Source organism: Eptesicus fuscus, chromosome 9 (assembly GCF_027574615.1).
Source record: "Eptesicus fuscus isolate TK198812 chromosome 9, DD_ASM_mEF_20220401, whole genome shotgun sequence".
Lineage (NCBI taxonomy): Eukaryota > Metazoa > Chordata > Mammalia > Chiroptera > Vespertilionidae > Eptesicus > Eptesicus fuscus.
The window spans coordinates 62,170,585-62,242,150 of record NC_072481.1 but is presented as its reverse complement, the minus strand read 5'-3'; the positions used below and the strand labels follow the sequence as shown (position 1 = coordinate 62,242,150).

The following is a 71,566-nucleotide window of genomic DNA, read 5'->3' as shown; positions in this document are numbered from 1 at the left end:
GGTGAAGGAAGCTAAGACCTTTGTTGAATCCTCTTTCTCTCTCCATCTCTTCTATTATAAATAACTAGTGATTATTAAAAATCACTATTAATACTATAAGCAATTTCCTGTCCTGGGCCCTTTCAAAATTTAAATGGCACCAAAAGAACTTTATCATTTATATCAAGGTGAGAACGGCCTTAATTGCCAGGCTCACCCTGAATTAAAAGAGAGGAAACAAAGAAATAGCCCCAAGTAGTGAGAAACCTGGCACCTGGTCAGAATTTGCCTCATATCTCTTCATATATACCAGGAAAGAAAATTTCCAATGTCATGTAAATAGTGTCTAATATCCTTAGAATACAATTTCGTAAGGAATGTCCAAAGCGCTATGCTGAAGACATCCAATTGCCTAATTTTTTGTTTTGTTTTAAATTGAGAAGAAAAACAAAAAACCAAAACCACAACCTGGGCTTCTTGGTCAGCAGGGGGAGCACTACTACTTTGCTCTGGGAAGATTTTCACCAAGGCAACAGCTATGTTTAATATAGACCACATCCTAGCAACAGGGAGGAAAAAAACAATGATACGATCGATAAATTTGCTCCCCGCGGTTGGAGTTTTCAAAAATAGCTTTTTTCGCCTTTGTAATTTAATAGTGTTAGCTTAGAAAATGGTCATCTGCTGTCTTTTCATCTTCTCTGTCCTTCCTTTCAGCCATATTCTAATTAGAGACAAAGGTGTTTATTTAATCCAAAAGACAGCGTTTAAAATGGGTCACAGAGGCTAGTGTTACAGCACCTGGTCAGCATTTAGGCTGTGTATGTAACGCAGAAACAAAGACACTGATGTGCTCATTTTATTTAAACTGGGCAAAACAGTGAAAGAAATCAGTCAAACTGGACTTCTGTCTAAAATGACCTTTTGTTTGAGTGAATTGATTCAGGGAGATCGAAATGGGGACATGGTGTCCTTCCCAGACTCAGCTGGAGTGAAGCCTATCACGCAAGCATGACAGCGTCGTGCAAAGGAAGAGTCCCAGACCAGACTGTCACCTGGGTTCTGCTCTGTGATCACGTACAAACGTTAACTCTTTGTACTATGATTTCTTCTATTACTAACATAATCACTTGTATGAAGAGGAAATTATATATATATTAGATTTGAAAATACCTTGAAAGATCAAGAAATACCTACATATAAAAAAGAAATATCTATATAATAAACAAAAGACCTAGTTTGACACATATGTCTATACATATATAGGTTTTAGATTCATATATAATGTATATATACCTTAATACATGTATATATGTGCATACATATATATGTACATATGTGTGTATGTATGTGTATATGTAGCTAAATAGATTTATTTATATCTATATAAGACATATATAAATTTATACACATACAGGAGGTGAACAGGTAAAGACAATTCTTTCTGAAAGGATTCTGTTTATAATAATTTTCCACTCACTCACTGAGACTTTCAGGCAGAAATAGCTTTCAGGCAGAAACAATAAAGAATGCAAGGCTCTATTGATGTAATTTTCTTCTTAAAATTTCTTTTGGTGAGAAGTTTGTATTTCTTATTTTCCATGCACATTTCATAAGAAAAGAAGATAATGCTTTAACTAAAGCTGATAATACCCACCCATCCTTACCTAATAACATGCCTGATAAACACTTCGGTCAGTTCACTTTTCCTTGTCTCACTTGTACCATGAATGGAAACATGCCATCAATAAAAGATTTCTGTAAGCATTTTAAGTGAAATAAATGATAAAGATTCTGAACAAAGAGAAATCTAGTTCAGCATGATAAAAAGTATGTATTTTAATTACTTAGTTTCTGAAATGGCTGATTTTTTTTTTTTTTTTAGTAAACCTTTTTATTTTTCCAAATGACAACAAATAATTTAACATGGGACATTAGGATTGCTGTTTTTTTTTTTTTAAGTAGTGAATTTTAAAGAAACAAATGGAATAAATTTTATTTTTACCAATATAAAGTACTATTTCAATCTGTGGCTGGTTAACAGAAGTTCAAAGTGAGGTACTAGTGAAGTCAAAGTAACAAATTTAATTTCTGTGAGGTTTAGGTTTACTCATTACTAATCCTATCTTATCATCTGTGTTACAAATGTTTATTTCTGTCCAGATCTGAGACCAGACAATGAAATGTCATCTAAACAAGGCAAAACTATCTCCATCAAAAAGAGGCAACTGATTCAAGTCCTTTACCCTACTTCTAAGTGTTTTCAGTATTGTCTTGTGGTATGTCAAACTATATTTTATATTCATGTAGTTCTTAGGAAGGGTTACAGATTGAAGAATATCAGGCATTGTAGTTCAACCCTACAGGAAAACTGGTAGCATACCAGACAGAAAGCTGAGATGCAGTGAAAAATATCCTGGACTAGGAACTAGGCATACTGTATTTGAATCCCAAATCTTCCATTTACCATCTCTGAGCATTTAGACAAGTCACTAACATTCTGCAACCTCTATTTCCTCGTGGAAGTAGGGAGAGAGGTATCTCAACTTACTGTTGAGATTAAATAAAATAACCTGTGTAAAGTATTTAGCATAGGGCTTAGCACAGAGTAAGCAAATAGTGGCTATCTTTATCGACCTTACCATTATTCTAATGCCTATCGAAGAAGTATTGTTAAAATTAAATGAATATAGAATATGGACCATATTTTTTCTTAAATTGAAAATATTTTGTATACCAGTAAGCATTAAACTCATGTAAAATATCACTATCTTACTAAAAGGAAATGATGCTAAAAAATTAAATAAATTCTTTATTCATTAATTAAAAATTCATTTGGCAAAATATTTTACATTATGCACAAAATACTGAATTAGTTATCAGCAGTCTTATATGAGACTTTTTTCTTGGTCGGATGTAGTACAACAACAAGGATAGCCTGGATAAATGACAAAAATCGTATTTTAAAGGCATCAAGTTTCTATGGATGCAATGAAGATTAAATGAACTGAAATTCCAGAGAAAGTAGAATCCTTTCCAAATTGAACTGAGACTATCTGATATTTTTCCCTAGGGCATTTGCTAATCCTGACTGTGGGTTGAAGAGAACTTCTGCTGGGGTTAAAAGGGGGAAAAAGAAAAAACAACAGCAAAGTTTTTAACAGTTTTAAAGGGATGATGTGACAAATAGGAAGGAGGAGACTCAAACACATGGTTGATTTTCCCCATAACATACTTGCTGAATTGTGGTACTGCACAGGAGGCTATAGAGCAAAGGTAAACTCCTAAAAGACGATAGTGAAATCTACTTCTCATAGTCTTGAAATGCTCGAAAGATAAAGATCCCCTAGGGAGGACCTTTCCTCAAAATGCCTCCAGTTTCTCCTTGAGACATTTACCAGATATTGACGTTGTGGGGCACAGGAGCTGATGAGCTGGGCTGGAACTTCTGAAGAGCAAGCTAGATCTCCTATAGTCTTTCAGGGCTGAGGAGATGATGACCCTCAGGCTCACAATCACTAACTCAGGAGAGCCATGCCCTAGGAACAGGGATGGACCAGAGGTAGAGCAAGTCTTGGTAAAACTGAATTTCAGGCCCAATACACCTCAATTTCTCATGTAATTGAAGTGACCAACCCCTTATCCTCTATGCCTAACAGAGGAAAGGGGGAACCCTCTCTGATAGAAAATAACATTTGTAATTTTTATGATATTTTTATGACTAATGTCTGGCATCCTATCTAATAAAAGAGTAATATGCAAATTGATTGTCACTCCAAGACACAAGATGGCTGCCCCCATGTGGTCAAAGATGGCTGCCTCCATGGGCACACAAGATGGCCGGCAGGGGAGGGCAGTTGTGGGCAGTTAGGGGTGACCAGGTCAGCAGAGGAGGGCAGTTGGGGGCGACCAGGCCTGCAGGGGAGGACATTTAGGGGTGACCAGACTGGCAGGGGAGGGCAGTTAGGGGTGACCAGGCCAGCGGGGAGGGCAGTTAGGGGCAATCGGGCCAGCCGGGGAGCAGTTAGGCAATGATCAAGCTGGCAGGGGAGTGGTTAGGGGGTGATCAGGCTGGCAGGTGAAGCGGTTAGGGGCAATCAGGCAGAGGCAGGCTAGCGGTCCTGGATTGTGAGAGGGATGTCCAACTGCCTGTTTAGGCCTGATCCCACCAGGATCAGTCCTAAATGGGTGGTCACACATCCCTCAAGGGGTCCCAGATTGGAGAGGGTGCAAGCTGGGCTGAGGGACACCCCACCTCCCCCGCCCCCAGCATGAATTTTGTACACTGGGCCTCTAGTATGTTATAAAATTAGTGGACATGTGATGTGGCAATAAAACGTGACTAGTAACCAAAAGAAAACACAGATAATAGAAGTAGTCCTATTGATGATCTAGATATTGAAATAGGCATGCAAGTATTGCCAAATAATTCAGAGCATAAAGTGGAGGCCAACAAAGGAACCAACAAGTCCAAAAGAGAATAATAATTACTTCTGACTGAGTTATGGTTTGTGGGGAAGTGTCCTCAACCAAGAGAAAGTGTCCCGTTTCTCTCCCCCTTATGGAGGATGGTGGTAAGAGTAGGGGAAGAGTGCTTTTTGGACTGTACACCAGGATCAGGGCTTCATGTCCTGGATTGTGAGTGAGAATAAATCCAGATTACCAAATCCAAAATTCCAAAGAGGAGTCAAGGAGTACAAGCAAAAAGGTCAGGAATCAAGAGCTGAAGAGTGAAGGTGAGGACTGAAGGCATACCCTGAAGCAGTGTGCAGGAGAGCAGCACACAGGGGGAAGGCAGGAGGGAGGGGACAGATTTGAGAGATATTAAGGGAGCAGAATCAAGAGGTGACAATTGTTTGTGTGAGAGTGAGGGAAAGGGAAGAATCTATGTTGTCTCCAAAGTTAGGTTATTGGATGAGTGTCTCTCAGATGGGAAAAACCAAGGAGAAGCAGGTCTGATGAGCAGGAAGGAGGCTTGAATATGGGACATTTTAGGTGCCTTCCAGGTTCACTACACTGTTTTACATACTCACATGCACATATGCATACACAAGTGAGAACTTTGTCTGAAATACAGATGTGGGTGTCATCAAGCAACAGGGAACAAGGCTGCTTAGGGAGGATGTTTCAAGTAAGAAGAGAGAGAATCCTGAGGGATATCGGCACGGAGGGTTCAGAGAGGAAAAGACCCTGGTAAGAGAGGATTAGAAATAAAATAAAGCCAAAGAGCTTCATAGAGACGCAGAGGAAAGCATGGCTTAAGAAAAGGGGCACCTTCAAATAAGAATGTGCAAATGGTAATATTAAAACTTAAAAAAAGAAAGCATTGGAAATTAGCAAAGGGAGATTCTTTGGAGAAGTGGACATTAAGAATCAGAAGGAAAGGAACGGCATAGGTTAGTTCTGAGAGAGGGTGAGGTTCTTGTTTGTTTTGTTTCCAAAGTGGGAGGGACTTAAATATGTTTATATGCTGAAGAGAAAGACCTAGAAGAAAACAAGTGGCTGAAGATGTGGGTGGAGATAAATAATGGTGTCAAGTCCCGGAAGAGGTAGGAAGATAGAAGATTTGAGTTTAAAATAGGTGTACGTGTGGGTGTATCTATTTATATATCAGTAGGACTACACAGATAAAAATCAATTCTCACTGGATAGGATTTTTAATATAGTAATATGAAATATACCTAATGTTTAAGTGGAAGTACTGTTAATAACCAACATAATATAATCCAAACCAATTCCAATTTTAAAAATTTTATTTTAGAAAGTAATTTGTCCAAAATCCTTCACTTTATCTTCTTAAACAAAATGTTCTGCACATAATCTGACCTTTGCTTCATCACTGAGCACCAGTCACTGTGCAGTGCTGTCAGCCCGCCATGCCCTCAGGAGCACTGGAGGTCCACAGGGCTGCTATCCCAGTGCCACCTGGCTCCGGGATATTAGAGTTCTTCTTCTTCCCTCCCTGTCATTTGTCACTCTCTGCTGTTGTCAGTGTCCTGACTCCCTGCTTCTCATGTGTTGCCTTCACTTTGCACACACCCCAGAGTGGCTCTGGCCATCCTCAGGCATGGACAGGGGGCAGCTTGTTCTGCCACTCAGATGCCTTTATGCAGAGCCCCGATCCAAAGGAACTCTAGCTTTCCTGCCTCCAAGTCCTCACCTGGGCTTCAGGAGGGAGTTGAGGTGGCTGCAAGTCTGAGTTCGTGGATGTGGAGACACAATTGGCTGGCCAGGCAGCTTGGCCCAGCCTCCCCTCAGTGCCCAGGCACTCTTCCTTCTCCTGGGGGTGTGCAGACCTGGGTCACCAGGAGGCTGGGATTAAACACTCTTCTGCCTCAGGTCCTGAGCTACCGGGCACTGCTGTAAATAAGTCATGAAATCTGACCAGTTTTTTATTTGTTTTTCTGTCAATGGGGCCAACTTATTTTGTCCCCGGTAAAAGGGGGTGGATTTTTATGGCTTTCTTTCATGCTCTCTAGGAACCAGCTACAACAGGGGCAGATTAAATTACCCCATAGTTAGCGTCTTGGTCTACATCCCCCTAGAAGTTAAACCTCTTTCTTTGCCTAGAGAACCCATCTGCACACAGGTACCCACCAGAGCAGAGGCTGAAGTTAGGTGGGAACTGCTGCTGCTTCCCCTGAAATTGGTCTTTTATGCCAACATTCATATTTTAAAAATATATTTTTTATTGATTTCTGAGAGGAAGGGAGAGGGAGAGATAGAAACATTAATGATGAGAGAGAATCACTGATCGGCTGCCTCCTGCACACCCCCTACTAGGGACCAAGCCTGCAACCCGAGCATGTGCCCTGACAAGTTCATAGGCTGATGCTCAACCACTGAGCCACACTGGCTGGGCCCAATATTTGTATTAGCAGAGATGCTTTTAATTCTATATCCCCTGGTTCCTTCCTTACTCCTGAGGTCTCACATACAAGAGAGGGAACTGGCTATCGGGGGTTCAGAATTATGAAGGAAATCAGAGTATGTTACCCTAAAATATGACATTTTGGTTTAAGGATAATTTGGAGCTAAATGCACTGAGTAGGTATAAAAAGGGTGCTCTGACCTCCCCTTTTCTTCCTAAATGCAGGTGATAAAACTCCCATGTGAATGATGTCCTCTGTGTACCAGGAGGAAAGAAACATACTCAGGGAATTGAGGCCCAGAGAATTCTGTACAAATTGACCTTGTAAGAATAACTCTTTTCTAGAACAAAAGAAATGAACAAACAACATTGAAACAGACTCATAGACATAGAGAAGAGACTGATGATTGCCAAAGGGTAGGGGTTTGGAGGACTAGGTGAAAAAGATGAAAGGCTTAAGAAGTATAAATTGGTAGTTACAAAATAGTCATGGGGATGTAAATTACAGCATAGGGAATTTAGTCAATAATCCTCCTATATAATAAAGAGGTAATATGCAAATTGACCTTCACACCTTGCACAAGATGGCCACCCCCATCAAAGATGGCCACCACAAGATGGCTGGCAGGGAAAGGCAGTTGGGGGCGACCGGGCCAGCAGGGGAGGGCAGTTGGGGGTGACCTGGCCAGCAGGGGAGGGCAGTTGGGGGCAACCCGGCCTGCAGAGGAGGGCAGTTGGGGGTGACCAGGCCATCAGGGGAGGGCAGTTAGGGGTGACCAGGCCAGCAGGGGTGGGCAGTTGGGGGTGATTGGGCTGGCAGGGGAGGGCAGTTGGGGACAATTGGGCTGGCAGGGGAGCAGTTAGGCGTTGATCAAGCTGGCAGGGGAGTGGTTAGGGGTGATCAAACTGGCAGGCAGGCGAGCGGTTGGAAGCCAGCAATCCTGGATTGTGAGAGGGATGTCCGACTGCCAGTATGATCACCCCCTAACCACTACTAGGGACCAAGCCTGCAACCCGAGCATGTGCCCTGACAAGTTCATAGGCTGATGCTCAACCACTGAGCCACACTGGCTGGGCCCAATATTCATATTAGCAGGGATGCTTTTAATTCTATATCCTCTGGTTCCTTCCTTACTCCTGAGGTCTCACATACAAGAGAGGGAACTAAACCGGCAGTCGGACATCCCCTGAGGGGTCCCAGATTGGAGAGGGTTCAGGCTGGGCTGAGGTACACTCCCTCCCCCAGTGCACAAATTTCATGCACTAGGCCTCTAGTATATAATAAAAGGCCAGCCACCATAAGCATAACAACCAGAACAGCCAGAGACCAGAACCACCACAGCCCCTCGCCGGGCTGGCCCCTGCCCCAAGAAAGTGGTTAGGATGATCAGGCAGGCAGGCAGACAGAGTGGTTAAGGGTGATCAGGTAGGCAGGCCAGCGGTTAGGGACAATCAGGTAGGCAGACGGCCCCTTGCTGGGCTGGCTCTGCCCCCAAGCAAGTGGTTAGGGGCAATCAGGCAGGCAGGAAGAGTGGTTAGGGGTGATCAGGCAGGCAGACCAGCAGTTAGGGGTGGTCAAGTAGGCAGGCCAGTGGTTAGGGGTGATCAGGTAGGCAGGCCAGCGGTTAGGGGTGATCAGGTAGGCAGGCCAGCTGTTAGGGGCAATCAGGTAGGCAGACGGCCCCTTGCTGGGCTGGCCCCACACCCAAGCAAGGTTAGGGGTGATCAGGCAGGCAGGCAGAGTGGTTAAGGGCAATCAGGTAGGCAGGCCAGTGGTTAGGGCCAATCAGGTAGGCAGACAGCCCCTTGCTGGGCTGGCTCTGCCCTCAAGCAGGTGGTTAGGGGTGATCAGGCAGGCAGGCAGAGTGGTTAGCAGCAGTCAGGTAGGCAGATGGCCCCTTGCAGGGCTGGCCCCACCCCTCAGCAAGCAGTTAGGGGTGATCAGGTAGGCAGAAGGCCCCTTGCTGGGCTGGCCTTTCCCCCAAGCAAGTGGTTAGGAGCGATCAGGTAGGCAGGCAAGTGGTTAGGGGTGATCAGGTAGGCAGATGGCCACTTGCAGGTCTGGCCCCGCCCCCCAGCAAGCAGTTAGGGGTGATCAGGTAGGCAGGCAAGTGGTTAGGGGTGATCAGGTAGGCAGGTGAGTGGTTAGGGGCGATCAGGTAGGCAGACGGCCCCTTACAGGGCTTGCCCCGCCCCCCAGCAAAGAAAGAGGGAGGCCCAGGCCACTGGCGGTGACTCTGTGGCAGGTGTGCGGTGGCCAAAGATTGTCCTGCAGAGGGAGGCCCAGGCCAGCCAAGCCATTGCACCCCAGCCTGTCACCTGCAAAGGGAGGCCACTGGTGGCAGGGGAGGGGGAGTAGCACTGCACAGATGGTAAGCCTTGGCAGCAGTGGGGGTGGGGCCAGCTGCCTGCAGCCCAGGGAAGGAAAGCCCTGATAGGCCCTGATCTCAGGCCAGACTTAGGGACCCTACCGGAGGAGTCCTGGATTGTGAGAGGGTGCAGGCTGGGCTGAGGGGAACCCCCGCCCCCCTAGTGCACAAATTTTTGTGCACTGGGCCTCTAGTATTATAATAACTACAAGAGGCCTGGTGCAAGAAATTTGTGCACTGTGGGGGGGATCCCCCTCAGCCCAGCCTGCACCCTCTCCAATTCGGGACCCTTTGGGGGATGTCTGACTGCCAGTCAGACACCCCTCTCACAATCTGGAACTGCTGGCTCCTAACTGCTCACCTGCCTGCCTGCCTGCCTGATTGCCCCTAACTCCCCCCCCGCCAGCCTGATTGCTCCCAACTTCCCCCCCCCCGCTGGCCTGGTTGCTCCCAACTGCCCCCCCCACTGGCCTGGTCGCCCCTTACTGACCCTCTGCCAGCCTGGTTGCCCCCAACTGCCCTCCTGCCAACCTGGTCACCCCCAACTGCCCCCCTGCAGGCCTGGTTGCCCCACGCAGCCTGCTGCTCAGTCGTTTGGTCGTCCCTCACTAACCCCCCTGCCGGCCTTGTCGCCCCATGTAGTCTGCTGTTCGGTCATTACTGTGATGGCGTCCAGGAAAATTTGCATATTTCTCTATTATTACTGTACTTTCCGGCATATAAGACAACTGGCATATAAGATTTTCCTGGGTTAAAAAGTTGTTTTATACGCCGGAAAATACAGTATATTGGACTATATTGATGGGATTAGATATAATGGATTAGATATATTGGAATACCATATTTTCCAGCATATAAGATAACTTTTAACCCAGGAAAATCTTATACGCCCAGTCGTCTTATACGCCGGAAAATACGGTAGTATAGATGTATGGTGCCTGGTGGGTACTTGAAATATTGGGGGAATCACTTTGTAAAGTACATGTTTGTTTAGCTACTATACTGTATACCTGAAACTAATACAAAATAATATTGAATGTAAACTATAGTTTAAAAATAAAACACCTTAATCTTACATTAAAATTTTTTTAAAAAATAACTCTTTTCTTCCTTTAGCCTCCCCATTTATTTTAATTGCTTTTCCACAATTGCTTCTCTTTGTTCAATTTAGCATAAAAGCATTTAGATTTTTCCATTTCTTTGGTCTTCATTTCCTTATGAAGGCTCCATGTTACATAAAACCATTATTAAATAAAGTTTGTATGATTTTATCCTGTTACTCTGTCTTACATCAGTTTCATTCTTAGACCTGGCCAGAGACTCTAAGAGGGTAGAGGTAAAGTTTTGCCTCCCTTAAAATTATTTCTGGAAAATGATAGCTTTGCCTCTGAAGGAAGCAGTCAGAATTTTCTGTCGTCCTCTTTCTTTAAAGTGTCTGGTAAAACTCCAGGTGCAAAGAGCTTTGTGTCATATATCAGGCACACACATATAGATAGAATCACATTCTCAGAGGCAGATGTGATGTGATCAAGAGTGTTGGCAGCTGCTCTTGTGGGTTTCTCAGCACTCAGTGGCCATTAAAATTTGATAGCAAATGTTATCCAACATTTATATAGTAAGACCCTGCCTAGTAAATGTGCAGTGATTATTAAATCATCAACAACGAGATCATGGAAGCTGTTGAAGTCAAAATAGCTTCCTGTTTCTCTCTCCTCAAAGCAAGTTACTCTCCCACCCTCCTTAGGTGTTATGTAACAAGGAGCAGTTGGTTATGGTGGTAAAATCTACTTCTAGGCAAGAGAGTAAAAAACAGAAATTGAAAAAAAAACCCACACACACACCAGTTACATTTGATAAAAAATAATGCCATTTTTTCATCTAAACAAACAAATATGTGTATACACAACACATAAAAAATCATTTGAAAAAATGCACGCAAGAGTATTAACAGCAGTTTTGTATGGGTGATGACAGAAGTACTTAGATGACTATCAATTGGCTTTAGAGTGGTATAATTTACATGCAGTGAAATGCTGTAACCCATTTAAGTATACAGTTCTATGAATTCTGACAATGTATACATATTTTTAATCATCACCACGATCAAGACAAAACATTTGCATCTCCCCCCAAAAGTTTCTTCATGCCCCTTTTAATTAATTCTACTTCCCCCAACCTCCAGCTCCAGGCAGCCACTGATCTGCTTTTTTGCGAAGTACTTTGAATTTTTTTCATTTCCCTTATCTGTATATTGCAATATTCTCTAGTGAACATATATTTCTTTTTAAAATTAAAAACATATTTTAAAAACTTAAAAATAATTTTAAAACTATGTTAAAAATGCGAAAGAAATGCAAAACATTAATCTATGAGATAAAGTTATTTCAAAATTGATTTATATATTTCTCCCCCATAATATATGCACCAAAGGGTGGAATTTCTATTTTCTTGCTTTGCCTCCTTATTCTAAAGAACCTTTCCCCCCAAACCACCCTTGACACTCCAGTTATTTGGTTGACCCAAAGTTGCTCAGACCAACCATGCCCCCAAAGTCCATAGCTCCCATCCCCTCATGAATCAGTGGCCTCTAGGGGTTATAACAATCTTCTTACACAAAAGAAAAAAAAAAAAAGGGATACAGCCCCTTTTTCAGAAGGTTATAGATATGTGACATTGATTTCGATCTATTGCTAAGGACACTCATTTAAATTACTCTTCTTCCCTCAATTCTGTTTGGAATAGCTCCTAACCATAAAGAGATAATTACACATAGTGCAAGCTTAAACACAGTCCAATTATCGACAAGATTTCCTTCCATGGATAGGTCTCCTGCAAAACTACTGGAAACTTTCCGAGACTCTAGGAAATGAAGGAAAACAGTGGTGAATGAAATAGACAGGATCTTGGGATTAGGTGAGGATGTTGCAAACCTTAGAAGCTGGAAGCTTCCCTACCTACAAAGTTTATGAAGATCCTAACCCACGTATCAGGTACACAAGGTGCTTCCATGAAAGCCAAAACAAATGATCAAATATTTATTGAACACCTGCCTGCCTCCTAGTCAGATACAAAGTCCTCCTTTGTACCAAAGCACCATGTACACTTCAGATGATGCAGCCTAGAAACCCTGATCAGAACACATTATTTTATTTCGTTAGCATTGCCCTAAGGGAGTAGTGATACAGTATACACTGCCTGCTTACTGTGTAAGAACTTTACATATATTATTTTTCTTAATGTCTCCATTTTACAAATGAGGAAATCAAGGGTTGAGGGTTTGGGCAAATTGCCGTAGGCCGCATGGAAAGTAGCAGAACTGGAATTTAAACCTCCAAAGCCCTGCTCTCCTCAATGGCCTCACGCCTGTTTGCTCTGCAAACAATGGCAGCAGCGCCCTTTCCCTTTAGTCGGCTTGTTAATGTTGTACTGAAAGCATTTGCAAAGAACTTTCATGCATATTTGCAAGGCTTATGCCAGTACCTTCCTCTTCTCTTGAGAATACATCTTTCACTCATTTCCTCTTGATTCCACAAGTATGAGATAAAGCAAAAAACGACTGGCTTTTATATATTTGTCTGTTTGTTATTGAGGAAGCACTATCACCATGGAGAAAGGGAACAACTCAAACAGCATTCCCAGCTCCTTTGCTTTAGTTACACCAATCTGTTAGATTGATTTCTTCACAGAATTGAGCAGTTGTTAGAATGTGGTGCAGATAGAGCATTTACTTTTCCCTCAACCTTTGAATTAAGAAGATTAATTAATATAGTTAATATTTATTATTGTTCTGATAATTTAAAATGGAAGATAAGGGAACATTTTTATGTGCTAGGCACTAAGTGTTTTACATAGATTATCTTATTCCTATTATTATCATTCTTGTTTTTCAGTGTAGAAAATTACTTAGAGAGGTTAAATAAGTTGTTCAAGGTCACACAGCTTGTAATTGCTCAAGGTCGGCAGAGCCAGGTTTCAAACCCAGCCTGTTACACTGTTATAACTGTACTCTGTTATGCTGTACTCTGCTCCCACCTCCAAATTCAGCTGGGCTCTCATGGGGTGGCATACTGAATTCATTCAAATAACACTCATGTACTAAACATTTTCTTTAAGGAATGTTGCAAAAAAGCTGAGGAGAAAAACAATAAAAATCAAGAAATCTTAGAAATAAGTAAGTCAAGTGGAAAGAGAGGCCAATTAACAAGGAAGAGGAAGTGAAATGGGGCTAGGGACAGCCGGATCCAGACCTCTAACCATCACTGCCTACTGTGGGGAGCTGTGTTGATACCTTTGAGATTTGGCAGAGAGTTACATGTCATTGGCCACTGCCTACAGTGATGAGACATTTTTATTGTTTGGCTGAAAGTTTTTTTTAAAGAGAAGTGTCAGGGTGGGAAGAATGAGACTAAGGGATGGGTTTTTAAAGTAATTAATTGAAAATGACTCCATTCATTGAATGTATAAATGCTGGAAAAGATGGGTAAAAAATCATTTTAATCCCTTTATGATGCTGCCTCATATAGGTCTGGCTTGGTTATGTAAGGTTATAACAACTGGTCTGGGTGGAGAATGATTCTAATAAGGCCACAGTCATAAAGGTCATAGAAGGCATCTGTTTACAATAGAGGACATCTTTTCCACGTAACCATAATCAGCCAGCCACCTGCAGGACACTGAGTGACAGACATATGTAAATCCATTGTCATTCTTATACAAAGGCTCATAGATATCTTGCCAATGTTCAGCAATAGGATCTTTTTATGGTGGCAAGCAAATATTTATTGAGCACCTACTATATGTCAGATTCCCATTATGGAAATAACTACAGTTATTATTAATTTAGGCATAACATCTTCACAGCTTTTAAAAAACATTATCTCTCACATTTACCTTTTCATGTTTCACTTGTTACAATCTTCTGCCAGGACATCATATCTCACATCAACAACCCACAATGGCCATCCGAGGCTTGCCTGCACCTCGGGCCGGCCCTGGGCAGCTGGGGGGCTGAGGGCAGGTCCGACCACACCGTGCGCCTGCCCGCCCCGCTCCTGGCTGGGCTGAAAGGACTGGGGGAGTCCGGTAGGGCTGAGGAGACTGGGCGCCACCATCTTGTGGCTATGGGCGCTGCCAGCTTTGTGATGGTGTGATGGTCAATTTGCATATTCCCTCTTTATTAGATATGATTACTTGGTTTAACCCATGACACTAGCCTTTCAAATTTCCTTGGGATGCAATGAATATTTGCTTGCCACCATAAAAAGATCCTATTACTGAACATTGGCAAGATATCTATGAGCCTTTGTATAAGAATGACAATGGATTTACATATGTCTGTCACTCAGTGTCCTGCAGGTGGCTGGCTGATTATGGTTACGTGGAAAAGATGTCCTCTATTGTAAACAGATGCCTTCTATGACCTTTATGACTGTGGCCTTATTAGAATCATTCTCCACCCAGACCAGTTGTTATAACCTTACATAACCAAACCAGACCTATATGAGGCAGCATCATAAAGGGATTAAAATGATTTCATCACATGTTGAATTTGATATTCCTCTTACCTGCTTAGCATATACAAATTTAACAAATATATCTTCTGAATACTTACCAAAGTCATATAAAAATGTTTATGGAATAAGGCTAAGGACAGACTCAAATATAAGATCTATAAGAGCAGAGACTGTTTTGTTCAGTGTTGTTTCTTTTACTCACCACAGTGTCTAGTCTAGAGTATGCTTGATGGATTAAATTGGGAAAAATGCTTGTGCACTTTGGTATGATACCAAGAACCTCCTTTTAAGTTGACACAGATCCACTATCACTACCCTTTGAATAATGCATAAGTTAATTGGACTGTCCTCAAATTCACCCCAAGTTATCATCTTAACAATAAGGATATCAAGAGAGAGCTTCATTTTGTTGCAGTCCAAGGATACTACAACTTTATGACCAACCAGTCTTATAACTCTTGTCAAAAAAAGAAGTGAGGTCGTCAGAGATGCCTGACTCTTTGAGAACCTGGTTCATGCTGGCACCTGCATACTGTCTAGTTGATCATTTTCTAAGGGTTTGCAATCTGGCCTTTTAAAGATCCACTGAAAAATCACACTGGGGATTACACTGGGGAACAGATCTTCCATCTGGTTTTGAAAATTAAAATGATATTTGTCTGTCTTCCATGTTTTCTCGAAGATTTCTGCTCTTTCGGTAGTTTTCACTGTGAAAGATTGGGCCTGGAAACATTAACTCACTGGAGGGAGCTGAGTGATCTTTTAAAATTACATTATGGTGGCCTTGATTTTGTTGTCTCCGACCATTTTTTTCCATACCTTTTCAGTTTGAATACCATTCATCTTTACTGAAAAGGCAAAAATAAAAGACTTTTTTTTTGGCATTTACAAACTACTATTAGTTCTAATGTAATCTTGATCCAAAAATAAGTATAAACATTTTTTTGTTAACCACATTTTTTTTGGTAACAAATAACTTCATGGTTTCACATAATTCTGTATATAGGTTAATGCCATTCTTTTACTCTTCTTTGTTCATTGGCCTTTTCCTCCCATGCTTTGTATGCACCTAAGCTATATATGAGCTTGTGAGAAAATAGGCTATATACTGGTAGTTACATTGCTTTCTGTAGACCTTTTCTCCTTTTCTTTCTCATAGAGAAATCATATAGTCAAAATTTTATTTTTGATAACTTCTTAACCTCTTGAACTGCATTCCTTTTAAGAGTCTTCTGCCATGGAATCATATTTTCTTCTGTATCACAACCTCAGACTCTTAAAACTTGGGCTATATTAAACTTTTCTTTCCCTAATAATCATCCAGAGATCTTTTTCTTTAGGGGCACTATTACTTTCATTTCACTTTGTTCGCAAATCTCAGGTTCTGGTCATTTCATCTACTCTTTGGGAAATGAAATTGTCAGTATGTTAAGTCAAAAGTTAATAAAGATTTATTTTGGTTGAATAAAACCCTTAGTAAGCGTCTGATTATTTGAATCTCTATCATTATTCTTTCTCATTCTATCCCACAAAATGCTTCATATGAAGCATATTTATTATTCCATTCTACAATCTCAAGTTAACCTCCCATTTTACATACCAACACAGAATAACTTATATTCTGTGTTGATATGTAAAACACCTGAGATTGTGAAATTGTGAGAATTGTTTATGACCCATTTCTCAATTATTATTCCAATTGAGATGATTTGGTACTACATTCACACTGTCATTCTTGTGTCTACGTGATTTAGACAAGAACTATTTGCTTGCAAGAAACAGGAACCTACTCAAGTTAACTTAAACTAAAAATGAGGCATTTGATGAAAGAATATAGGGGTATGTCATAGAATATGTGACCAGGGAGAATAACTGGGTTCCACAAGGAACTAAGTTGGGAACTAATATCACTCTCACTGTGCTCCTTTGATCTCGTGGTACGTTTGCACCATTCTCCAGCCTTTGCAGCCTGGCATTCCCTGCTTTACTGTGCATAAGGCAGAAAAGGGTGATGTTATCTTCAATGGACATGACCCTCCGGATGCAGTTCCCTAGCCTCAAAACTCAGTGTTGGCACCCCTGCTTTAAACTCACTCTCAAATCTGATTGCGTTGGCTTGGCCTATGGCTTAATTTCTTTGGTGTCACAGGCCAACTCTTGATCCAGTTATTCGGAGCTGGAGAGGAAAGGGTCTCTTGATACCAACAGATTGTGGAAAATAGCTTTTATAAGAAGGGTATGGGGCACAGCAGAAATGATTTGGGATTGTCATGTTAGAACTGGCATCCTCTATTCTATTTAGTGCCATAGGTTGGGTGTTGTTGTTGTTGTTGTTTTTTAAATTTTTTCTCCACTATTACAAAGTTGTTTCTAGCCAAACATACCCTATACTTCTTTGTAAGATACACTCCCATCTTAGATATGAGTCTTTCACTCTAGTACTTATTTTAAACCATAGTTTAGAACTTAAATTTCATTCATTGATCTCTCCCAAATCCTCCCATTTCACCCAAAGAGAATCAACAAAAACATCCTCTATATTCTCATATATTTCAGTTTCCTTCCAATGATGTCATTCTCCTAAAGACATATCCCAGTCTCCCCATAGGAATCAGCATAATTGGGTGGCATTTCCTGGGCATATGCTGAGAAAGACAGCAATGCTAGCTCGCTTTCATTTACTGTGACTGCCTCTAAGCTCCACCACAGGGAACTTCCAAGACCAAGATACATTTTTTTCCTCCCAAGTATTTGGTATCCTTGAACTACTGGGACTATCTATGATAATAAAAGCATAATATGCTAATTAGATTGGATGACTTTCCGGATGAAGCCGGGGCTGTGAGGGAAGCTTGGATCCTGGGTGCCAGAGGGAAGCCGGTGCTGGCAGCCAGGGGAAGGAAGGCCTACTCTTGCACGAATTTCGTCCATTGGGCCTCTAGTGTAGGTGTAAAAAAGAAAAGTGCTGTCTAAGTGAGAGACATGAAATTTAAAAAAAAAATAGCAAATGCTACATGATAATACTGAACCTCTATTCCTCTCAAGGGATACTGGAAATGTTATTGAGGTTCATTTTTCTCACTAGTAGGGAGGGATGTGGATAGGGATAAGTTAAGTCTTCAGCATCAAGGTCAAAAGCCACATTTTACAGGAAAAGTGACAGTTCATGAGGACAAAAGAGACACTTTGGAAGCTATTAGGTTAATTCCTTCAGAATGCTAGGATATCGATTTTGGTGGGGAGTCAGAAAGGGATAGATACATCTGATCAGAACAGTGTTCTTGGCAAAGGAAATGGTAACAAGCCTAAGAAGCTTGGACCGCAGACCCAGCACTGTTTTTCTGGTGTTCAAGGCCATCAGCTATCATTGCTAAGGCACAGGCAAGGATACTACTAAATAATCTATATTATAAAGAGGTAATATGCAAATTAGGCTGGGACTCTGTAATGGGTCACGATCAGACAGGAGGAGGTTTCACTCGCAGGTGCGGCCCAGAGTGGAGATGGAGACAGAGGCAGGGGGCCTGGCCCGAGCCGGCGTGGTGGCTCGGGCAGCCCCAGAGCAGACACAGGCAGGGGGGCCAGGGAATGCTGCGAGTCAGGCATGGGTCCTGGTCCCCGTGGTGCCAGTCCGACCCCCTGTGGTGCCGTCTGGCCAGACTCCCGTGGCAGACGGCGCTGCTTGAGTCAGGTGCGGGTCCCAGCCCCCTGCGGGGTGCCTTCTCGCATGGCGGGAGGTGGGGCGCCTCCTCGAGCGATTTTAATCATGCGCTGGGCCTCTACTACTACTACTACTACTACTACTACTACTACTACTACTACTACTAATATTGTCCAGATATCTTAATTGCTTTGACATTGTAGACATGGTAAGGAAGGGAACAGTTTGAAGGAAGCTCTTGTCTCTTTTGCTGCCAGGTTTTGGTAAGCAAGTGTGTCTTCAACTGTTGAGCCATCCAGTCTGCAAAGATGTCTAGAGTTTATATGGAAAAAGATAGTGAAGTTAGCATTTATACTTAGTAAGTCTTAATAATAATACTTTAAAATAAGAATAAAATGCAAATAAAAAAGAAACAAGTTATTCTGCAGTCCTTCCTGATGTGATTACTTTTGCTAGGTTGTAACTTCTTGAAATTAGGAACCATATCTCAAACTTTATTAAGCAATTAGTACTTAATATAAATTTATTATTATTGATTTATATAATAGCTATGTTTATTAATAAGAATTACATAAAATGAAGCATCCTGGAACTAAAAGTATTAGATTTTATTCTGGTTTCTTTGGTACACTTCTTTTCCCCTAAGTTGATGGGCTAGACTTAGGTGCTGTTTCATTTCTTTCTCCTAATCTGATTTTTAAAAATTTTGAACATACTACTCATTCTAAACTTCCTTTTGTCTTTTCTTGCTGGGTGTGGAAATTCAGATTCAAATTCCACAGTATTGTCAACTCTGTGTTAGGCTTCTAATACCTATTTCATAGATAAGAAAACCAAGGCTCAGAGAGTTCAAGTGTATGATCCAAGATCATACAGTTAGTAAGTAGCAGCTGCAAGAATGATATAGTTTAACCATAAACCAGTGAGAAAGAAACTTAAGAGGAATAGGGGTAAATAGTATGAAGTATATAGAGAAAGGTTTCCCTCCTCCTCCCTTCAGAAAAAAGGTGGGTAGGAGAGTCAGGGAAGTCTCTGTGAAGGAGATGAAATCTAATCTGCAAGATTGCCAATCACTCCACAAACAATTGAGAGTTGACTAATCTGGAGCAAATATTTTTTTTCTTTCATTCTCATTTTAGTTATATATGATAGTTTATGTTTAGAGAATATAAATGCAAAGTAGATAAATTGCCACTAATCTATATAATAAAAGCCTAAGCGACTGTTACGGTGGAACAACCAGAACGATCCGTCGCTATGATGCACACTGACCACCAGAGAGCAGACGCTCAACACAGGAGCTGCCCCTGGTGGTCAGTGCACTCCCACAGGGGGAGTGCCACTCAGCCAGAAACCCAGCTCACAGTTGGCGAGTGCAGCAGCAGTGGTGGGAGCCTCTCCCACCTCCGTGGCAGCGCTAAGGAACAGTGAGCCAAGCAGTAAGAAGCAGCAAGCAGGTGGGCGGTAAGGAATGAGGGATCCCAGACTGTGAGAGGGATGTCCTGGACTGTGAGAGGGCGCAGGCCAGGCTGAGGGGACCCCCCATCCCCAGTGCAAGAATTTCATGCATTGGGCCTCTAGTTAGAAGATAAAGGGTTTTGCTTGACAATATGTGGAGAAAAGTGTTTTGCTTGACAATATGTGGATTTTAAGTACATTCACAGGCTTTAATATATACAGAATGAATCTAATGGGAGAAGATCCATTGTCAATGTTGAAATTAATAGGACATATGTCCATTCATCAAGTTTAGTTACAGTTCTCATAATACAAAACTAATCCTTGAAATGCTTGGTAAATAAGCTGATTCTGGGTACAAATGAATCCTCCACTTCTGAAGGCTTGATATGGGCTCCGATTTAGGTCTCCAATACATGTCCAGCGATTTTTGGTGCCCTTTTGGGAAATACACCATTTAGCATGATCCTGATAAGAACTGAAATAAGATTGTCCAGATATCTTGATTGCTTTGACATTGTAGACATGGTAAGGAAGGGAACAGTTTGAAGGAAGCTCTTGTCTCTTTCGCTGCCAGGTTTCGGTAAGCAAGTGTGTCTTCAACTGTTGAGCCATCCAGGCTGCAAAAATGTCTAGAGTTTATAAGGAGAAAGATAGTGAGGTTAGTATTTATACTTAGACTAGAGGCCCGATGCACAAAATTCATGCACTCGAGGGGGGGCATCCCTCAGCCTGGCCTGTACCCTCTCGCAGTCCAGGACCCCTCGGGGGATGTCCAACTGATGGCTTAGGCCTGCTTCCCGTTGGGAGCAGGCCTAAGCCAGCAGTTGGAAATCCTTAGCGCTGCGGCAGAGGCAGGAGAGGCTCCCGCCACCACTGCTGTGCTCGCCAGTCGTGAGCCCGGCTTCTGGCTAAGCAGTGCTCCCCTTGTGAGAGAGCACTAACCACCAGGAGGCAGCTCCTGCGTTAAGTGTCTGCCCCCTGGTGGTCAGTGTGCATCATGAGATCAGTCATTCCGCCATTTGGTCTATTTGCATATTACCCTTTTATTATATAGGACTAGAGGCCCAGTGCATGAAATTTGTGCATGGGGGGGCGGTATGTCCCTCAGCCCAGCCTGCACCCTCTCCAATATAGAACCCCTAGAGGGAAGTTGGACATCCCTCTCACAATCCAGGTCTGCTGGCTCCCAACTGCTAATCTTCCTGCCTGCCTGATTGCCCCTAACCACTTCTGCCTGCCATCCTGATCACCCCCTAACCACTCCCCTACCAGCCTGATTGATACCTAACTGCTCCCCTGCTGGCCCGATTGCCCCTAACTGCCCTCCCCTGCTGGACTGGTTGTCCCCAACTGCCCTCCCCTGCAGGCCTGGTTGCTCCCAACTACCCTCCCCTGCAGGCCTGGTTGCTCCCAACTACCCTCCCCTGCAGGCCTGGTTTCCCCTAACTGCCCTGCCCTGCAGGCCTGGTCACCCCCAACTGTCCTCCCCTGCAGGCCTGGTAACCACCAACTGCCCTCCCCTGCAGGCCTGATCACCTCCAAACTGCCCTCCCCTGCTGGCCATCTTGTGGTGGCCATCTTGTGTCCACATGGGGGCAGCCATATTTGACCACATGGGGTGGCCATCTTGTGTGTTGGAATGGTGGTCAATTTGCATATTGCCTCTTTTTATATAGGATAAGTATCTGAAAATATCCTCAGGAATGAAAATCATCATTCATCTCTGATATGTGGATGTCACAGATACAATAATAACAACATAATTGAGATAGTAGATGGAAGAACATTTTGTAAATGCTAAAGTAATATGCAAATAAAAGTTATTATCATTATTACTAAGCTGATATTTGTGTCTGAAAATGTTCTTTGTCCCTCTTTTGTATTTCTTTTCCCCTGAATAATCAGAATATTTCCTTTACACAATCCCAAATGAGTTCAGCAGCAGAGTTATATAGCATATTATTTGATGATGGTCTTTCATACCGTCAATAAAAGAATCAGACTTTGCAAAATGGAGGAAGTTTTGCCCCTGAGCTGACTGAAGTGTGGCCAGGTGTCGGGCAGGGGTCTCTGATGAGCTGGATCTGGCACACAGCTGGGGCATGTGAATGAGCTCCTGCCGAAACATAGCCGGAATGGAACAGCTATAAATGTTTGGGTTGCAGACCAAGAGCTGAGAGTCTGAAAAAGAAATGATCAAGAAAATCTGAGAATTAAGATACAAATGGAAGTCTTTTTTTATTCCAGATATTTTGTGAATTAAAAAACAGAACAAAAGTATTCCCTTCTTTAAGCCAATAGCTTTCAAATAATTTTTGAGTTAAGATAATTGACATCTATTGAGCATTTCCTACTTTGCAGGCATTGTTTTATGAATTTTAAGTGGATTTACTAATTAGTCTTCATAGCAATCTTATTATTAGGTAAGTTCATTTATCATTATCCTCATTTTATAGATGAATTAATGGTTAATTCATGTCACATGCCCATAGTTATAAAGCTTGTAACTAATGGAGTTGCTATGCAAACCCAGGCAGACTGGCATCAGAGGCCATATGTCTTTTCATATATATATATATATATATATATATATATATATATATATATATATATATATATGTGGAGAGCTCCCATGTACCAATCTCCAGCTTCAGGAATGATCAACTCATGATGTGCATACCTAAGCTTTTTGTTATTTGGCTGTCTAATCATTACATGAACCCCACTAGTTAGACTGGAGTTTGATTTGGCTCAGAACTCCTTGTCATAAGATGAAAATTGGATGAAAAATATTTTAAACCTTTTTTCTAGAGGCAAGTCACTTTTTGCCGCTATTTAGCAGCCATCTAAGTAAAGAGTGATTGGTAAAATGGTGTTCCTTCTTATACTCCTCCTCTATCATAGTTTTCCAAAGCCAACTAATTGGACCATTTGAGCTTGAGGCCTATCATCTGGGGACTCAGATGGGTCAGATTGGCAGGCTATAGGCAACATGAGATCTGTACTTTTTTTTTTTTTTTAATATTGAGACCATATTTAAAAAGCAGGATCTCTCTCTTTCTCTCTCTCTCCCTTCTTTGAGAGAAGCTGGGGAGAGTCAATACCCCAGTTTGTCACTATATCCACTGCCCATGCAACATTCACCTATTTCACCCATTTCTATTACCTGTTTGGCTTCTGTAGACATTTGCAATTACTACCCCTGATCAAGTTCATAGAATTCATGGAAAGACCCAGGAAACCAAGCTCCAGTAAGTGAGCCTGCCTTAGATCTCACCATGGCAAAGCCAATATTAGAATGTAGGGATCAGAAGGTCTATGAATAGAGAAACAAATGAAGTGACCAATTTATTCATATAGCCCAAACCTATATATATAAAAGGCTAATATGCAAAGTGTCCCCTCAGGAGTTCAACTGGGAGACCAGGAGTTCAATCACTATGATGTGCGCTGACTACCACTGGGTGACATGGAACAAAGGGAGGTCCCTGCCGGCATCTGGAAGGCCCTGATTGGCCCTGATCGCTGGCCAGGCCTAGGGACCCTACCCATGCACGAATTTCATGCACTGGGCCTCTAGTATATTAATATTGCCCCTTCTTCAACATTGCTATCTTTTTTGCACACACTAATGTTACCTATGGCTTCGTACTGGTTATACTTGAAAGTTACACAGATGCCAGTTTGTCCATTTCGTCTCCCTGTGGGTGGATAATCATAGCCTTCTTCAGGGATTGGAGGAAACTGGGGAATAGAATGAATCAGCCAGAACCCCTGGAATCTGTTCCACAGCAGTAAACCTACCAAAGATACAGTTAATACAGACACATTAGAAAAGCAAATCTCCTTTTTCAAATAGAGTTCAAAGTTACAATATTTAAGCCCATTTATACTTCAGGCTAATATTTTATTAGGCCGATAATCACAAGCTAATTTTTTTCAGAGATTTCAACACCAATTCAGGCACAATTGCCCCATTTCTGATAATAAGCCTCCACAAAAGGGGGCCCAGGGGAGCCATCCTGTGAAGAATTAAGAGAAATTTCTTATTGAAACCACAGAGAAAATTTGTTTTGACAGAATGCAAATTTGCTAAATTGGAATTTGACCTTGTTAACCTATATAGTTACCTGGCAAGCTTTAGATATGTCTTCACTGCTAAGCAGCTAAGTTATTTTCAAAAGTTGGCTAAAAAGCAGAGTTGAAAGAGAAAATATCAAATGAAGAAATGTACTTGCACTAATTTGTTGTAAGGAACTGGTGCTCATGTATTTGCAGAAGAATCACCCAATTCCACAAACCAGAAAAAAAAAAAAGAATCAAAAAGAAGAAAAGGGAAAACCATGCTGAAGCATTTCAGTTAATTGTGTTTAGTAAAAATCTCTAGAGCCAAGTAACATGGAAGCCAGCAAAGAAGAAATTTTCATCATCTTGTGATATGGCAAAATGAACCTAGTACAACAGGTATCTATGACTATTTCTGTGTTTATAAATATACTAGAGGCCTGGTGCATGAATTCATGCACTGGTGGGGTCCAGTTGACCCACCTCTATGGGGGCTAATTGGGGGAGGGGCCTGCCAGGGCGAAGGGCCATGGTTGTTCCAGTCATTCTGCCATTCGGTCTCTGGGCTTTTATTATATAGGATTAGTCAGCTCAGACAGCCATTACAAAATATCATAAATTTGTGTGGCTTAAACAACAGAAATGTATTTTTCTCACAGTTCTGGAGGCTGGAATTTGGGGTCAGGGTACCAGCATAGCATCGTCCCATACACCAGAAAGTGGTGGATCGATTGCCAGTCAGGGCACAAGCCCAGGTTGCAGATTCAATACCCAGTCCAGTGAGTGCAGGAAACAACAGAACAATGTTTCTCTCTCTCTCCCTTCTCCTCTCTGAGATCAATTAAAATGAATGATAAATAAATAATGTTCTATAAGTATGGTTTTAACAGGAAAGACATTAGTGATCCATGACATGAAAAACTCATTATAACACATATATACAGATGACCCTATTTAAAAAAAAATATTTATTGATTTCAGAGAAGAAAGAGGGAGAGATAGATAGAAACATCAATGATGAGAATCATTGATCAGCTGCCTCCTGCACACCCCTACTGAGGATCAAGCCTGAAACCTGACCGGGAATCATATTGTGACCACCTGGTTCATAGGTCAATGCTCAACCACTGAGCCCCACCATCCGGGCCCCATTTTTATCAATACCAGGCACATGAGGTACATTGGCAACATCTCATTCCTAGACAAAAGCCTGAAATTGCCCAAACTCCTTTGCAGCTAGGTTTCTGGATTTGAATTTGCTTCTGCCGATTGGATGTGCTTGCACAATATTTTGAAGGCAGAAGTGGGGCAGAGGCAACTTCCTGCAGTTTGGGCTGTTTGCTGCTGGTGATCATGTTTGCAGAGATGTGGAGGTTTTCTGCAGTGGAATCCAGGCTGTGCACAGGCAGTTGTGGCAGAGGCAGTGCCCAGTGACCTGTTTTGTGGGAGCTGGAGGGCACTTTCAGGGGCAGCAGTTTCCTGATCCCCGGGTCACAACTGTGCCAGAGTGTCCTAGAATTCAGTTGTGGCTGAGGGGGCAGCTGCTCCCGCTGGGCACGGAATCTTTCCTGGGGGCCCAGCCTAATACCCACTCCTCCAGATTTCCAATGATTTCCCAAGCACCAATTCCCTGTGCTAAATTATTTTCTGCCTAAAATAGCAAAGATCTCAAACCATTTTGGATCCTCTACTTTCAACGAAAACAATGCTGCACGGGGTCAGGTCTGAGAAGTGGGTGAGGTGTTGCGGAAGGCTCCCTTCTTTGAGTCTCAGCTTCCTTTTCTGTAGAACTGAGATCAAAGATTATCTGTTCACGGTTACTAAAGACCATGGCAGCTGTGTTTCCTGAAGATGGCCACAACATTTCCCATCCCTCCTGTGGCCTTGCCACTTTCCACCACGTCCTCTCTCTTGAAGCGGGGCTGACCTCTGATGCACTGGTAGCCAGTACTCTGGTTGCCCTCAGAATTCCAAGGCCAAAGCCGAAAAGGCCCGGGGCTGCAGCCCCACCCACTCCTCCAGGGTTTCCAGCTCCAGCCCCGCCCACAGTGCTCTGGGCTCTGGCTGGCGTAGGGCCTTGCCCTCCTGGCTTGCTTCCTCTCTGGTGGGCAGCCCAGTGCCTCGCTGTACACCATGGCCCACCTGCTGGTGCTGCTGGGCAGCGGTTGGGATAAGAGCCCAGGTCAGGCCTCGTGCCTCCTGGCTCCTGTGTGCCTTCTCCTGGGCCCTGTGGCCCCTATTCCTGCCACTACTCCAACTGGGGCCAGATGCCTGGGTGCTGTGCATGGCCCGCAGGGATTGCTGTGGCCACCAGGAAAGCATACCCACCCCATCCCCAACTCCGGCTTCCTGATTCCGGGTCCACTTCTGTCAAAAAAAGAGCTTTCCCCACGCAGCTGCCTGAGACCAAGCACCTCCCAGGTCCCCGGATCCCAAATTTCTGCCAGCCAAGGTAGTTAGCTGGTGGGCCCCACCCTGATCGAGGTGTTGGGGGCAATCCAGCTGTCACAGTGTATATCATAGCCACTGGTCGTTCTGGTTGTCCTGGTCGTTCCGCTGTAACGGTCACTGGGTTTTTATATATATAGATTAGGGTAGTTTTGGTAGTTTTGGTGTGCTGACAAGACTTTCTGGTTTGTATATGACCATGCAAACATAAAACTCATTCATGTTTGCCTTATTGTTAAGTGGAAACCAAATGCCTGCCAATTCTTTCTCTTTCAAAAACACACTTAAGAAAGCACACTATTGCTCTCTCAATGCATGTGTATGAATAGAAAATGTTCAAAATTTTGTTGCTTATCTGAGCTGGATAACTTTCAGGGGCTATCTTCTGCTCAGATGAGTGTGCTATTTGGCTGAAATCTTAACCTCCTGGTATGAATGCCACAGGATGTCAAGACACCTGTTGGCAAAGAGAACTCCTCCACTTGACATTAAGTCCCAGTCCTTTTCCAGTCCCTCTCTTCCCTCCTCCCCCAAATCCCTGTAGCAACTAACAGAGTGGATGAGAGTGGTGGTGGGAGATAGTTGGTGGAGAATTTAGAGAATGTAGCATATTATAAAAATTGTTGGTTTCCATGCAAATAGGAGGGCAACTTGGCTAAATCAAAAGCATTCAATGATCATGATATTTGACAGCCATTACAAATTATATTCTTAATCAGAGGTTGCAAACTGGCTGCCCACAGGGCAAAACTAGCCCGCAGATTCATATTATGCTTGCAGAGTATTTTTAAAACTTTGAATTAATTGCCAACATTTAAACACTGGGGAGATTTCCCACAAATACTAATTTTCAACATCCTCTGAAAAATTGCATTCCGATAAGGCATGCTAAGTAGTAACTGCCCCTTTAGACTAAGTATGTACTCTCCACCTCCCCAGTTACCTTGCTCGTTCTGCCCACTTAACTTGCTGACATCTCTTGCCTGTTCCTGAAGACATTTGGGTTTGGAACCTTCTGAATTCTTGCTGCCATGAAAAGTTATTCATAATATGTTAGGTTGAAAAAAGGTTGAAAACTAGTTGTAATGATAGTTTTATAAAAATGTTTTAAAATATGTTTGATAAATAGGGTGGTGAAGACCTGTGAGGGGTGGGTAGGGGCTGGGAGAAGGGAGGAAAGGAGGAGAAAATGGGAGATATCTGTAATACTATTAACAATAAAAATATATTTAAAAAATTTTTTAAAAAATATGCTTGATAGAAAAACTTAGAAAGCATTAAATGTGATTAATGTGTATTAAGATGACAGATTTCTTTCTGTTTACTGGCATTTTGAATTTTTCTAAAATGCATGTACATGTGTAGATGCATATCTTATAAATAGAAAAATACTAAAAGTTACTATAATAAAAATTACTATAATATGTAATAACAACATGTAACAAAAATTACTATAATGTAAAAACTAATTAAAAATAAAATTTTACATTTATAAATAAACATTTAAAAGTAAATGTTTATTTCAAAGGGAACTAAACACTAAGAAGAGTAAGTTTTACTCTATGTAAATTGTAACTAAATAAACCTGACTGAAATGTGCGGGAATACACACTGAGACACACATACATGTATAGATATATATATACTGGCTACTTTTCCCAGTAGTCAGTACATGGATTTCTGTTATAAAGCATACATCTAAAAATATGTTAAGAAAAAGGCATTTGTGAAAAGGAAATTATGTAATTATAATTTGTGATAGAGAAATCACATGTTTTGGTAACTCAAAATAAAGCATTAAAAATTAAAAGCTCTCTTTCTAGTGTGGAATATAAGAATATTGAAGACAAAATGTTTAAGAAAGTGTTGACTTTCAGTAAGAAAGAGAAACTAAGAGCCTTTGTCATACCTTTGGAATGTCCATATTTTCTGCTGTAATTCACAGATTTAGGGACTGCGTCATTGTACATTAGATAGGCGGTGTTGTTATTCTGCAGGAACATATTAGGGTTACAATGGTGCAAATCTTCCACTTACAAATGCTCACAACATTTCTACCAGCTACCTAGCCTGCAATGCAGAGCTTTCATTAATATTCATGAGAAGTCACCCATTCTCCTAATGGGCAGCTTCCCCATCAATCTGAATTCTGGGACCTACAAGACCAGGGCCAGAAAGTCCATTCACACGCAGGCATGGCTTTGTCTTGCATGGCAGGAGCCCTATGCATTGTGATGTGTGTGAGGATGACATTTCTATATCCCTTGGTTGTTTTGGACCCATGCTTCTGATTTGGCAACCGGTGTATAATAAAAAAGTAGTTAAGTATTTGTTCAGGAAATGAAGTAGGAACAACCAGCCAAGGATTGCACCGGGGATTTTCCCGTTGATAGTATAGGCACAATGCAGAACAGGTTGTCAGGATCTGATTTCTTCTGCCTACTTTGTGCTCCGCTGCTTGGGCGCGGCGCTGTGTTGAATCAGGATTTCTCATTATCGGCTCCCCTGCCTCACTGACTGGAGAGGATTTTCCTTCGGTCCCTTTCTCTATCACTTCATCTTCCTAAATTGGTATTTTCCTGCTTAGAAAAAGTGGTGAAACTGAAGGTGTGGTATTGGGTTTCCTCTGGTAACCCAAAATACTAATAAATTCTCCAAAATTAAGCTACTATTTTGAGAGTGTCTCAGTGTCACGTTTTAGAAACTTACTTGTATTTGCTCTGTGTGGTTTCATTTCATCTGTGTCATGAAGCAGTGATCTTTATTGAATCCAATAATGTCGATATTTAAAAAAAACCTCAGTGACAATTAAAAGCAGAAAAGGACAATCCATTTCCTGAAGAAGAGCTCTTGCTTTTCTCTCCGAAAAAAAAAGTCAATAACCGAATCTCTTATAGCTGCTTAATTATTTGATGTAATCTAAAAACATTTGTAAAAAAAATGTGCAGCATAATCTACGTAGCATTCTTGGCTACTGTATTTAGAAACATCAGGGCAGTAAGCTGTATCCTCACCCTCATTTTCCACAATTGACCATAGCTACCATTTGCATCCTTCTCTGGAGACCTCTGACAGTTATTTGTTAAGCGGGCAGCAAATGTGGTAATGAGGGCAGTGTGTGCCTTTGGGGTGCAATGTGGAGGGGCTCTGGAAGGATTCAATGAGGAAATTTATTCTTATAATACGATGACATGAATTATTCTAACCAGGTTTGAACAACTAGCTAAGGTTATAGGGGTTGTAGCCATAGTTGGAATAGCGGCTCTCTGACATAGGGGAAAGATCATGGACTTAAGAATAAGCAGATGTAAGCATGTGCCTTTGGACAGCTTTATTCCTTTAACACATATGTGAGTGTTATTTTGACTAGTGAACAAGAAGGGTATGGTCTCTGCCTCCAGTCTAGCTGGGAATATAAACAGACAGGTACAGACCACAGCAACATTGTTTGGTGTTATTAGGAAGGTGTATGGAAGATTCTTGTTTACAAAGGCAAAAGAAGAGAAACAATTTTAAATGTAATCCAGATATTGGTTTAGGTCACCTTGACATGTGAGATTTAAAACCAGTTGGTCTGACCTTGCATTCTACTCTCAGAAGTTCAACTCCAGGTCAAGAGGTGGGGAATTATGTTCTCATAGTCACATAATTCCAGTTTCCAAAAAGCATCCAATCTCACCTGGATATCACCCACTATTGTCATTCTTCTTCTGGTTCCATGCCAATCACACCTGGAAATCAGCCCCTTTACTGTAATTTCTTCCCTAGAACCATCACTCAAGGCATTGTGTATGAGCAGGTTTACATGAAGGTATGAACATTGAATAATTGTACATGATCATGCTGACCTGCCCCCAATTTCCCTCCATGTTTCTTTTACTTTTCAATTCCTAGCTCCCATCTATCCCCTTTTTTATATTGCAGAGCAGTTTAGCTCTCTTGCCCTCCTAGGCTCTGATTTTGAGCCTCCAAATACTATTATTATATTCTGCCAAACTAAGAACCTTCTGCCCCAACTAAGGTTGCCGACAGAGGCTCATGGTTGCTCCTCTCCACTCCCTCAACCCTCCCCGCCCCCCCATTCAGTCTCTGAGACTGGAAGGGAACAATGTGTGTATTTTATCACTGCTGAGTTGTGTTCCCGGTCCTTCAGCCCCAGCCTTGGAAAGCAGAAGCAGCCGCAGGCGATTTCGATTTTACATAATAATCTATTCAAAACGGAGTTGCTGCTGAGATAAAATATTCTTTTTAAAGCACCTAGAGCAGTGCCTGGCACCTCACAGGTAGTCAAACAGCTTACAAATAAGTTTTGACTTTGAAACTTGGCTCTGAAGGCTGGTCTTAATGGCAAGTAAGCGAACATTAGCAAACACAGTGACAGCTCTCTGCACATTTTGAATAAATATTCAGATTCACATTCACAGCAGTGTCAGAGCCTAATAGTATTGCTGGGGGATTAATTAGTTAATGTATGTAAAAGCCCAGAACATTGTAAGTGCCGAGTCATTTGATGTATTTATGTAAGTTGTTTGTTAGCAAATGCATACCTGAGTGTAATTGGACATTGATTATTGTTTGATTTTACTTGTCACCCCTGATTGAAAGCGGTTATCTTGTCACTAAACCGCAGATGGTGCCAGGGATGCCGGGAAACTGCCCACGTTGAGCCAGCAAGCCTACTTACCTTATGTCTCTTTTGCTGGTTAGCTCATCGCCTGATGAAGGCCAGATAGCAGGTTTAATCTCCACGTTAGATGTAGGGTTTTGAACAAAAGTCTAGGCCTCAACCTACCATTTTGAAAAAGATTAATGAAAAGGAAGACTGGGTGACCCCTTACATAAGTCACCCCCATTCGTGGCTTAAACAACTCCGTAACTAATGCCACATTGATCAAAGATCTGCATTGCATTGTACCAGGAGCGGGTTCTTCTCCATAGTTCCATTAGAGGGATGAGATAGCAAGCAATGAATTTGGCAGCCAGAAGACTTCGCTACTTAATTAGTTCACACCTTGCCCAGTGATACCATTGGACATGGTGCTGAATGTATCAACAATTTGGTATTACTGCAGAGCAGCGATTTTCAACCTTTTTCATCTCATGGCACATATAAACTAATTACTAAAATTCTGCGGCACACCAAAAAATATATTTTTTGCCAATCTGACAAAAAAAAAAAAAAAAGGTATAATTTTGACTCATTCACACAAGATGGCTATTGTTGTCTTAGAAGTTGTCATTTTTGATTTGACAATCTAAGGAAAATGAGGTCAGTGCCCCTGACTAGTCAGATATTGGTTGTTTTAAAAATTCTTGCGGCACCCCAGTGCGCCTGACATGGCACACCGGTTAAAAATTGCTGCTGTAGAGTCCAATGACTCTATAGCAATATTTCCTGAGGTCTTGCTCAGTTGATTCAGATTGTGAATCAAGGTGCAAGGGTTGGGGGTTGGGTAGCCGAGCAGTTAAAATCTTTTGGAAGCTTTGGATTCTGCTTTATGCATTTTTATATGATTTAAATGAATAGTTAACTATCACATACCTTGGAGGCATAGGCTTCATACAGCTGTTCTAATGTCCTTCCCAAAACGCTCCTGGTGCTATTCATTAGCTGCTTGCTCTTCCTCCAGCTTCTGCTTGTCGAGTCCAGGTACAGGTATTCTAACCCAGTCTTTCTACTTTCCTCATCTTGCCTTTTAGGTAATTTATAAAAGGTAAACCTAGCAAAGGCAATAATTATGAATGACTGACATATATTGACTGTTTCCCTGATGGCAGCCACTTAAATATAAGCACTTAAATATATCATTTCACTTACGTTTCACGAAGGCCTGTAAGTCTAAGGAAAGGAATGTGCTCAAGCCCTCAGCTATTTCCCCCACCCTTATTCTTTTCTTTTTTAAAATATAGTTTTTAATGCATTCAGAGGGGAATGGAGAGGGAGACAGAGATAGAAACATCAATGATGACAGAGAATCATTGATCGACTGCCTCCTGCATGCCCCCTGCTAGGGGCTGAACCCACAACCAGGGCATGTGCCTCTGACCGGAATTGAACCCGGGACCCTTCAGTCTGCAGGTTGATGCTCCATGAACTCCAACCCTTATTCTGTTTGTTCCCAGAGAAGGAAAAGGGAATCTGACTGGACATATTCTAAGACATTAACCGGCTTGGGGGTGGGATTCCTGCAGTGAGAGTACAGGGATATTGAGAGTGCCTCTCTCTGTCATTTCCACAGTCCATTTTGCTACACTGGGGAGAAGGCCAAGGCCCAGGCCTGGACTGGAGAGGTCTTTGGTGTGTTTTTTCTCTCCTGCCCTAAGTTCACCTTTGTGACTGGCTGGCTGGGTCTGAGATTTGGGTTCGGGCTTTCAGGTAGGTGGAGGCTCCCCTGAGCCTCTGGCCTAAGCCACATTCTTCAATTCAGGTCATAAGAATGCTCTGCATTGAGAGTTCAGGGCCAAGGCCGGTTAATTAAGTAGGCACCGTGCTTTCCTTCACTATTGTCTCCTGTTTGTATATCTCCTTTGGGGAGGAGAGGTGGTTGGGCCAACATAGCATGTGGGCATGTTTGGATCATCTAGCTCAGGGTTTCTCAATGTGCTCTATTCACATTTTGAGCCAGATCATTCTTTGTGTTGGGAGACTGTCCAGTGCATGGTAGCATCCTCGGTTGCCACCAATTAGATGCCAATAGCACACCCCAGTTGTGCCAATAAAACTGTCTGCAGACATTTTGAGGGCACAATCATCCCGGTCCAGCCAAATACTCCCTAATGGTACAAACCCCACATCTAATCCTCCAACACTCACAGTAAAGCAAACGTTGTAATGAATTTACTATTACCCCAAACAGTGTCTCAACTGCCCATAAAAGCTTCTCACTATTTACTTGCTTTTCTTTAATCTTAGGCTTCTAAGTAAATTTTCTCCTGCCCTGACCATGCTTTCTTACTTTCAGGGCAAGCTCCTCACATGTGGCAGGAAGCAAGAAAATTATTCTTTGGTGCTGACTTAATATTACTCCACCTTTAACTCTCACAGTAAGTTGTAGCAGCTTTAGACTGTCTCACCATCTGCTCAGCTCAGCATTCCCTCTGACTGACATTGCTAAGTAATATGTCCATTTAGTTAGAGCAAGAAAAAATTTTAAATATTTATAACAATTTGATGCCTCTTCCCTCTGCCCGCCCCCCCCCCCCCCCAGTAAAGGGTGTGTAAACTATCCATTTGCCATGGCACAGCAGTTGAGAACTAGTGCTTTTAAATATTTTTCCTGGATGAGCATCTCCAATTATATGTTGATGATTCCCTAAATCAATTTCTAGCCCAGATCTCTATGCCGAGGTCAGATAAATCTAAATGCAAGAATGTTCCAGAGAGGCTCATCTTTATATTTTTGAAACCAAGTTTGTGATATTTTGCTCCAAGTCTCCTCATCCCCTGCTGTTAGGGAACACATTCCCGCAGTCACAGAAGCCAGCAACCTGAAAGTCTTTTTTAATTTCTCCCTTTCTCTACGACCTTCAGCCATCCATAAGTCTTCTCAGAGTGTTCCCCCCTTTCTGTTTCCATGACCACTTCTCTAAGTTGGGTCTACACCTCTTCTCACGTGTAATACTGCAAAGGTCCTATTGGTCCTCATGCGTCTGGACTGATCCCCAGCTGCCCAGCTGTCACAGTACTGCTAGTGGGCTTTCTAAAATGCGAATCTGGCCACATCACATCTCTGCCTGAAGTCCTTCAGTAGCCCTTTCAAAGTCAAGTTCAGACTCTGGGGCTCAGCACATGAAGCTCTTCACCTATCTCCCTAAACTCACCTCCTACCATCTCCTCACCTTCTCCTTATGTGTCAGCAATATTGAACTGCTTTCAAACTTTCCCCTTTGTTTTTTGCCTCTGGACCTTCTCATTGCTCCTTCATTGGCCTGAGAAGCCCTTGTATTTCCCTTGTTTTCCTAATTTATATTTGTTCTTAACTACTTAGTTCAAAACTACTTACTCAGAGAAACCTGAGGGCTCTACGCTCCCCAATGCGCCATCTATGCCCTTCCCACATAACTATGAGCTCATTAGGGCAAATATGTTTTATTGATATTTCTGTATTCAAAGCTCAGCACAGGGCCTGCTATGAGCTGAGTAACTGTTTGCTGAGAGGCTGAGTGAATGTGCCTGCGTTCTCCAGCCTGAAGTTTACACAATGCTTGACGCCAACCACAATGGCAAACCAAAATACCCTAATTAAAGAGTGAAAAAGTGATCAAAGTTTTAGGGGAATCCATGACCATGATGCAAAGCTGTGTTTAGTCACGTTGATATTGCTCAAGAGGCCACTGACCTACCGCCAACTCCAATAGCTGCTTGTGCTGCCTAATAAATGAGGTGAACCAAACAGGCCTGTGTAAATCGTGTCCTCTTCCTCATTGTCATAATGAGAAACGTAAGCTCCGGCGTCAGAAAGAAAGTAATCTGACTTCTCTCCTTTGTCAGTCTCTGAAAGGATGCTGGATGGGTTCTGTTAGCAAAGCCACAATGCAAGGAAATTGCCAACTGAGAGAAACTGTCAGCTCTACCCCACACATGTGTCCACCAGTCTTGCCACTGAGAGCAGTGAGTCAGGCCCACAGGGCTGCTCAGCTCTTTCTCAGGGGGAAGCTCCCTCACTCAAAAGCCTATCTGGATATTAGGCCCATTTACACACTTTCATTTCCCCTCTTCTTAAGGGAGAGGTAGGTGGAAGTCTCCCTAGGGAACTTCACAGTGAACCAGTTGGCCTCTACACTCGGGCTATTTGCATGCACAAAACCATACATTTCTTTTACCTACCAATCCACAGCGTCACCTTCTTCATTTCTGCATGATATTGTCGCCTCCAGGACCCCGAAGAGGCCAAGGAAGAGCAAAGCAAGGGTTGTTCTTAGAAGACTTGCTGTCATTTTCCATCTACCACCTCTGTTCAGTGCCACAGCAGGAAACTTTCCTTCTAGATTGTGGAGTCTGAGTTTCAGGTCTCTCTCAGGCTGTGCTGGCTCTGACATTTGCTTTCATTTACCTCTGCTGTTCGTGGTTCGGGCATTTTCAGAATGGGACGAGTCCCACATAGTCCTGTGATTCTGTCACAACACGCTAGCGTGACTCCGGATGCCTTTGTGCTGAATTGTTGAATGGTTTGCAAAGTCATCAAAAAGTTCTAGAGAGAAAAAAGGGACATAATTTAACCCTTTGGAGTGAACGTTTTGTAATCTAAACTTCAGTAGACAAGGGAATTCCATGTTGATAAATAGATGTTGAATTAAATATATTTCATGTTTCCCCCCTCATGATTGTCTCTCTATAAATGAGAGCAAATGCTTGTGGTTTACTCATTAAATAGAAATGACAACACCTTATGGTTTAGTAATAACTAAGATCTATCACTTGTAATATTCTCTATCTTGAGGAAACAGTTCCTGAAGGGTATTTCAAAGGGTTGTTTCAAAGTAAGAGCAAACTCAGTTGTATTTTACCAAAGATGTTTACGTATGCTCTCCACCTCCTGGTTTTAGCCACTCAACATGATACTTTAATGAGACCTTGGTGTCCAATTGGCTGTAATGCAATCAGGTAAACATATCGACCGCTTACTCTTCAGGCCAAATAAAAAATGTTAGAAATATCTGTTTTGCCCAAACTAGTCTTTCTCATTTTTGAGACTGAATCTGAAGTAGAAGGCCAAGAGAAAATGGCGCATTACCATAACGACTATAAGAAGGTGAGACCATTTTCTTTTTAGAGGGGGGAGGGGTAGATAGGCATATGAAAAGAATTCCTCTTTGATGCTTTTGAATCAGTTATTAAAGATGCTTTTGAATCAGTTATTAAAGATGCTTTTGAATCAGTTATTAAAGTTTACCTCACGCCTGGAAATCATTATGGCTCTGATCGTTCCTATACGCGTGGATCCAGATCAAAGCCACTTTAGAATTCACACCAAACTGGACCCTTGTGAATCAGATGAGTTCTGTGGTTAAATGGGAGTAGTTCAGGATTCTCAGGGTTTATAGGGAAGGGAGGGCTTGGGATTCTATTTATCCTAAAAAAGAATTTTGTGAGGGATGTTTAGACCACCCACTCATGTTTTTCCATGGTGTCTGTGAAAAATTCTAGGCTTCAACTCAAGCCTGCTAAATCAGAATCCTTCCAGTTAGGCGCAGGAGTCTACCTTTTTCACGAGGTTTTTGGTAATGCTGGAGTACCTTAACTCCGAGACTCGCTGCCCTGAGGCCAAGGCTCTGCTGTGTCTGGTAGATGCATAACCCACCAAACTGGTAAACCGAGGAACATTTTTCTGACCATTTCTCCATAGGTATTATTTTGTTTTATATATGTTTTTACTGCATTCAGAAAAAAAAAAAAAAGGCATCTCAGCAACTCCAACCTTTTCATCAATTTTTAAAAATTTTCATAGCCTGAAGTTTACTTTTCTAAGTTAAAATGAAATAAAATTAATTTTATTTATCCTGCACTACCTTTTGGCATTACAATGGTAATAGCTGAGTATGCCAGGCTTACGATTCAGTGATGCATTTAGAGAATAAAGAGAATATAAGCATCTTGTTTTCAGTTATGTAGGCTAAACATTTGTTGAATAAGATAGAAAATAATTTCTGCTTTCTCATTACATGCTTAGCCCATTGCCTGGAAGATAGAAAATGATCCACAAATATTAGCTAAGATGGTTTTTATTACAACCTGAGCCCTTTCTGTAATTGAGCTGGGGTACATCTGAATTAAGATGGTTTTTGCTAAATCTAATTTTATTTCAAGGTCTGGAAAAATGCTGGTAGGTTACTTACTTTCAAATGTTGCTTTCAGTAAGCTTTCTTATCTCTCATTGTTGCTGATGAGATCATGCCGATTTCAGTCAACAACCTTCCTTATGCAATCACTAGTGGTTGAACACTGTATTGGATGCTGTGGGGCTCCAGGGATTTCAACATCACCCTAAAGCCTAGATTCCAACGTGTCCCAGCTTTTACTAAAAATAGCAAAATAATGTTGTGGACAGAAACACAGTGAATTTGGTATATGGAGAAAATGTAAACTGGGCAGAATGTTTTTCACAATATTTCCTACCTTTTAAGCCCAAACAATACAATATTATAAATATACCATCTCTGCCTCACAGCATAATTACATCTAAAAAATAGTAGAAAATCCCTTTGTTGTAACTTGACCAAGTGTATTGAGCAAGAAAGAGTTCTTCACTTGTTGATGGGCTTCTTATTTTATGGTTAAAAGTTTACACTTATTCGTCCAGTAATTCTAGAAAATCTCAGTCTTGATCTCTTGGAATTCTGCATCTTCCACATTTGCTCTCTTATATATTTCTAGTACATTTTATATCTCTTTCATGTATTCTGTCTCCTGTGTATCTGCATTAATCTTTGCTTCTTTATTTAGATCTATCTTCCAGTTCTTTTGTTCTCTCTTTGGCACCATTAATCTATTACTTAATCTGTCCCTTCCAAATAATTAATCCACTTATCAATGCATTTCTAAAAGGTCTACTGGGTTCTTTTTCAAATTTACTTGGTCTTTTTCATGGTCCCTTGCTTCTTGTTCAAGAGAAGCTACATTCTTATCTCAAGAAGAAGATAAATTCATTCTTCTCTCTTATGTCTATAAAAATGTTAAGTATATATATTTTGGTACTTTGTGTCTGATAATTTTAATATCTGAAGACTTTGCAAGTCACACTTGGCTATCTGTTGTTTCTACATCTCTCTTTCTCTCATTGTGTACTTTTGATTTTAGACTATGAATTCATGCTCCTAGAAGCTTAATCTGTGAGAATTTTTTGAGACTGAGATAAAGTTAAGTTTTTCTAGACCTTGGTCTGTGCTGGCTTCATAAAAGTTTAGTCATCCTGCCTGGCTGCTGTAGGTCAGTGGTTGAATGTCCACCTATGAACCAGGAGGTCATGGTTCAATTCCTGGACATGCAGGAGGCAAGGTCCCTAGTAGGGGGTGTGAAGGAGGCAGCCAATCAATGATTCTCTCTCATCATTGATGTTTCTATCTCTCTTTCCCTCTCCCTTCCTCTCTGAAATCAATAAAAAATATATTTTTAAAAAGTTTAATCATCCTGTAAAGACTCCTGGCTTTATTTATTTATTTTCAATAGGCTTTTGAGGTCTGATTTACATATCATAAAGTTTATCTAAGTTCAACTTTTATTTTTGTTCAAATTTTAAAAGACTGCTGATGTATGGAGTAAAATCTAGAATCTGACAGACGGGGGGGAAAAAGTTGATGCACTTGTTGAGGGTGGAAGGGCAGGGGACTTGAATTATTTTGATAAGAAGGGATGAGACAAGCAAAAAGACTTGGATATTTATAAAATAAAGAATTGTTCCTTAGAAATGTGGTTGAAGGAGAACATAAGTGGAAGAGGGCCAGAAAAATTTTATTTGGTTAATTCTTTTTTTTTTTAAGTTTATTAATCCTCTCACGAAAAATCTGCACAACCATCACAGATAAAGTCACCGAAGAATCTTTACTCCTTCTATTGTTCAATCTCCAGCTCACTTTTTTGCCAGCACCAACATTGGCCTTAGCAGTCCCCCTGACTTTCTTCATCCTGTTCTTGCATTCCTTTCTCTGTTTTCTTGAGGTCTTCTTCTCATATAGGCCATGTCTTGCAAGTCTGTGTTTGGGTTTATTTTTCTTTGTATAATCCAAGGAATCATAAATCATGCCAAAGCCAGTTGTGTTGTCACCACCAAAGTGTGTTCTGAATCCAAACACAAAGATGACATCAGGTGTGGTCTTATACATTTTGGCTAGTTTTTCCAGAATTTCTGTCTTGGGTACTGTTGCCTTCCCAGGGTGAAGGACATCAATGACCATTTGCTTCCGCTGAAGTAGTCTGTTGGTCATGAACTTCCTGGTCCGGATGGTTACCGTGTCATTCATGATGAAGGCTGAGCTTCAAGCAGCCAGGGCGGAAACGCTATTTGGTTAGTTCTCACTCATTGTGCAGGTGCTTTTATGGGTGCCAATTCCCCCTGGAAGCCATCCTGAACTCTCTCCATCTGGCTTAGGTGTCCCTGCAATATAGACCCAGAGCTCACTGCATTTTTTCAATTAGAGTGATTATAAGAATGTGTTCTGATTACTTGATGACTTTTCTGGGTTACTTTAGAGAGTGGATGTCAGCAAACTCCTGTGAGCCAAATCTGGCCCACTGTCTGTTTCTATAAAGAAACTTTATTGAAACACAGTCATACCCATTCATGCATGTATTATGTAGCTACTCTATGCTACTATGGCAGAACTGAGCAGTTGCACCAGAGATCATAACAGCTTGCAAAGTCTAAAATACTAGCTTTCTGATTCTTTACCAAAAAAGTTTGTTCTAGTGTATACTCTCTATCAGGGTAGAACAGTGTCTGTCTTGTTTACTGTTGTTTCTAGAGAGCTTACTGTGGTGCTTGTCACATAGAAGAAGCTAAGTAAATACAGGTGAACGTAGGAATTGAATGGAAAAGGGTTTGGGGTTATGTGAGTTTAGAATGAATTAAAACTAATCAGAGAAATACATAAAAGTGGTTATGTAGGTAAAATCCCACTATAAAGAACTTCCTTGTAATGTGTCAGGAAGGCAGTGGGGATAGAGTGCAAATAATCAGGCACACCTGGGTTCCATGCCTGCCCTCGAGGCTCATTAGCCAAGTGGTTTTGACCAAATGAAAATAGTGAACACCAGCTTCCTTTTGTAAAGGTGGGATTCATCTGCACGTTCACAGAGCGCTATCAGGATCCGGTGAGATGCTGTGTGCACAGCCTCTGACACATAAACAGGAGCTCATTCAATGCTGGTTCCTTCCCACCTTGTTTCCTTTTCTTCCAAGATGCACCCGCTTCTTTGTCCTTATAGATGGACTAAAACCAATCCATTGGCAACATGGTTCTAATGACCACACGTAAGTCTACATCAGCCTTTATCTAGTCAATGTTTAATTCAAACATAGTGCCCTGTGGTTAAAGGCATGAAGCTGAGTTTTCATCCTGCCCCAAAGGGCAATCACCCTTCGACTCACTCCTTCCTTCACAGCCTAAACATTCTTGCAATAAATACAGAATCCATCTGAGCTTCTTTAATTACTTTCCCTGTAATTAAAAAAAAAATGACTGAAGTGCTAGAAAAAGTGATGTTTTGGATGGAGGGGGCATCTCTCAGTGTTGGGTAAGTTCTGCCTAGCATAGTGTAAGTAAAATAAAACTTGACAGTCTCAGCAAGATTTTTTTTCTATACCTGTCTGCCTATCAGCTGTGTGACTTTGGGCAGCTCACTTGACATCTCTGAGCTAGTTTATTTTTATTTATATTTTTAAAAATATATTTTTATTAATTTCAGAGAGGCAGGGAGAGGGAGAGAGAGTTAGAAACATCAATGATGACAGAGACTCATTGATCAGCTGCCTCCTGCATGGCCCCAACTGGGGATCAAGCCTGCAACCCAGGCATATGCCTTTGACCAGAATCAAACCTGGAACCCTTCAGTCTGCAGGCTAATGCTCTATCCACTGAGCCAAACCGGCAAGGGTGAGTAAGTTTATTTTTAAAACTAGAGGCCCAGTGCACGAATTCGTGCACCAGTGGGATGCCTCGGCCTGGCCTGCAGGATTGGGCCAAAACTGGCTGTCCAACATCCCCTGAGGGGTCCCAGATTGCGAGAGGGTGTAGGCCTGGCTGAGGGACCCCACTGGTGCATGATCAGGGCCAGGGAGAGATGTGGGAGGTTGGCCAGCTGGGGAAGGACCACAGGAGGGCTCCAGGGTGTGTCTGGCCCATCTTGCTCAGTCCCTATTGGCCAGACCCCAGCAGCAAGCCAACCTATCGGTCAGAGCATCTGCCCCCTCATGGTCAGTGCATGTCATAGCAAACAGTTGAGCGACTTTAGTATATCATTAGCATACTAGAGGCCTGGTGCATGAAATTTGTGCATGGGGGGGGGGTGTCCCTCAGCCCAGTCTGCACCCTCTTCAATCTGGGACCCCTTGAGGGATGTCCAACCGCCGTTTAGGCCTAATCTCACCTGGTCACATCCAACTGCCCTCTCCTGCAGGCCTGGTCCCCCCCAAACTGTCCTCCCCTGCAGGCCTAATCACTCCTAACTTCCCTCCCCTGTTGGCCTGGTCCCCCCCAAATGCCCTCCCCTGCAGGCCTGGGTCCCCCCCCAACTGCCCTCCTCTGCTGGCCTGGTCACCCCTAACTGCCCTCCCCTGCAGGCCATCTTGTGGTGGCCATCTTGTGTCCAGATGGGGGCAGCCATCTTTGACCACATGGGGGTGACCATCTTGTGTGTTGGAGCGATGGTCAATTTGCATATTACTCTTTTATTAGATAGGAGGATTACACTTTGATTGGTTGAATGGACGACCAGATGACCAGACACTTAGCATATTAGGCTTTTATTGTATAGGATAGGGAGTCTGTCCACCAAATTGCAAGGTTTTTGTGAGGAATTGATAAGATACCATAGGTCTCATTGGGTGGAAAATTTAAAAATGATGCAGAAATATAGGTTTCTGCAATAGCATGGCCATCCCCTTTCCTGTTGGGATCAGAATGCTTTTTTTCTGTTCCTAATGAGTGGAGGGACTTGACAGCAAGGGATGTAGAGACTCTGAGGTAGTGGGTAAGGGCATGTCATCTGGAGCCAGATGGGCTGGGTTCTCCTCCTGTTCTGTCACCTAGTAACTGTCTGACCTTGGCAGATTATCCAATCCTAGTGTCTTCCTTTGTCAAACTTGGATAATGTAACTACTTTACAGGTGTGTTTTTTTAAGAATTAAAGGAAGTAATATATGCAAAGTTCCTGATGCACATCAAACCCTCACTAAATGGTTGCTAGTATTATTTTTATTTTTAAGACTTATACATTAATAAAGAAATACCTTCTTTGTTATTGTTAAAAATATCAATTTTCCCATTGATTTTTAGAGAGAGTGGAAAGGCAGGGGAGAGACAGAGAGAAACGTTGATGTGAGAGAGACACATCAATTGGTTGCCTCCTGCATATGCCCCAACCAGGGCTGGGGTTCAAGCCTGCAACCAAGGTACGTGCCCTGGACCGGAATTGAACCCACAACCCTTCAGTCTGCAGGCCAACTCTCTATCCACTGAGCCAAACCAGCTAGGGTGAGATATCTTTTAGTGTATGCATTTCAGTAAAATTTTCTTAACTGCCTTTTTGGAGGTCTTCATCAATTCTTTGTTTGTGGGGTATATTGCCCCCAATCTAGAGACACCTCAGGGCCCTGTTCCAGTTCCCTCCCTTAAGGCTGCTGGAGCCCTGGAGAGGCTGGCAAGAAAATGAGCATTTCCCCTGACATTTAGTGATGACTCTCTCTTCTTTTGTAGCAGGCAGAAGTATGGAAATAATGGAGCACCTGTAAATGGAGTCTTCATTAAGTAGCAGGTCACCCTTTCTCCCTACCATATTAAGTGTATAAATTGTACTGTTCCTGGAAACATCTGCTTGACAAATCCCTCTAGGGTCACCCTTTGCACATAACTCAGGGCACACCCCCGCCCCACCTTGATGGCAAAAATAAACTACTCTACAGCCTAAAGCCCCATAACATTTTCCACTAGATATCAATATTTTCCCATATGACATTTAGTAGATCCTAGGCAACTAAAAAAAAAATACCAGCTGCCTCTGGGGTTGTTATATTCACCATTATTGTTCTTCTCATTCCATATTGTTAGAATTAACCTAAGTGATATTAATATTGTTCATTGGAGTGCTCCTTTCTCTTATGTTAGTTCAGGATTTTCTTCTGAAGTCCTTTTGTTCACAAATGTGCAAGAAAATAGCCAGGCAAGGGGGCAAACCTGGACAGAGAACTGGAAGAAGAACTTCATCACATTCCAGAGGCTGTCTCCATGCATGGTTCTTCCAGTTATCACAGCACAACTACAGCTGAATCGATATTCATACTTGGGTGATGGGTCCTAAATAGCTAGCCCTTTTGTATTCCTCTCTGTTATGGAGGGTAGAGATACTGCTTTTGAAAGAAAATTCCAGTTATTTTAAAATTTAAATTTGTAAAAGTTTTACCTTACCTTTCCTAATATTTTTCTGCCTCAAATCCATCCATGGGGCCCTGTAGAGGTTCACAGACTCCAGGCTAAGACCCCTGAGATCTGTAGTGACAGCCTCCTTCACTTTCAATATGACCTGGGGGTGAGAGAACACTCACTATCTCATTACAGAAGCGAAACTTCATATGATTTACTTAAAATCTCTGAGAGTTTCCTCCAACATTACTTGCAGGCAAATAATGAGTCTCCATCCTTTTTGTATTTCAAAAGATGTCTAAGAAAAGGGGATTTTTCTCAGGTTAGAGCCAGGAAAAGATTTACTCCTGCTGATATTTTGTCCAGAGTGTTTCTCTAGGAAAGTGAGTCCTTTTGTAACCATGTCCTCAAGCCACACGGCCCGGGGCAGGAGGTCCTAGCAGAAGTATGAGGGCTGACTCAGGCCTCACCACAGCAGCAGTCTTTAATGTTCGCCTGTTTCTGGGTTGGTGTACAGTCTGGGTATTTATTGTGAACAGTAACCATGAGACCCTTTGATGCAAAATTTGAAATAGAATTATTTATCAATGATAACTATAGCTAACATTTATTGAACACTTACTATTTGCCAGACACTTTTCTAAGTACTTGATGTTTTTTCTTATGTAATCCTCACAGCAATCGTAAGAAATATGCACTACGATTATTCCCATTTTATAGATGGAGAAATGTGCCTCCATTCACAGAGCTACTAGGTAGCAGGACAAAGATCTATACCCAGCCTGCCTGACTCCAGAGCCCAGAGCCCACGCTCTCAGCCCCTGCCCACGCGCCAGATGAGAGCGACCTTTGCATTTTACTGTGCAGCGGTCTCGGATGTGGATCTCTGCACCATAATGGGCATGATGCACAGTAGGTTCTGGCACTTACTTCTGATTTCTCTGACTGTGGAAGTGAGGAAGCCTTATTGAAAGGAACAAGGTCAGCTGTGGTCCAGGCTATTACCTGTGTTGTCAGGTCCTGCTGAGAGACCCTTGGGTGTTCCACATGATTCCTGTTCCATTCCGTTCCAGCCTCAGAGGGTTGTGTCCTTTTTATTCGGACTCATTGCTCAGCAAGCTTGATTACTCAAGCCTTGCTCGGGTGCCGAGGCCTAGTCGGGAGCTCGCTAAGGAGCACCGACCTCTCTCATGTGTGACATGCATGAAGTCCGGGATGGCTGCGCTGTGCTGGAGCGTTGACTCTTGTTAGCAATGTGAACACTTTGTGCTGCATCGCTGACTGTCTACACTCAGATCTGCCCTTCCTAGGCCTTTGTTCTCTGGCCAGCTGTGCCTGTGATCTCCAGGCTGTGGTGATCAGAGGAAAGAAGGGGCCTTCCCCACCTTCCCAGGAAGAGGAACTTCCTGATTGAGCTAAAGCAGCTCTTCCTGATTGAAATCTTTGGGATATTTTCATGAACTATTTTGTGTCACCACACAGGGGTGGAGGTGGTGGTGCACCATTCATTCATTCAAGACACATTTATTAAGCACTTCATTAAATACCTCTTCATGTTCCAGGCACTGTGCGGAGCACTGGGGTTGCCATAACAACTAAGATAAAAATGGTTCCTGCTTCCATAATTTACCATTCCTGAAGAAATTAGACACAAAACGAGGCAATTGCAATACAGTTTGACAAAGGCTCCGGTAGGAAATAACTATCTTGAGTGCGCCCAGAAGGGCACCTACTCCAGACCTGAGGGGCCGGGGCCCATTCCCGGGAGAAGTGACATCTGAGAATGACGGACGCCTAGAAGAAGTTAGGCAGGTGAAGAGGTTGGGCGTTGGGCAGTGAGGAAGAGAAAGAGTGTTCAAGAAAGAAAGAATAGCAAATTCAAAGGTCTACAGGCAGAAAAGCATGCGGAGCCGAGGCAACCACAGCCAGGACAGCGAAGCAGCTCCAAATAGTGTGGCGAGATATGAAGCTGGAGAGATGAGCAGGCTGGGGCTAGGAAGAGTGGCTGTCATTTAATCTTCATATATACCACTTAGGGACCACTTGCTTTCACAGACTAACCTGCTGTGCCTTGAGTATTTTGTGGCAGAGGATGGAACTGAGGAATAACATTTGTTGAGTCTTACTGTGCGCTGGGGACAATGGATAATTTCAGAGACTTTGGTTCTGGATCCCAGCCCGTATCATCCAAGGGTCCCAAGCCAGCCAAGTGCCTCCCTCCCCCAGGTAGAACCTCTTGTTGCTCCAGGCACATCAGAGCCTTTCTCGGCTGCTACCGGTAGCTCTCTCCACTCCAAAAACTGGACCTTCTCACGGTCCCCTTGGCTCTCTCTGCTGCTGCTGTGCCCACAGCCAGGCCTGATGTGACCACTATTATTAGGGCTGACCTCTCTGCATCGCTAGGTACTAGGAACTGAACCAGGTCTTTCACACTCACCAGCAACCCTACAAGAAGGAGTGTCTATCTTCATTGGTACAAATGGGAAAGCTGGAGGCCCAGCGACATCAAATTATTTGTCACAAGCTGCAAAGCTATAAGTAGGAAGGCAGCATTTGGGCCTGCTCTGATTCCAAAGCCATTATAACCCTACAACATGGCCCTTTCCCTGCCACTATTATAGTTCTTATTAGGATTCCTTAAGTCTGCTCCTGTTTTCTTATTGATCCTTTTTTTGAAGGATAAGTCTCCCAACGATTGGGTCAGAGGCTTTTGAGGGGTCTCTCCAAGAGTTGTCCCTTAAATGTGTCCTTCCCACAGAGAAAGGATTGAATTCAGACACCACGCATTTTTTAGGGTTTATCTCCAAGACTTAAGACAGCCTCTCATCTCATTGTGATTCAGAGCATTACAGTAATTTCTGATGTTGGCTAGAATTTTAATCCCAGGGCATCTGGTGATTTCCCCCCCAAACATTTGTAGGTAGCCCTGGGGGTATCTCAGCATATCATCCATGTGCGATGAGCAGGCCAGTGTCCTTCCTTGTGCCCTTCCCCACATTCTCACTGAATGTTGTTTTTGATTTACTTTTGTCCCCTTCTTTCATGACAATTTTAATGTTCAATTTCAATGCTGAAAAAAAAAAAGGTTTTCTGTTCCTCTGCCCCCCCCCCCCCCCCGCTGCCTCTCCTCTCAAACACCAATAAAGCCCAGGGACAAGGCCTGTGGAACCCCGCAGTGGAGACGGACGTATTAGCTAGCGAGGGCTCCAGCTTCAGACAAGAGTACTAATGACTCAATCACGAAGCTCTTATTAAGTGTCTCTTTGCTGAAGCAGAGCTTTCCCTGCGTCAGATGGCCCTGGCTCTGCACTCCTGAAGGTAATCTGGACTCTGTCACTAATTACGCTGCTTCCTGGCAGCAGGTAGAAGAATCAATTTTCAAATTGTTTTTATTGATCACAGGACATTTTCTCCAGGATATCACTCTCTATACAAAAGGGAATAAAATTATTTCCAGTTAACATAGTCAAAGCATTTTATACAAGAAAGGCTGTTTATGTAGTGGTTAGGAGTACACAATGTAAAGTCAACAGACCTGCGTGTGAGTGCTTGGCTCTCTCCTTTACTGGCTATGTGTGGTAGGGCAAGTTGCTTAAACTCTTTGAACCTCAGTTTCTCCCTCTGTAAAATGGGAATAATATTAGTTCTCAGAGCTGTCATAAGGATTACCTTAGCAGGGATTAAGTAAAACAGAGTAGTTTAGCCCATGAAGTACAGTTATTATTATTATTCATTATTATCAAGAAAGCCATCTACCTGTGTGCAGGTCAATCTGCAGTTTCATCGGTTACTTGTGATTCTCCTTTCTCCATACAAGTTCTCATTCTTCTTCAAAAGTAAGACATGACCTTGCTTTCAAGAATACTCTGATTCTCGCCGTTTACAGTTATGGTAATTCCTCACTTAACATTGATGGGTTCTTGGAACTACAGTGAAATAACATTATTATGTAACCAGTTTTAGCATAGGTTAATTGATATAAATGAGTTAGCCAAAACCGGTTTGGCTCAGTGGATAGAGCATTGGCCTGCGGACTGAAAGGTCCCAGGTTCGATTCCGGTCAAGGGCATGTACCTTGGTTGCGGGCACATCTCCAGTGGGGGGTGTGCAGGAGGCAGCTGATCGATGTTTCTCTCTCATCGATGTTTCTAACTATCCCTCTCCCTTCCTCTCTGTAAAAAAATCAATAAAATATATTTTTTTTAAAAAAGAGTTAAGTTAGTATGGCATCTGATCAATTATAACAGAATGAGAACCTCCTGTATATAATACAATTAAGGCTTAAAGAAGTTGCAATTGACCTTTTGCTTTCACTTAGTCTTTATCAACGACTATGTTTTCATTGCAGAATGATGAGGTGGAGTTTGTCCGGACTGGCTACGGAAAGGATATGGTAAAAGTTCTCCGTATTCAGCGAGATGGAAAATTTCACAGCATTAAAGAGGTGGCAACTTCAGTGCAACTTACTCTGAGCTCCAAAAAAGATTATCTACATGGAGATAATTCAGATATCATCCCTACAGACACCATCAAGAACACAGTTCACGTCTTGGCAAAGTTCAAAGGAGTATGTGTTATTATTCTTAGATGCTGCCAATCGTGATGCAGGATTCACTATTCTATAACATTATGATATTGCTTGCTTATTTCAAGTTTCCTTTGCTTTTAAACCTTATTTTCACTTTTAAGCCATTAAAAAAAGTTTTCTTTTCCATTCTAAGTTCCCAGTCTTACAGAAAAGTTTGGTTGTTTTTTGTTTGTTTTTAATTCACCTTTGACAAATCAAGGTCCTGAGAGTGTTTCAGATTATAAATTTACACATTTTTGTCATGCATTTCTTTGAGTCTAATTATTTATTTTTTCCTCTCAAAATTTATAGAAGAAAATACCATTCCTCTTCTTGTTGTTGTTATAGAAGAAAATCTTAAGTACAAGATACAATTTGAAATATATTTGTCCAACTTTTAATGCTTTCCTAGTCTTCCTAACTCCATGACCATTTAGTATCCATGTATGGTGGCAATTATACTCTTCCAAAGGGCATTGGAACTGATAGAGTCTGATATTTTAGCACTTTCACCTCAAGTTTCTTTAAGTGTGAGTGAAGCTGTGCTGGCCCACCAGCAGATTTCTGGACAATTCAAGAAAAAAAATTTTATTTGCTAAGAAGCCTAAAAAGACAAGAAATGTAGATAGGAAAGCTTCTTTTCTCATGCTTTTTTTGCATGAAATCCACATCCATGAAATGAACAAATTTAACTGAAATACAAATTCTGCAAGGCATATCTCCACTCTGAACCTTTCTCTTGCTAATCAGAATGGCCCAGCAAGCACAGACATGGCTATGGACAAAGGCATTGCTCTCTTAAAAACATAAATTGAAAACAGGTTTTTGTACTGCACCAAAAAAAAAGAGCCGGGTAGCACAGATTCTTACATTTTCTGTACTGTGTGAGAGGTGAAGAGAAGTGAAGGAATGAATCTGGATGTTTAAACACTAAATTAATTCATGTTTGATAAAATGATCGTATAATTTTTTATCCAAACCAGAACACATTTTTTCCTATTTTTTAAATTGAGGTATAATGGACATACCGCATTACCTTAGTTTTAGGTGTATACCATAATGATTTGATATTTGTATTTATTGCAAAATGTTCACCACAATAAGTCTAGTTAATATCCATCACCATGCATAGTTACAGAATTTTTTTCTTGTGATAACTTTTAAGATTTCCTCTCTTAGCCACTTTCAAATATGCAGTATAGTCTTATTAACTGTACTCTCCATGCTGCACATTACATCCCCAGGACTTATTTATTTTACAACTGGAAGTTTGTACCTTTCGACTCCTTTTATTCATTTTACTCCTCACTCCTGGCCCCTCACCTCTGGCAACCACCAATCTGTTCTCTGTATCTATTGGCTTGGTTTTATTAGTTTGTTTTTTAGATTCTACATATAAGGGAGATCATACAGCATTTTTCTTTCTCTGTTTGACTTATTTCACTTAGCATAATGTCGTCAAGTTCCATCCATGTTTTTGCAAATGGCAAAATTTCATTCTTTTAATGGCTGAATAATATTCCATTATATATATATCACATTTTCTTTATCCATTCATCCATTGATTGACACTTAGGTTAGTTCCATATTTTGGCTACTGTAATAATGCTGCAATTAACATGAGGGTGTATGTATCTTTTCATTTAGTCCTTTCATTTTCCAAACCAGGACACTTTTGAGAGTGGAATGGAATGCTATTAATAATTATTCGAGGACAACAGGTAGAAAATGTCTCAAAAATGTCAGAATTATATTGGAGAAACCTGTATAAGTTGTCCACTTTAATTATAGGAAAGCCCTAAGTAATCTGTAGGTTATGATAACACCATCAAACATTGCCTGGAGATTAATATGAAGAATTTGTGGGAAAGTGGGGAGCTGCTTTATGGGGGTGAAGAGCTGAGGATGGTTAATAGGAAGCCTGTTTGCAAGGCAAAGAAAGCTGAAGCGACCCTTCATTAACATTTTTCCTCCGAAAACTGGGAGGCCTATTTGCCAGCCTCATAAAGAGACCAGAGTGTTTTGGAGTATAATGTAGTACTGTACCTGGTGCAGGTGATGGCAAGCTCACTGCGAGAAGCATCTGAATAAGTTACTTTTGCTCATCTACTAATTGACACATGTCCTACAAAGCAGGTTTCTTTAAAAAAAAAATGATAGTCTCACTTGGTGATGGTGATTTATTAATTACACTTAGGAGCCCTTGTGAAAAATTGGAATAACAACTAAGTCAGCTCTCAAGATTCTTTCTAATTCTACATTTCTCTGTCTCTAGATAGCACTTGATTCGAAAGGGAGATCCATAGATATTAAAAATTATTTTTAAGTGGGACAAGTATTTCTGATCACTAGCATTTTGTTTCTTTATTTAAAATTTTTAAAATCTTTATTGTTGAGATTATTACACTTATCCCTCTTTTTTCCCCTATTGCTCCACTCTACCCGGGTCCCACTCCACCCCAGGCCTTTGCCACCCTATTGCCTGTGTTCATAGGTAATGCATATCTATATATACTAGAGGCCCAGTGCACGAAATTCGTGCACGGAAGGGGGTTGTCCCTCAGCCCAGCCTGTACCCTCTCCAATCTGGGACCCCTCAAGGGATGTCCGACTGCCCGTTTAGGCCCGATCTCAGGGATCGGGCCTAAACGGGCAGTCGGACATCCCTCTCACAATCCAGGACTGCTGGCTCCCAACTGCTTGCCTGCCTGCCTTCCTGATTGCCCCTAACCACTTCTGCCTGCCAGCCTGATCACCCCCTAACCACTCTGCTGCCAGCCTGTTTGCCCCCAACTTCCCTCCTCTGCCGGCCTGGTTACCCCTAACTGCCCTCTCCTGCAGGGTTGATCACCTCCAACTGCCCTCCCTTGCAGGCCTGGTCCTTCCCAACTGCCCTCTCCTGCTGGCCATCTTGTGGTGGACATCTTGTGTCCACATGGGGGCAGCTATATTGTGTGTTGCAGTGATGATCAATCTGCATAGTACTCTTTTATTAGATAGGATAGAGGCCTGGTACAAGGGTGGGGGCCAGCTGGTTTGCCCTGAAGGGTGTCCCGGATCAGGGTGGGGTTCCCTTGGGGCGTGGGGCGGCCTGAGCGAGGGGCCTGTGGTGGTTTGCAGGCCAGCCACGCCCCCTGGCAACGCAAGCGGAGGCCCTGGTATCTGGAATTTATTTTCCTTCTACAATTGAAACTTTGTAGCCTGGAGCAGAGCCAAGCCTGGGGCTCCCTCCGAGGCTGAATCCATTTGTGTTGGGGTTATAATTGAAACTTTGTTGCCTTAAGCGGGTGGGCCCGGCCAGGGTGTGCAGAAAGCTTTGCTTCCCCTGTTGCCGGCGGCAACCCTGGCCTGCTCTCTCAAGCTCCATTCTTTCGCCATTTGTTTGAATTTGTTTACCTTCTACAATTGAAACTTTGTAGCTTGAGTGGAGGCTTAGGCCTGCAACGGCTGGCAGAAAGCTTGGCTTCCTCTGTTACCTAGGAAACCTTGCTCTCTGTGGCTGTAGCCATCTTGGTTTGGGTTAATTTGCATAGTTGCTCTGATTGGGTGGTGGGCGTGGCTGGTGAGCGTGGCTTGTGGGTGTGTCAGAGGTATGGTCAATTTGCATATTTGTCTATTATTAGATAGGATAAGGCTAAGTGACCGTCCAACCCTCTGATCATCTGACCAGCTGGTAGGTATGACACACACTGACCATCGGGGGCAGATGCTCAATGCAGGAGCTGCCAAGCTGCAGTGACTTGGCAATGGCAGTTCTTGGGTGATGCACCCCAGAGAGGAGGGAGCCCAATTCCTCACAGTGCCGTGCGATTCCACCTTTGCCGTGGGTTATGTTGTTGCTGGGGCACTGTCGGCCCCGAATCTAGTTTACTGCGGAGCTGCAGAGACTGCAGATGCCCTTCGAGCTGTGGCACCACGCAGGTGCAGTCAGTCTGGGAGGGACCACGGGGTTGGCTCCAGGGTGTGTCCGGCCCATCTTGCCCAGTCCTGCCCCGTCAGCCACCTTCTAATTAATTTCCTTTCAATGTGCACAAATTTGTGTACTGGGCCACTAGTATACACATAAGATCTTTGTTTAATTTCTTCCTGCTCACCATCCTCCCTTCCTTCTGAGAATAATCAGTCTGTTCCATTTCTATGCCTCTGATTCAATTTTATTCACCAGTCTATTCTGTTCATTAGATTTTGCATTTGTTCATTCTGATTTTTAGATTCAATTGTTGATAGATATGTATTTGTTTTTCACATTTTTTATCTTTATCTTTTTCTTCTTCTTCCTCTTCTTAAAGAATACCCTTCAGCATTTCATATAATACTGGTTTGGTGGTAATGAAGTCCTTTAGTTTTTTTTTTTGTCTGTGAAGCTCTTTATCTGACCTTCAATTCTAAATGACAGCTTTGCTGGGTAGAGTAATCTTGGTTGTAGGTCCTTGATATTCATCACTTTGACTATTTCTTACCACTTCCTTCTGGCCTGCATAGTTTCTGTTGAGAAATCAGCTGACAGTCATATGGGCACTCCCTTGTTGGTAACTAACTGCTTTTCTCTTGCTGCTATTAAGATTTTCTCTTTGTCTTTAGCCCCTGGCATTTTAATTATGATGTGTCTTGGTGTGGTCCTCTTTGGGTTCCTTTTGTTTGGGACTCGCTGTGCTTCCTGGACTTATAAGTCTATTTCTTTCTCCAGGTAGGGGAAGTTTTCTGTCATTATTTCTTCAAATACGTTTTCAATATATTGCTCTCTCTCTTCTTCTGGCACCCCCATAATGTGGATGTTGGTATGCTTGAAGTTGTCCCAGAGGCTCCTTACACTATCTTCATATTTTTGGATTCTTTTTTCTTTTTGCTTTTCTGGTTGGGTGTTTTTTGCTTCCTCATATTTCAAATCATTGATTTGATTCTCTGGATTCTCTAGTCCAGTGGTCGGCAAACCACAGCTCATGAGCCACATGTGGCTCTTTGGCCCCTTGAGTGTGGCTCTTCCACAAAATACCATGCGCGGGCACACATGTACAGTGCAATTGAAACTTAGTGGCCCATGCGCAGAAGTCGGTTTTTGGCCTGGGCAAGTCTATTTTGAAGAAGTGGCGTTAGAACACTCAAGGGGCCAAAGAGCTGCATGTGGCTTGTGAGCCGCGGTTTGCTGACCACTGCTCTAGTCTACTGTTGAATCCTTGTATATTATTCTTTATTTCAGTTAGTGTATGATTAATTTCTGACTTGTCCTTTTCCATTTTTTTGGCATTCTCACTAAGACCCTTAAAAGTCTCACTAAGTCCCTTGGAGGTTTCTACAAGATTCTTGAGTAACCTTATAACTGTGATTTTGAACTCTATATCCAGTAGTTTGATTTCCTCCATTTCTTTCCTTTGTGACATGTTTCTTTGTCTCTGCATTTTTGCTGCTTTCCTGTGTTTGTTTCTATGTATTGGGTAGGGCTGCTATGTCTCCTTGAGTTGATAGAGTGTCCTTGAGTAGTAGGTGTCCTATAGGGCCCAGAGGCTCAGCCTCCCAAATCACCTGAGGTGGACACTCTAGGTGCACCCCTTAATGGGCTGTGTGCACAGTTTTGTTGTAGTTGAGCCTTGATTGCTGTTGGTGTCACTGGGAGGAATTGACTTCCAGGCCAATTGGCTGTGGGGACCAGCTGTGACTACAGTGGGAGAGCCGCTGTGCAGGAGACACCCTATGGAGCAGGACTTGCTTCAGTGTGGCTTGGTGCTCACTGAGTCTGCCCCTTGAGTGTGTTGCTTATGGATGTGAAGAGTTGTAATTTGGTATAGTCTCACACTGACCACTGGGTACACTGGCTCTTGAGTCTCCAGGAAGGTGCAAAGGCAGCCACTGCTTGGGGCCACCCAACAGGAGCTACAGAGAGATCTGCAGATTCCTTCTCTTTGTATCAGGTTTGGAAGTACCCAGATGAGGCCCAGCTGTGAAGCAAGGCAGGCTGGTGCTGGTGCCAGGTCTTGGGCCTTTTATTTATAGGTTTGGGGCTCCCTGACCCAGTTGCAGTTTGTTTGACAGATTTTAGCCTGAGCAAGGACAGGCTATTTATATGCAAAATCTGCTGCACACAGGTTGGGTGGGGCTGAAAATTGGATGAGACGGGGTCTCAGGGAATCACCAGGGTGGAACAAACAGAAATGGCTGCCAGTCAGCCATGTGACTGGGGACATCACAGCATAGAAACAATGATCCCTGCAAGTACCTCTTCTGGGAGAACACCACCCCCAAGTTCCTGCCCTGATGCCAGACAATCCAGTTCCTCCTCATATGTGTCTGTGTCCTGAGAGCCTTGCCCTGGCACTGGAGCTCAGAGGAAGCGGGACCTTGTAAGTTCAGTTTGTTTGCCAACCTTTTAGGAGGAGCAGCTGGATCTCCAGTAGCCTCTGTGTCAGTGAGCCCCAATCCGCCCTGGTTTTTACAGCCATTAGTTATGGGGACTTCTTTTCCCAGCTCTGGGACCCTGGGCTGGGCATCTGGTATGGGGCTGGGACCCCTTGCTCCTTCGGGCAGCCTCTGCAAAGACAATCTCCCTCCAAATTAAAAAAGTGGCACACATGGGTGCTGGATCAGCCCGCTCTGTGCCTCCGTACCTCCTACCAGTCTCTGTGTTCTTTCTTCTTTACTTCTTTAGGTGTAGGACTTCCATTCAGCCAGCTTTCTGACAGTTCTGGATGATGGTTGTTTTGTATTTTAGTTGTAATTTTGATGTGGTTGTGGGAGGCCTACACCACCATCTTGGTCTCACCTCCATTTTGTTTCTTTTTACAGATCAAAAGCATAGAAACGTTTGCTATGAATATCTGTGAACATTTCCTTTCTTCTTTTAACCATGTCATCAGAGCTCAAGTCTACGTGGAAGAAGTCCCTTGGAAGCGTTTTGAAAAGGTTACTTTACTTATTTGTGCTCTCAGTTTAATTAAAGAAACTGGCTTTATGACATGCTGAAATTTTACTGGGAACAATGTTGGTTTCTAATTTTCAGAATGGAGCTAAGCATGTCCATGCATTTATTCATACTCCCACTGGAACGCACTTCTGTGAGGTTGAACAGATGAGGAGTGGTGAGAAAATATTTTTCATGTTTTGATTCTGCTATAGCAATTTCAGGGTTTTTTTCTTCTAAGTTACTGTTTAATAGGAAACTGTAGAGAATTTTGAAGGCTTTTTAATCTGAGATGGGAATGAGCATTGTGACTTTAAATTATATTTTAAAACAATCTACTTTTTATCCTTAAAATAAAAAATGAAATAATAGTTTTGCACCAAATCTGGGAGTTAAATGGAGTGGATTGTTTTTATTACCAAGTTTTGAGGTAAGGAAAAAAGGCCCATGTTGACAAATCCCCAAATTTCTGATCTTTCTGACCAGTACTTTTAATATCATACTGTGCTTTAATTATAATAACTGTTATAGGAAATAGCTAGTAAATAACAATCAAGTTTCCCTGACATTTTATTTGCATACTATTACTATAAAAATGAACCTCACTTAAGATAGCAGTGACAATTATATAATTATTAAGAAATTTTAAAATTAATGGTGGAACATAATTACAATAACCCCAGGCCTGAAAGTAGCACATAGCACCTCTACTTGAGAGCAGCCAATCACACAGCCTCACCTAACTGCAAGGGAGGCTGGGAAATGTAGTCTAGCCAGGTACCCAGGAGGAAGAGGAAATAGATTTAGTGAACAGCTAGCAGTCTCTGCCACTGGAAGGTGAAAAGAAGACTGAAGAGGAACTGTGCAAATAGAACATTGGTGACTTCTATCCTATCTAATAAAAACCTATGTGGTCGTCACACCCTCACGCCGTAACAATCCATCACCAGGAAGCTGTGTGCACAGTGGGCGCGTGCAGGTGGGCGGGGACTTGACGCTGTATGCGCAGCGGGTCCCGACAGCTCCACATGGCGATGCCAGGGGCAGGACCCCCAGCTTCGACCTACCTCTTTGGGGCAATCCATTGAGGAGCCCCAGATGGGTGGGCGGGGCCTACCTCTTTGGGGGGATCAATCTCGGGGCTCCCACACTGTGAGAGGGCACAGGCCAGGCTGGGGAACCCCCCTCCCAGTGCACAAATTTTGTGCACCGGGCCTCTAGTAAAGAATATTTTAGCAGAGCCCTGGAGGTGGAAGTGGGGTGGCCAAGTATAGGGTTCTTCTGATCACAATAAGAAACAGGCTGCTCTTCACACCCTTGTTCTTTCCAGGAATTTCCAGGAGTTATCATCAGCCTGAATTGTAGTCACCTGGCTGCTGTAGGGTGGAAAAACTAGTCACCATAATTGGGCCAAAGCTTTTTCTTTCTGCAGAAAGCTACAGAGCTTCAGGGTATTATGATCACTGTGGCAGGGTTCCCAGAAGCTCAGCTTGACTCATCTGGAATCCAGTGCCCCTCCATTATCCCCTGGGGCTGGAGGGATCAGGGGAGGGCAAGAAGCACAGTTGCCTCAAGAGTAGGTAGTATGTATGTGCACACATATGTGAGTGCACACACATATCTTCCAGTGTTGTATGCATGAAGATGACATTTGTACTTTGTACCTCTTTGGAGAGTAAGGATCTGGTGCTCTTTGGGCAGCAAATTTTAATTCTTCATTTGTTTATTATCTAAGAGTTGAAACTGTGAGTTGAACCCAATATACAATTATTGTCATAAGAAATGCCCTTGTGTAGGCTTAACTGAAGAAAATAATCATTTTACACACACACACACACACACACACACACACACACACACCAATCCAAAGTGAAGGCTGTTGTTATAAACCCCTAAGTAGGGCTTTTGGTGGGGGCTGGCTAGGTTGGTGAGAATTCTGCCCCCTCAAACACATGCACTTAATCACACATTCAACCATGCAACTCCCAAAAGGGACTTTTCCCAACAGAATATATAACTGGGTTTCTCTTAATGGACTGGATTCATTCTTATCAATTGAGCAAACATTTATAGAAAGCCTACTGAATCTCAAGCACTGTTTTAGGCCATGAGAATTGCTGTAAAACTCCCACTGCATCATTTAGTGTACTTTAGGCTGTCTCAAAGTCTGCTAGCTCCATAGGAGAATGTGGAAGAGTGAAAGAAATTTGTTGAGCCAAAGGAATAAGGACTGTTATGTTTGTGACTTCTCCAGCTCTGAGAGGAGGGCTGGGCCCTGCATGTGGGGTGCAGGCTGTTGGTTTAGGTGTTATATGGAACCTGGATCTTCTGAACTCTTTCTTTCATGTGTCTCTGTGAGCTCCAAGCTTAGCCATGCCTTGAAGTCACTGGGATGGTTGAGTTACTAATTTAAACTCTATTGGGCCCCAAACCTCTGCACTATTTGAATTATAACTTATTAAATTTCTTCCAATCTTGACACTAATTATAAAAATTCATGGCTAAATAGAGGAATGGAAGATGCAGATGAGATCTCAACTGGTTGTGAAAAATAATCTATTAACACGGAAACTAGTGGGAGTAGGAAGATGGCTTTAAGGAAGGGATGATGACATGGAAGTCCTGGAGGAGAATAGATTTAAGAGATGTCAAGCTGAGAGACCATAGAAGTGAGATGGGACAAGTGGGAGACTCAGGCCAGAGACGGCCACTGACAAGAAGAAGGCTGTGTATGTCCTTTAGATATCCAGACTAAAGTGCTCTCCAGTTCATCCAAAAGAAGAGTTCTTGGCAAATCCAAGGTCTTTTAAAATCATCTTGATTATCACCTAGTGGTACAAAAGCCCAGTTAACTTCCTTCCTCTGGGTAATGCCATCTCTCCCCACCCAGAAGTGCGCAAGAGGGAGCTTTCGCTCTCCCTGCATGTGCTAAATGGACTCTCAAAGCAAATGACATTTAATTGATCTTCACTTTTTCTAGCACTTTATAAGTCTGAGGTTTTCTACTAGAATGATTTAATATAGTCTTAAATTTTCTGCATTTAGCTATTTGTGTCCTTGTTGGAGGTTTTAAATGTGGAAGCAATTATCCTCTTCATGACAGATTTTTTTCTTGGCTCAGTAAAGCTTTGTGCTTTGTGACACCTGATGCGTAGGTAAGGAATTGGACTTTTCTATTAATTCCCGGTGAGTCTCTTTCCCTTAGAGAACTAAAGGGGAGGATGTGTGCTTCTCTGAGAGATACACCACAATCTGCTAAGTGTGTAGGAGGACACTAAAAGCTGGAGAAGATTATATTCTAGCAAACTGAAATGTGAAAATCTTCCTTGTGCATTATTCCATAACCATAACCATGGCAGACAGACAAAAAAAAAAAAAAAAAAAGCTGATTAAGTAGTTTAATGGGAAGTAACCTAGAAAGGGACAGTCTTTGGGGTTGAATTACTTCTTGTTAGTCTAAATTGGAATCTTTTTTAGATTGTGTGAGGCGTCATATTTTTAGTTTATGGGTCTATGAATTTGAAAGGCTCAGGTTCTTACCAGTGTTTAGGAAGCTGGGGCACTGCCAACAGAGGAGATAAAATAAGCTCTCTGATTTCATCCAGAGTCTAACGTCTGCCAAGGGAAAAAAATTCACATTCAAAGAGTATAGGTTTTCTGTTGTTGTTTTTGTTCATAGGATGATGAGTGCACCGGAGTAGGTTTGTGTTCTGCCAGAACTGTAGCAAATAGTTAACTGTCCTTGGGAACATGAGACATTTTATTCTGTGTGAAACTGAGGCCAAAACAAATTAGAAAATGCAACTGCTTTCTCCATTTTCTTATTCTAGCAAGAAAGGAGATCATTTCAAAGTTTCCTAGCAGGAGTGACACTCCTGGAAGATGAATAAATCTCATCCCTGGCCAGAGGTGAATAGTGACGGCACATCAGAAATAGTTTTCAGAACCCAATGCACCTTTGTGAAACCTGAGAAATATTTACAGGTGGTTGAAGTTTTAAGAAGAAGTCAGTTATGGCAAAATCATCATAAAATTCTTTATAGAGCATTTCTATGGGGCAGCCATTTTACTTCACAAGTATTATCTTACACATCTATCAACTAGGAAATAAGTATGATTACCATCTCCATTTGACAGATGAGAAAATCAAGGTAGATAGAGTTTAAGTAACTTTCTCAGGCTAATAGTGCTCATAAATCGGGGAGGAGAGGCACAGAGAGCACTTAGATTTGAATTTAGAGATTCTGAGGCCCGAGGCTGTGGGCTCAACCTTTATGCAATAGTATCCAGGAATCCTCCTATGATTAAGACCATTGGAGGAGTCAAAGTTTTTTTTTATTTACATGGATGCTGGCAATCAAGGCCAGTTGTTTAGGAAAAGATAAAATAGATAAAGTTTGCCTTTGGTTCTCCTTCCCCTTCTCTTATCTCCCTTCAAGAGTTCCAATACTTTTTTTTAACACTACTTCTGATTGCAAAACCACTTTTATTTCTATAGGATATTTTTTTTAGAAGGGAATTACTGTTGGAAATAGATTATAGTATCCTATATAGATTATAGTATCCTATATAATAAAAGCCTAATATGCTAAGTGTCCAGTTGTCCGGTCGTGCATTCAACCAATCAAAGCGTAATATGCTAATGATGTGCTAAGGCTGCTCAACTGCTCGCTATAACATGCACTGACCACCAGGGGGCAGATGCTCCAACTGGTAGGTTAGCTTGCTTCTGGGGTCTGGCCAATTGGAGTGAGATGGGCTGAACATGCCCTACAGCCCTCCTGTGGTCCCTCCCCAGCCCTGATCATGCACCGGTGGGGTCCCTCAGCCTGGCCTGCGCCCTCTCGCAATCTAGGACCCCTAAAGGGATGTTGGAGAGCCAGTTTCAGCTCGATCCTGCAGGAACCAGGCCAAGAGACCTCCAGTTAACTTATAAAGGTTTAAAGAGTCCTTTAAGGGGTCTTTGTATTTCAATAGGACATTTTTAAGGAATAAAAAGTTTTCAAGACACATAGGAGCCACTCTAAAAGTGATGCTTCACATTCCATTTCAGAACAATGGAGATGGTATTTTTTCAGTCTGGGGCTGTATTAGAGTCTCCCAAAGTACACTATGGAATGGGAAGTGGCAACCTCTTTCTCTCCTGGAAAGACCTCTTATTGTAAATAAATGGGGAGAGTTAAAGGAAGGAGAAAACTTTGTATAGATGAGAATAATCCAAAAAGGAGGAAGAGACGTATGGAATCTCAAAATGGGATATTGATTTCAAACTCTACTTCTGCCAGTTCCTAGCCAGGTCACAATGGGCAAATGATTAGAAGTCCCCTGGGTAAAATTACTTATGTAATAGAATTGTGAGAATTCAGTAAGGTGATGACTGAAAAAGATAACAACTAAACTCATGCTGATAGTCAAGACATTCTTAGAGGATATTGATGCCCTCTCCCCCTCTCCTTGCCACATTCTGTATTAGAGTTGTGGGTGGGATGATCAGGAAGGGAAATGGTAAAGACCAATGGAAGAGAACTGTCTAGAGAAAAAGAGACTAAGTTGTGAGACACTCATTTCTTGATGTGAATCAGACATGCTGCATTCATGCATTCATTCATTCAACAGATGCTAATTGATTACTTTTACGCTTCTCTCAGATTTGGGACTTAGACTCACTTAGGATCAGCTCCATATTGTATTTAGAAACGCTGATTTTTCAGAACCATGTCTTCATCTACAATCTGATAAACCTGGCCAAGTTAAAAGCATTAAGGCATTGCTGGTGTCCTTCTCTTGATTCTTCTGCAGATATAACTTCCAATTAGAATTTCAGAATCTATATATATAAAAGGCTAAGTGACCGTCCGACCAGTAGCTATGACATGCAATGACCACCAGGGGACAGACGCTCTAACTGGTAGCTATGATGTGTACTGACCACCAGAGGGCAGATGCTTAATGCAGGAGCTGCCAAGCTGTGGTGACTTGGTAGCGGTGGTTCTTGGGTGACGCACCCCAGAACCAGAGAGGAGGGAGCCCTCTCACAATCCAGGACCCCTCGAGGGATGTCGAAGAGTCAGTTTTGGCTCGATCCCTGCAGGCCAGGCTGAGGGACCCCATCTGCTGGAGGGACCCCGCTCACTCCACAGACACCCTTTAAGCCGCGGTGCCACCACAGGTGTGGCCAGCCGGGGAGGGACCATGGGAGGTCCAGTCCCCCTCGGTCCAGTCCCATCCTGCCCAGTCCTGCCCCGCCGGCCACATTCTAATTAATTTCCTTTCAATGTGCACAAATCCGTGCACCAGGGCACTAGTGTTAAATAAATATAATTTTCAGTTTTACCACATTATCTTGGAACACTCTGGTCAGAACACCTTATTTAATCAGTATATGTTTCATCAGCAGATTTACCACTAACCCTGGCCATTGCTCTGTCTACTAGATGCACACATGTGGCCAGGAAAATATCAAAATATAGTCATTACTGATCTACTTCTGAAACTCCACAGCTCCTGAATTAATTAAGGCTTTGACACCACACAGGTGATGTAAACCATTGGATTATTAAAAGCTGCCCTGGTTTGTAATTGAGGAACATGTTACATTCTTATTCTTCACCTAAGACCATGTAGAATATAGCGATGCCTGACACCTCCAGCCCTTGATTTATTTACTAAGCAGACCAGGAAGGCTAGATATTAATCAGGAATAACTTTAAGACTGAATAGAAGTGACCTTTGTGATCCTGCCATGGCACTGTGCTAGGCTAGCAGGGGTGTGTACCCAAGTGTCCCCTGAATGTCCAGCCTTACCAGACTGCACATACAAATGAGACTATAGTGATGTTAATTCCTGAATTTTTCTGGCCTTGTAGGTCTCTCCTTACAAAACTTCTGGGCCTCTCCAGCCAAACTCTCCCACCTTCTGGCAGCCTGAGGGTGTGTCTCATGTGCTCAGGGAGAAGTTGGCATCATTGGGTACAGCTTGTGCCTCTCTGGCTCTGCTCAGCATTTGCTGTGCCAGTTATCACTGCTCCTTGGGAAGAATGATGTTCTCCACAGAACATTGTACCTTGGGGCTTCTCAGTGTGTCACCTGGAGCGTGGTCTCTTTAGGCTTCACCAAACTGTTGGAGCTACAGTGTGTTCCATATAGAAAAAGAAAAAGATAATTGTTCCCTCACTAACTCTGTGCTCCACCTGCCAACTGGATCCTGAGCTAAAACTGCCTGGCACACAAGTAAACAGCTTATTCAGATTATGCCTCTCACTCCTCCACCTCCCTCATTCACCTGACGAGGTGACATCAGGGGCTGTGGGGAAAGCTTCATCATCCCCTCCACTGTTTTCAGCTCTGCACTCTCTCTCCCAGGTCCTCAGGAACCAACTTTGTCCTTTCTCCTTCAGTTGAAAAACTTAGGCAGACCTATGCCTTGCGTGTTATCAGCCTCATCTTCCCAGTCTCTATTTATGCTCAGTCAGGCTTACACTGTTGTCCATTCATGAAGTTGTCTGGTTTTGCTGAGTTCATAACCCCAAGGGAACTGAGGATCTGGTGGTGACTGGCGCCATAAATCAGTATAGACCAGTGGTCGGCAAACTGCTGCATGTGGCTCGCGAGCCACGGTTTTCCACTCTGTTGACTAATGAGTTTGCCGACCACTGGTATAGACAATCCACATGAAGACTACCCCCATACAGGGAGTCCTAGCAGCAGACAGGACTGCTCTGTAGGAGCTGATTAAGTCATTTCAGCATGATTTTCTGTTGAAAGAGATGCAGCTCAAAAAGTAGAAGGTATTTGGCCTAGAAGACAACCCTACATGTAGCTGAGAGGAAGGTATTCATTTATGTGGGCTTCAACACAACATGGAGGTTTAGTCTCTGACCTTCAGTTCTCCAAGGGCAGGAGAGGGCAGTGAGTCGTGGAATCCAGATGGAGGGAAAGACATACCATCCTCATCATTTGGACTTCAGATGAGTCAAGGAGACAGAAAACATGGGCAGTGATGTAGTTCTCTGTATAAGCATAGTGTGCCATGTTTTAATGACCAGAATCCTCAGGACTCCGTGTCAGTAAGAAGGCACTGTTTTATGACCCCATCCCCTATTACCTTTTTACTTAAAGCAGGACCTCCAGTCATTCATTCTGGAATCAAAGATCTCAAGGTCTTGAAAACGACCCAGTCTGGATTTGAAGGATTTATCAAGGACCAGTTCACCACCCTCCCTGAGGTGAAGGACCGGTGCTTTGCCACCCAAGTGTACTGCAAGTGGCGCTACCGGAGCAGAGACGTGGACTTTGAGGCTACCTGGTATGAGCATGTGCTAGGGCCTAGTGCTGGCACAGGTAGTGTCTGCCCTTGCCCTTGGGCCTGGAGTTCATGAAGTCTTCAATTTAAAGGGAACCTTGGAGGCCACTCAATTCAACTTCCCCACTGTTCAAAATCCTTTTTGTTGGACAACAGAAAGCCAATGGTCTTACTTTGAGTTAATAAATCTGCACTTGAATCTCAGATTCTATTAGCAATAATGACCTTGAATAAACCACCTAACTTCCATGACCCTCTGCTTTTCATTGATGAAATCAGTAGTTCTCAAACATTACTGTGTTCACAGAATCACATGAAAGGCTTGTTAGAATGTATGTCACTGGGCTCACCCCCCCCCCCCCCCAAAGGTTCTGACTGTAGGTCTGAGGTGAGGCCTGGTAACTTGCATTTCTAATAAACTCCCAGGTGATGCTGATACTGCTGGACCACTCTGTATCAAGTGAGGATAATGATATTTGGCTTCATCCTAGATGCAGAAAGGGCTAAACTTTCTGCATCAAGGATTTTCCTGATTTTCAAACTGAAAGTCTCATGTCCCAGGAAACCTCTTGATCCCAAGCAAACTGTGACAGTTGGTCACTCTTAGGCTACACTCAAAATGAGATAACATTCACTGAAGCACTTTATAAATGATAAGTGCCTTAACAAAATAAAGGTATGAATAAGTAATAATATCTTTACAAGCTGTAATTAGGCCTCTGCACCCCCAGAGTTTACTTTTTGACCAGGCATCTCATTTCTTTGCTGAAGCTCTAATTGTTCAAAACTTCTAAGCTATGATGAACTGGAATCTGCCCCCGGTAGCTTGTACCCACTGATAACACTTAGCTCTGCTCCTTTGATTATGTGATAGGCTGGGAAATGCTTAAAGAGAAACTCACCTCAATCTGTTTTTCCTTTTTTATTTCAAGCATTTCCCATGGGCAGCAGCCTGATGTATTTTTGTTGAAAAGAGTACAAAATGGAGCATGCCAGAGTTAGGGTGCTAGTTGGGCCTCCCACTAAAGAGAAGGACTTCAAGTGGGTTATTTGATTTTTAAGCTCAGATTCCTCACCTATAAGTTGGGGATAATAACAGCACCTGCCTCAGGTATATTAAGGTAATTCAATAAAATAATCAAATAAAATATTTAGTGCAGAGAAAAAAAACACACCCTAAAATAACAATTCAAGGAATCAGCCACGCTAAGCAGTAAGAGTGCTGGAGTGCTTGGGAGTCCTCTTCATGGGTTCTTCAAACACAGAAGATTTATCCTGGAATTCCCACTGGGCCCTGGTGCCAGGTTAGGAAAATAGCCCAGTGACACCCAATATGTTTGTTGAGTGGTGTGTGTGTGTAAGAAAATGGGAAGTGAGTTTTTTTTAATATTACAAGATTTTAATCTTTTCTAAAATCAACAATAAAATTGCTTTCTGAGGGACAGGAAGGTCACTGCGTCTTAGCTTTATAACACATTCCTAAAGACCGCCCTATGAGTCTTCAATTCTCTTTTCTGTGTTCTAGGGACACCGTCCGGGACATTGTCCTGGAGAAATTTGCTGGACCCCATGACAAAGGCGAGTACTCACCCTCTGTCCAGAAGACCCTCTATGACATCCAGGTGCTCTCCCTGAGCCGGGTTCCTGAGGTATGTTTTATTACTTGCCGTTCTGAGGACCGAGAGAACTTGTTGTGTCTCCTGTCAACTCTGAGAAAGAGTTGAGAGTTAAAATAAGAAAGTGGGAGACACATGAAAAATGACATCTGTTGTTGTTCAAAAGCTTGTTATAGCAAGTGAGGAGAGAGTAAAAAATGGAAAAAAATCTGTCCAACCTGAAAACACAGGCCAGTGCTATAGTTCTTTAGTTTTGCTGAAAATTCTTTGAGTCTTTTAATCTCGCCACGTTTAAATTTCAGGACATCCAGAAAGTGAAGGATAGATGCGGAGTGATTTTATCTATCCATCCATCCATCCATCCGGCCATCTATTTCATATTATTGAATGGTTATTATGCCTCTGTCAAAGCATGAGGAATACAAATATATGTTAGACATGGTCCCTACCCTCAAAGGTAACATCATTCAGTGAAAGAATCAAATCAGTAAACGATATGCAATAAAGAATAAATACAGAGGAAGGTACCTAACTCAGGTATAGGGGATAGGACCATCCAGGCTTTCTGGAGGGAGAGGTGTTTGAGTTGAGTCTTAAGGAACAAGTGGGGGTTATCTGGGTTCACATTCCAAAGTGAGGGAGCAGAGTAGTATGGAGACAGGAGGCAGCATGGAGCAGTCATTTACTGCTGAGGGTCTGCAGTATGTGAAGCTCCGCGAGTGAATGTCTTTCCATGTGCCTAGAGGCGAGGCAGAAGCTAGATCAGGAGGGCCTCTGTGGTCTTAGTGACAGTCTGTGCTGTATCCTGAAAGCTCTCAGGAGCCACCCAGGGGTTTAAGCAGGGTCTGGTGCCACCATATTTGCACTTGAGAAAGATCACTCTGAAAGAAGTATACTAAATTAAAAGGATGACAGACTTCAGACATGAACTGTTGAGAGGCTGTGGCAGAAATCTGAAAAATGGGCCTGAACTGTGGCCATGAGGGGCTAGACAGGAAGAGTACTACCCTAGGACCTGGGCAGCAGGGACTCCTGCCATGGCCCAGCACTCTGGAGGCTTGCTTCCGGCCTTCCTCTGGCTGAGCTTCTCTCCGCTGGATGAAAAGTCAGTAAGACCAAGGCAGGAGCCCATGCATCCCCCCTAGACCATTCTCTGGATAACTGTAGCCCAGAATTTCCTGCCCAAATAACCCTGAGACTAATTCCAGAACCTGAGCAGTCTCTTCGCCAGATCCATTCTCTGGAGGGCACATCGGTGTGTATACCCTTAGGCCTGAGAGTGGGCAAAAGTCAGATGTTTGTAGGAGGTATGAATGGGACTTGAAATGCAAGCTGGGGTGTCCACCCACCTGACTATAAGAAAGTAAATGGGATGGGCCAGGGCTGGGGACTGACTCTTCACATGCTACCATGTCCTGGCATGGCACTGGGAGGAGTCAGAGAACTTTAAATCCGATCCTGGCCTTCCAGGTTGCGATGAAGGTATATTTGCCAAATTAGAAGGATAGAACATATTTCACAGAAAAGTATTTTTTTAGCTTGATTTATAACTTCTAATTTTTTAGACATCTGGTATGTGGGCCTCCAATTATACTCTTACCCCAGGGCGCACACATGTTAGGGAAAGGCCTGGAGAGTTAGGAGTGGAATGAGGAGGGAATTAGGAGCTTGACTGGCCAGGCCCAGGAGACCAGTTAGATGCTGAAGAGGCTTCCCAGGTTTCTTTCTTTAAAAAAAATTTTTTTTTAGTGATTTCAGCGGGGAAGGGAGAAGGACAGAGAGATAGAAACATCAATGAAGGGAGAGAATCATTAATTGGTTGCCTCTTGCACGTCCCCTACTGGGGATCGAGGCGCAACCCGAGCATGGGCCCTGACTGGGAATTGAGATTATAGGTTGACGCTCAACCCCTGAGCCACACCGGCCAGGCAGTCTCCCAGGTTTCTGATCCAAGAAGCTCTTGCTTTTCTGAGAAGCGGGTTTTGTACATGGAGAGGAGAGGAGTGGGCCCACCGTCTAATAATAGGACCAGGAGGAGAGAACAGTGTTGGGCAGTAGAGGAACATCAGAGGTTGTTTCAGGGACAGATGTGGAGCCTGAGTAACGGACTAGTGGGTAGGTGGGGGAAGGGGACGAGTGGTGGGTGGGTAGATAGATCCACAGTTGCCCAAGGTGATGTATACTATGGTGGATTCCAGATAGAAGACATGGAAATCAGCCTGCCCAACATCCACTACTTCAACATAGACATGTCCAAAATGGGACTGGTCAACAAGGACGAGGTAAGAACTTTGAAAATATTTAAAGCACATCTACCCTCCCGCCACCTCCTTATAAACTTGGGTCGATAATGTCACCGACCAAAACCCCTGAGAGCCATTGCCTTTGGAGTATTTATAGTTGCCACTGACTAGAGCCCTCAGACTCTGGGCCTCTCACTATCTAAGGCTGGAGCACCTGGAAGCGGGTGAGCGATTACAGAGGAGGGCTGGAAGTCGCAGAAGGTGAGAGACAAAGAAAGAACAGAGTGTGCCCAGGGAAACAGCTCTGCGATCTCCTTCTCTGGAAAGTGCCGCACAAGGTCACCGCTTCGTTATTTTCCCATCACGAAGCGATAAGGAGAAATAAAAGGTTCCCTTTTCATTTCATCCATCATCTCTAATGTTTGATTAAGTAGTCAATTCAGTAGCATACAATATACACAAAAACAGATGAAAGCGTGTTTGTGTTTCTACTTGCGATCACAGAAGGCACGATGGGAAAATTCAGGTTTTGAAAGGAAAGCTTGTCTTGGAAAAAGCGCTTCCCCTGACTTATTTTTAGCCACGGCAGACGGTTAACCAAGTCAGTGCGTCTGACTAGACATCCTGAAGTCCTGACAGGCAGCCTGTGGCAGCCGGTCCTGGGCGATCAGGACCCTCCTCTGACCTCCCTCCCCACCCCCCATCACACACACACACACACACACACACACACACACACACCCTGGGACAACTTTCAGAATGGCAGAATTTCTTTATTTGATCCATCTTTCCACACACTTGGATGATATGAAAAACACCCATTTTGGTAGCGTTTTTTAGTGTGTGGAGGGAGGGAGATAGGGAAGGGCCATCATTAACATGGCTCTGCTGCCATAGACTCATACCCTCTGGTGAACAAAGTCCCATGAAGGGGTGTCCAGAAGGTCCTACATTCTGCCTCCTTCCCCGGGACACAGCAGCCTTATTAGCCGCAACCCTTCTGGCCAGGCACCTTGTTTCTCTGTCGCTGGCTCCAGCAGGCTGTGCGTCACCCCAGCTGTGAGGGGAGGCGGAGGAGCAGCACTGGGAAGCCAAGGTCAGCTCAGGTGCCTGCTGGCGCTGAGCAGCCCTGACCCCACGCGCTGTTCATTCAGGAAAGGAAAGGATGTTGATGATCAGAATGCCGTTAATTAGGACGGGAAGACTTTTTAAATGATTACCTTTTAAAGGAGAGGGACCTAAGTGTAATCCTGGCCATGTCCACCAGCGGTGAAACAGAAAAAGGCCTCGGCTTCGTGAGGAGAGCGAGGCTTAGTTCAGAGCTCCCTCCTCCACCCCCACCCGCAGAGAGAGGTGCGGCTCCTCTGACCTTCAGGCCTGCACTGATCCCAGCTCAGAGCCTTGCCCAAGGGCTGAGGCCACCGTGTCCTTGCTCTAAGAAGTCAGACCAGAAGCTCCCTCCTGGGGTCCAGCAGGGGACCTGAAGGCAAAAAACCCTGTGTTCCTTTGGATCAGGGCTCTGCATGAAGGCACCTGAGTGACTGAACAAGCTGTCCCCGAGTCTGTGGCTGCACTCTCAGGCCCTCACCCAGCAGGTGTGTGCAAAGTGAAGGCAACACATGAGAAGCAGGGAGTCAGGACACTGACAACAGCAGAGAGTGACAAATGACAGGGAGGGAAGAAGAAGAACTCTAATAGGCAGCTGCCCGGAGCCAGTTGGCACTGGGATAGCCGCCCTGTGGACCTCCAGTGCCCCTGCGGGCATGGCGGGCTGACAGCACTGCACAGTGACTGGTGCTCAGTGAGAGTCATCAAGCCAAAGCCAAATCATGTTCACGCCACTCCATTTAAAAGGCAGGGATATGTAATGCATTTGAGAAACACTTATTACCGATGATTAAAATTTTTCTAAAACTCTTTAATTTTCTGGAGAATTGGCTCATCTCTCAACTGTTGCCAGAAAAATAAGGTGTGGCCATGCTTGAAGACACTGGATTGTAGGGCACATACATTTTCCTGCTTAGCAAGTTGTTGCTTTTGTCATTGATTTAATATTGACTCGTAGACTCCAGGAGAGGTCTATTTTAATGTCTCTGAAGTCCCAGTGTGTTTTTTCTGCAGGTCTTGCTCCCATCAGACAACCCGTATGGCAGGATTACTGGTACGGTCAAGAGGAAGCTGGCTTCAAGGCTGTGATGTTGCAGCCACCAGTTGGACTCCACTCGCAGCTGAAGACTTCCTTAGGCCACTTGTGGTGCTAAAAATCATAACACTTTTAACCTAGTATGTTGATTCATAGTGCGCGTTTTCCTCTTGTATGAACAAATTCTTCTACACCTACCTCAGCAAGGTGTTTTATGATTAGTAGCTATAACATGCTTTGTGGATACAGTTTATTTCACAAATGCTGAGCAGTATTAGAACGATCGTAAATTAATATTTCTTTTTAGTTGTCTTGTGTCTTCCTATCTTAGAGAAGCTTGGGAATCAATTCACTAAGAATCATGAATTAATGGAAGTGTCATAGCAATTAATTTGTGCGCAAGTTTAAGAAGCAAGCATTGTTTTCATTCGACTGAGGCTAAAACTTTGCTTCTGGGTACTGCAGAAAACGTAAGGACAAAATCGCATTTTGAAATATATCACCACTCTGACTTCAATTAGACTGAATATTTGAATTTTTAAGAATGTTCTAGTTTATTCCTACTCTAAAAGTACTTTTGTAATCTTAATGGACTGGTTTTATGTATTTTACAAGCCTTAGAGAATATTGAGTAAACATTGGGGCTGTGAAAAAAATATATAAATTGCTTTCTTTGAATAATGCATCACTTTGTCTCAAAGAACACATTTAATAAAAGCTAAGTCAATACACCGATGAATGAATATACATGTAGAAAGAGGACTAGAGACTCTATAGATGATAATATCAGTGGTGATGATTTCTGGATGGTGGGATTATGAGGGATTATTATTTTTGGTCAGGTGCTTTTTCTGAATCTTTCAAATATGAACATTTACTACCTATGTAATCAGAGAAATAAATATAATTGATGAATCAAAGATGCATATAAATTGGAGTGGTGATTATATCAACTGACTAACTCTACTATTGTATATATCATAAAGCTTCATAAACTATAATTTTAGAAACCCATTATGAAAACCTGTCCACTTGAACATTCTAGATAACCTTCCTTCATTTAAAAAACTCAATTAATTAATTTTAAAAATCTCCATTTTTAATACATTCTTGCATATGAGCACTTAGTATAATTTGATAATTTTGCTTCTTTAACCTTTATAATATTACTACTTAAGGATGCATGGTAGTCTTTAATTTCACAGGCTCATTTAAATCCTTGTTCCACCTCTTAGTAGCTATATGACAAGTTTCCTCGTGTATAAAATGGAGATGAAAATAGAACCTACCTCAGAGGTTTTTGAGGGTTAAAAATGAGTTAAACAATTGTAAAGTGCTTTGATACACAGAGATTTCTGTGTATGTTTGTTAAAATATGCCTGACACACAGAGATTTCTGTATATGTTTGTTAAAATAAGTATCCTAACTTCTTTTTCTTTGTTATTGACCCAAGTAGAAAGTCATGGTTGGATTTTGTGGGTGGGGTGAGAGATGGGAGGTCTGAGAGCAGCAAACCCTAGAAGATGCTGGAGGCCATTCACCTGCTGGAGCCTGAAAGAACAGGAGATAAGAAGGATGAAATCATTCGATAAGGAAAGCTTTGTGCTGTGCCAAATATTCAGGTTACAAAGTGTGCTTCCATATCACAGACCTCGCATGGCCCAATGGCTAGTACATTTATCCTTCTACTGATTTTATAATTCTCTTCAAGGAGGAATTTAGAGTCTAACATGATTTTTCCTAAACAAGCAAACAAGAGCCAAACCCTTTCCCCTTGATATTCTCTTGGTCATGTAAGTTATAGAAACACTGGGGTGGCTTCAGAGGAGAAATCCGTGCTAGGGCACCATCCTTAGAAATGCTGGCCCATTGTATACATGGCTGCATTTGCTTTCCTTGAGCTCTTAACACATTTATTGTGATGGGTTGCAGATGCGCTATTGTATCCCAGATGTTGTATCCCAGGTGTGTGGCAGGAAAGCCTGTGGTCTGTGAATTTTCAACCAGGCTCCTGTTTTGTGAAGGATGCTGTCCTGTGGTTAGGATTGCAGTCTATGTGCTGCTAACAGGCTTTGGGTTTCTCTTGCTGTGTTCACGGCTGGCAGACGGAGCAGGCCCCTGAACTGTAAACACCTCTGTTATTTGTAATCAAACGCTTTGTAATTTTGTTATGGAAGGCGACAGGGGCTGTGTTCCAATATTCTGGGAAGCAGAGCTGCTCTCACCCACTCTCCCGTCTTCTCTCCTCATCTTACTCCTCCCCACTCCCACCCCCCCACCCCCCATCTCCAGTACTTTCAACGGGGAATAAAGCAGGTGCATTTACCACCTGGGAAGCAGTTTGCATAGCACACAAAGGAGT

The 71,566-nt window shown here is 42.7% G+C and overlaps 3 protein-coding genes across 5 annotated transcripts; 1 reads left to right on the top strand and 2 right to left on the bottom strand.

The window, feature by feature from the left end:
- Positions 1 to 19,615: 19,615 nt before the first annotated feature.
- On the bottom strand, positions 19,616 to 35,433 carry DNASE2B (deoxyribonuclease 2 beta). 3 transcript variants are annotated; one of them, XM_054720951.1, is made up of 6 exons: positions 35,195 to 35,433; positions 31,910 to 32,087; positions 28,277 to 28,358; positions 23,493 to 23,654; positions 21,838 to 22,035; positions 19,616 to 20,483 (listed from the first exon to the last, which is right to left on the bottom strand). In XM_054720951.1, exons 1-6 carry the CDS (start codon positions 35,404 to 35,406, stop codon positions 20,143 to 20,145), a joined length of 1,173 nt encoding a protein of 390 aa, XP_054576926.1. In that variant the 5' UTR covers positions 35,407 to 35,433; the 3' UTR covers positions 19,616 to 20,142. The 3 variants fall into 3 exon arrangements, with proteins under 3 accessions (XP_054576926.1, XP_054576927.1, XP_054576928.1); XM_054720952.1 differs by lacking the exon at positions 23,493 to 23,654; XM_054720953.1 differs by lacking the exons at positions 31,910 to 32,087; positions 35,195 to 35,433 and adding an exon at positions 31,052 to 31,104.
- Positions 35,434 to 36,011: 578 nt separating this feature from the next.
- LOC103284273 (uricase) lies at positions 36,012 to 69,256 on the top strand. The gene is made up of 8 exons (XM_008139545.3): positions 36,012 to 36,119; positions 47,789 to 48,007; positions 54,785 to 54,901; positions 54,999 to 55,077; positions 63,021 to 63,204; positions 64,727 to 64,850; positions 67,016 to 67,099; positions 69,182 to 69,256. Exons 1-8 carry the CDS (start codon positions 36,012 to 36,014, stop codon positions 69,254 to 69,256), a joined length of 990 nt encoding a protein of 329 aa, XP_008137767.3.
- LOC103284274 (40S ribosomal protein S24-like) lies at positions 38,809 to 39,347 on the bottom strand. The gene has a single exon (XM_054720748.1). It carries the CDS (start codon positions 39,322 to 39,324, stop codon positions 38,824 to 38,826), a length of 501 nt encoding a protein of 166 aa, XP_054576723.1. The 5' UTR covers positions 39,325 to 39,347; the 3' UTR covers positions 38,809 to 38,823.
- Positions 69,257 to 71,566: the final 2,310 nt, after the last annotated feature.

Coding starts and splice junctions, on each gene's coding strand:
- LOC103284274 (XM_054720748.1), bottom strand. CDS start 39,324: ATGAATGACACGGTAACCATCCGGACCAGGAAGTTCATGACCAACAGA.
- LOC103284273 (XM_008139545.3), top strand. CDS start 36,012: ATGTTAGAAATATCTGTTTTGCCCAAACTAGTCTTTCTCATTTTTGAG. Junction 36,120..47,788: donor ACCATAACGACTATAAGAAG/GTGAGACCATTT, acceptor TTTTCATTGCAG/AATGATGAGGTGGAGTTTGT. Junction 64,851..67,015: donor CCCTGAGCCGGGTTCCTGAG/GTATGTTTTATT, acceptor GGTGGATTCCAG/ATAGAAGACATGGAAATCAG.
- DNASE2B (XM_054720951.1), bottom strand. CDS start 35,406: ATGTCAGAGCCAGCACAGCCTGAGAGAGACCTGAAACTCAGACTCCAC. Junction 28,359..31,909: donor ATGAAGCCTATGCCTCCAAG/GTATGTGATAGT, acceptor ATGTTCCTGCAG/AATAACAACACCGCCTATCT. Junction 22,036..23,492: donor TAACCAGTACGAAGCCATAG/GTAACATTAGTG, acceptor TTTCTTTTTCAG/ACTCTCAGCTCTTGGTCTGC.